General features: G+C 39.4%; 1 protein-coding gene across 3 annotated transcripts; it reads left to right on the plus strand.

The window, feature by feature from the left end:
* The first annotated feature begins 1651 nt into the window (after positions 1-1651).
* Positions 1652-39705, plus strand: lrrc24 (leucine rich repeat containing 24). 3 transcript variants are annotated; one of them, XM_088643255.1, is made up of 6 exons: positions 1652-2260; positions 28771-28855; positions 35250-35454; positions 36076-36354; positions 37045-37213; positions 38150-39705. In XM_088643255.1, the coding sequence occupies exons 3-6, from the start codon at positions 35302-35304 to the stop codon at positions 39163-39165; spliced, it is 1617 nt and encodes a 538-aa protein (XP_088499381.1). In that variant the 5' UTR covers positions 1652-2260; positions 28771-28855; positions 35250-35301; the 3' UTR covers positions 39166-39705. The 3 variants fall into 3 exon arrangements, with proteins under 3 accessions (XP_088499381.1, XP_088499382.1, XP_088499380.1); XM_088643256.1 differs by lacking the exon at positions 28771-28855 and having other exon boundaries at positions 1652-2047; XM_088643254.1 differs by lacking the exon at positions 28771-28855 and having other exon boundaries at positions 1653-2260.
* The last annotated feature ends 32384 nt before the right edge of the window (positions 39706-72089 follow it).

Consider the following 72089-nt stretch of genomic DNA (forward strand, 5'->3'; position numbering starts at 1 on the left):
GAGGAGTCTCAGGTCTTTCAATGTATGTAGTTAGATGCTACATATGTTCTATCAGTCCGTGGTGACGAGCGCCATTTTCTACACGGTGGTATGCTGGGGCTCTGGGATTAGAGCAGTGGATTCTAACAGGCTGAACAAGCTCATCAGAAGAGCAAGCTCTGTCATTGGGTCTGGCCTGGACCCCCTGGATGTAGTGGCTAAGAGGAGAATGGTATCCAAACTAGAAGCCATCATGGACAACTTCTCCCATCCCCTCTATGACATGCTTGTAGAAATGAAGAGCACGTTCAGCAATAGACTGATCCATCCACGTGCGACAGGGAGCGCTACAGGAGGTCATTCTTCTGCCATAAGACTGCACAACGCATCCACCTTGCGTCTGGGCAGAGGCAACATTGACAGTGACCTGTTTCTGGACTGAACAGTAAATTGATACATCTGTTCTTTTTCTTTTTTCCATTTACAACCGTTTTTGCTCAATATATGCCAGGGACCTGTGCAATACATTTATATTTATATTTATATTGTGCAATACGACTCTGTGTGTTTGTATTGTATGTATTGTATTATTATTATTGTATCATTTGTTACACTGTTTCTGTGTTGTCTGTGTTAAGCTGCTGTTGCACTGCAATCTCCCTCACGGCATCAATAAAGTATCTATCTATTCCACGGGTATATTTGCATTTGGATATTATACATAGATATTAAAGATGTGTATAAATCAGTGATTATATTAAGTGTACCCCCCTCCTTTCTATTTCAAGAATGTTGGTAATATTTCCAGGTAAAACTATATTTCTGAACAGCAATACATGCTGACCTGTACATTGTATTACTTTATTACATAATGCAGTGCATAAAGAAGCATACTGTAATATTGCAGTATTTACATAATGTTGTATTTTTAATGTTAATGTTTCAAGCCCACAGTGACATGCAATGTTATTTAAATTTGTTTCAACAAATTTATTACAATTTACGTTGTAGTACATCCTATGGTTCACAGGGAAATCTTTCTATTTTTCTTTTGTCTGAGTGTGCTTTCCTGTATTATTATTGCATATTTTTTTTCTTAAAACTGTCTACAGATCTGTTGGAAGACTGTAGACTTTTGCAATTAGGCTAGGAAAGTCCATCTTCAGTAATTGTTATATCTAAGCTCACTTATTTTTGGATTCCGTGTGACTGAAAAACACCTGGAAGCATTTTATTTCAACATTAATTTTACTAGTGCCACCTCTTTCATTGATTTTCATAAAAATATGTTGGAATAATAATGCTCCGTCGATACGGTACGATAACCCTAAACACTAAAATAACTCATTTGACAAGATATGCATTACATTACCTTCATTATCTATACAATCCTTCCGTTTTCCAAATGGATGATTACTTTTCACGCTTGGCCTCTATAATGATGTATGCTGCACGGGGCTTGAATAAGTATTGAATAAGTATCGTTTTAAATATGAGCTTCCTATATTTAGTATATTGTAATGTTGGATAAAGAACATATTAAGTTAAAGACCTTAGACAGCCAGAGAGAATTGTAGACAGTGGGGCACGTGTTGCATTGGAGAGCAAGTTCTTAAAAGAAAAGTCGTTAATGAAAGGCTCCTCTTTATTACGCGGAAATAATACAATCCAAAAATCCAGAAGCGTGTTTGAGGCTTTAGTGATTGGATCGGACATGTGCTGATGCAATACTCGTTACCAATCACAAAATAGAATGGTCAAAATACAAGGTAAACTGGCAGCGTAGTCCAAAGGCGAAGAACAATACAGGCGGGGGAGCGACACAAGAGGCGGGGGGGTTAAATGATGCGCTAAAGGCTAGATGAGTCTGAGCGGAGTGGGGGAAAGGAAAGGGATTTGCGGTCTGAAGCGACTGGATCACTAACACAAATACGCACTTTTATTACTGCAGCAACAGGGGCCAAATTAGATTAAGCGCAGCCTTTATGAAGCGGCTGCGGCGGCTCATAGCTGTTCGGATTGGCTGAAAACCACGGAACAGTGGAGCAGCGAGGCTACACTGGGACAGGTGCAGTGAACGGTGATTTTTGTTCTCGGTTTTAATTGAGACGGATTTTTTTTGCGTTTTAAAGAAGTCGTAATTCCTTTCGTGGTTTGGACTGGTACGATACATCCATTTCCAGGTTTCTAAATGAACTGAGCCCACGCACAGATTACTGACTTCCACGGGAATCCTGTTCCAAGGGAAGCGTCAGGAACTCAGTTCTCCTGGGTTTGTCTGGTAAGATAGCCAGCTGTAAACTGATTTCTGCAGCTACAATTCGTCTTTCTAATTTAAGGTCATGCACAATGGATAGACCAAAACGAGCTCTATGTATTTGACACATTAGATCACTCAATTCTACATGGAAGTCAGAAGTGTCATAGGATGTCACCCCCTCAGATGTCTTGGTGTTGTACAAGATGTAATGTTATATACTTTATTTCGTATTGAACAGATTGCTTGGAATTTAGAGCTCCCTCTTGGTTTAAGATTTTATGATCAGTCACAGTACCATGTGTTTTGTACTTTGTACCGTGTGCCGTGTTTTTACAGCCTGTGCTTGTAAGACATACTGTGAAAACGGAAGGTGATATTTGTGGATAACATCGTGTAAAAGAGCTCTTAACTGTCAATGCAAATTGTCCTTAGGGTAAGAACGTGCTACATCATCATTTGAAGGAGAATGTCATGAACAGCTGTACTTTTACGGACACTGATTAAAAGCAAAGTTAAGGAATGTGAGTTTCAATCCCACCAGCCAGTGTTTCGTTTTAAATGCACTATGAAGTCTATTTACATGCAGGTGAGCAAGGCAAATCAGACAGGGTAGAATACTGGAGATGTATTTACTGTTGCAATTCAAAGGGAATAAGAAGTGTATGTTTTATTCTCTTTTATATTTTTATATTTCCCTTTATTGATTTTTGTTCCAATCCCTTTTTTCGTCTTTACCTTTTCTTTATTGTCGTTCAGTCTGTTTCCACAATACCGAGTTAGAAAGTACAAATTGATATTTCAAAATTTGTAACCTGTATACATCAAATATATCAGTTAGAGATTTTGTCTGGGTCTTGTAATGATATTCGCTGTTCTAAACATCTCTAAAAATAATGAACACGAGTTCAGCTTTTTATGTGCTTTGCAAGTGGATTTAATATTTTACTTAAATGATGGAGATATGGTGATAAATAATGTAGAATGAGAAGATTTAAGGGATACAGAAAAAGATGCTCATCTACTGTACATACTGCACAACAGAAATATTGTACTGTATTGCATACATACATACTGTATACTTGCGTAGGCTGCAAAGGAACAAGTAATAGGTTTATTCCATGCTGAAAAGAGAAGAAAGAAAACACAATGTGCTCCACGGCCGAAACGTTGGGTTTTCTTTCTTCTCTTTTCAGCATGGAATAAACCTATTACTTGTTCCTTTGCAGCCTACGCATGCAGACGCAGCTACCCACCTGACATACTGTATTATGTTGTGACACAATATTTAAATGTAAATTACGCTCCTGATTATGAATGAATCGTCCCAGTCTTCAGTTTTGACTATTCGGCAGATGCGTTGCACTGTCAAAATGAATTACAACTTCATACAATGATAGACTGTGCGCAGAATCCATGATTAAAAAGAAGTTTGAAAGATCTTATAGCAGACATTTCTGTCTGCTATAGTAGAAAGGTGTGATTTATTAAACACCTCCAGACAGCTGCGAAGCACAGCCTGATATGGCAGTGTCTGCTGGAGATCTTAAACGGTCTCTACACAGGCGCTTAATCGCTGAAACCTTTTCATTTAGTTTAATCAGTCAGGGAATGTGATTGCTGGGAGATGAAAACTTCTCTTTACACTTCATAGGGCCTTGTTGTAAAGCTCTTATGTGGACGACCACATAAGACCCTCATTGTTTCCTTTTTTAAAATTATATAATGTTAGCATGCCCAAAGGGGTTGGGCAACCAGTTAACCCCTAGAGGTTTTTTCTCTCCTTACTAAGGAGTTTTTGGTTCCTCTCCTCCGTTGTCTTCTGGTCTTCTGTTCTGTATTGACAAAATGTATCGTCAATTGTATTGTTAAGCACCCTGGGGCAACCTCGTTGTGAAAGGCGCTATATACAAATAAATTGAATTGAATTGACAAATGTCAAAGTTTTACTGTTCTGGGAGGAACACTAACAGAGCTGAAATGTTCTTTAAAAGACTGAATTAAATGACTTACTGTACATCATTGATGCAAATAAATGTGCAGTTCTAAGAGAGTGAGTTTGCATCAGAATCAGTAATGCTGTTCATGGAGCTCAGACACCATCCTTTTTATTGGTTATTGATGACTGTTTAGTTCAGGTTGTGATGAAATACTGCTGCTGTTCAATACAAGTAACTAATTAGCTCTGAAAAAAGAATATAATGTCTTGATAGAACTGTATTTCAGTTCATCAGTAGTGATTTCATAGAAAGGCTTCTCTTGGTGGGGAATGAATTTTTATAGCAAGCCTGGCGATGACAGAGGAGATCAAAAACTCAGTAGTTCAGTTTTATTAGGAATAACAACACCCAAGAATTAATTGTTCTGAAAGGATTATGGAGTGTTTTAGTAAACATTTGTCTTAACCCGCTTGGCAGAGCGCTAACCTCCTGGTTAGGAGGCCGGGACAAGGAGGCTAGAATTCCCATGCAGAGTGAGGAGTGACCAAGAGGCAGCTGCAGAGGTGGAGATGGTGTGGAGGTGGGGTGCAAAAAGACGTACTGTATGCGAGAGAGAGAAGGGGATCATGTGTTTCTAATGTTTTAGGTGACGGAATTATGTCAAGAGCTATTGCGAATAACTGACAGCTGAATCTGATTACATTTGGCTGTTTTCATCCCTCCCGAATGTCTTCCCTCCTTCCCTTTCGATTGAAAGCCCCCACAATCCTACTGCTGTCATACTACTGTATGACATTTGGTAAAGTAAAAAAGTTGTACAACAAATTGGCATCAGGGTTAAAATATGAAGAACACAAAGCAGAAGAAGCAGGTTGGTTCAGACAGAGGTAGGTAAACCTCACAGTGCAAGAAAGGCCAGATGCAGTTTTAGGCACATCTGGGCACGATCATTTCCTTCTAGATTGAATAAGGGAAATGCTAACGTTTGTGGAAATTGTTTTGTTTGAACAGAGGGAAAAGTGTAATTTTTTAAAAAATTGGACTTTAATGTTTTAAATGAATGTTGTGTTAAAGATATGGCTTTCTTGCACTTTAACAGGATAAAAGTGGAAACTATGTTTAACGGTATACTGTATATACGGGCTAGTTTGCAACTTCCACCATGTTTGGCGTCCTCAGAGTGTGTGTCTGAATGGACAGAAGTCTGGTTACCTTATCTGTGTTGCTGCTTGCTCAACTTTCATCATTAATCCTTTACAGCTGCTTTGCAGAAAACATAAAGTGAACTTTGTTCTGGGGAAAATGCTTCTTTGTTTGAAAACCAACTTTGTTTCAGATTTAAAAAATTGAAATACTTTCTAACACAATGTCTATCATGACTCAACCTACGACTGGTCACTGCAGAAAACTATTTTGTCCAGCAGCCACACTAGTGAGGTACTGTGTGTTGTTGATGTGCTTCATCTCAGCACTGAGACAAAGATGGGCAAGATGGGCTGTGAGGCCTTCTCTCTTTTGTAACCTTTCTTATGAGTTCTTATTAATCTCTTAGAATATGCGTTCTTCAGTATTTTCTGTCAGTTTAGTCTTCGAAATGTTATCATTGTGTTTGTGAGTTGCAGTGGCATTTTAAAGTGCATGGGCATGAGAATGCTTTCCTGTTGATCCCATTTCAAAACGAGTTCTGTACCGGTTTTACTCTGTAAATTTTACTCTGAGTTACTCTTATGTTTTAGTCATCATAGCATTTATAAATCTAAAGCTGATGCAAGAGATAATGACAGAGCATTTAACAGTTTTTCCATTATAAAATAAGGGCTGTCTCTAAAAATAAGGGCTTTTGACAACCTTGTGACAAGGTCTTGTACACAGTCTACAGTATATAAAGCCACTTCTCTTCACAGGCTTCCCAGAAAGAAGCTTTTATTATGCAAGCCATTACTTCAGTTTCTGTAGACAGACTAATGGCATTGAAATCTGTCAGTGGATAAGAGGAGTGCGCCCATGAGTATGAATAATGTCTATTGTTGCAACAACTGATCCGCTTCCTAGGGATTTCAGTACCGAGCTGCCAGTTTTTTGCCAGAGAAATGTAGTGGCATGTGGAGGCTTCCCTGTGACATGGTGTGTCCACTCACAATTCTGTTTCCTCCTGGAGGTGGGATCTAGATAAAGGCAAAAAAAAACCATTCATTTCAATGAATTAAAAAGCAACATGGAGTTAAAAAGAGTTAAACTATAAATCCGTAATTTGAAGGTACTGTATGTGTTGGAAAGGGCTTTTCCATAGTCAGAATGATAGAAGTACTGTCATCAAAGAACTGTGAAGTGTGAGATGATTAAAGAGGTATCTGTTGTATTATTGCAGTTCTGTATAGGGTGGTACACAAGTATGAAGTGGGCATCACACCTCTTGGGTCCTAGGTTCAATTCTGGGCTGAAGCACCTTCTGTGTGGAGTTTCCCTGGTCTCCCATTTGGGTTGTTCAGTTTCTTCTCTATCTTTCAAAGCCAAGTTGTCTAGGTTAATAGGTGTCCCTTTGTGCTTGAGTGTGTGTAGTTTGGATTTGACTGGCATCCTGTCTATACGGTATAATCCTCCCTTCTGCCTTGTGTTTTGGGGATTGGCTCCAGGTTGCCCCATCCTTTATTAGAAATAAACAGGTTTCTGATAGAGGATGGATAGTGCTGTACAGGATTTGTAACTTACATGAAGGGGTCAGTATTTTTTGTATTTGTTTCCGCTGTCAGGAAACTTGGAATGGGCTGGATTATTTAAAATGCAATACATTATTTTAAAATTTGGGTGAGGTTTTTATTATTTAAGTCTGCTGTCATATTCTAAAACAATATAGATATATATTCCTTATTTCTAACTGAAAGCACATAGCCTGAAAGCCACGACTGAGATGAAGTGAAAGAGATAACCTGTGACACACACTCGTTAAGAAGATGACATAACTTTATTCTAGAGATAACATATTTTGAATAAACCAGGTAGGAAATTACTTATCACTTCATAAATGTTTAAGAGAAGAAGAAGGGATATTATTTGGAGCTTAAGCTACCTGGAAAAAAGTTATTTTCTTTGCACATGAAAAGGAGTCAGAGCAGTAATGTGAATCATATCTGTGAATAAAGTGTAATTCCTATAAAGTTTTGTAAGCATTCAGCCTTCGGTTTTCACAAAGTATTTTTATCAGGCACAGGGTATAAGGCAGAACTACAGTCTCGATGGGACACACCACACACACAGGGATAAACTGGAGACACCTACCCAACACATCTTTGTAACCTACATAAAAATATGAAGAACATGCAAACTCCACTTAGAAGTGCCTTCATCAAGAATAAGTCGTAGGACCCAAGAGCTTTGGAGGTGCTAACTCTTGTGCTAACTGCCAAACATGCTTCTCTACTGGGATTTACATGCATTTAAAAATTTCCACCATAGTAAAGCCTATTTTTTTCTGTTCCGGGAATCGTAAAGAATGCTAGCAAACAGTCTGTGAACTGTGAGGGGAGAGAGAGGTGATGAGCATAGTTGGTTGGCTTCCATGTCTACATATAAAACAGAAATAGTATGCTTCTCTTAAAATGTAAATGTAAAGTATTGAAGTAAGACCTAAAATTCAACACATAAATCTGGCTGAACATCATCTTTCGAAACTGTAAGAAAAAAAGCATTCCATAGAAAATATTTAAGACCTAGCCAGTCCAGATGTGAGCTATATGTTCTGGCCTTTTGGATCTACAGTATAATGTGCACTGTAAACATGCAAACTAATTCTACAGGTCTGACGGTATCAGTCTTTAAGCCTTTGTTTATGGTTTGGAATGGCTGTGAAATGTTTTACACCCTAGTTCCTCATTTTTGTTTTTCAAACAGTGGCTGCAGATTTATTGAGAGAGAAATGAATGAGAAACCAGTGTCTTCAAGGTTCTGTCTAGACAGTGCAGTGAGAGGTGGCAAGAGATAAAAAATAAGTACTTAACATTTTTTCCAGACAAGAGAGGGACAAAAGATTTATGACTTTTGGGGTTTCCTCTGCGTCATGACTCCAGTTTGCATTTCTCATATTTGAAGTCTTGAATAATTTTATCTTTTATTGTCATTAAGGAAAATCAAGGTAATCCCTAAGTTATTATACTAATCATGTAGACAAAAAATAACTGAAGAATATGGCAGCATTGATCATGTTTTTTTTTATTGCTCAGGAACCAAACTAAATGCCACTCAAAATGCAAGTATTTTTAACTACAGCTAGTCTACCAGTCTGCACTACCTAGACTAAACAATAGCAAGGGGTTGAAGTGTTTTAATAATATATGCCATTTGGGAAGCTGCGCGTGTACTATATGTCTGTTCCTGTGCTTACAATGGCTCATATCTGAAGCCATAAAATGTCTTTGACAATTATGGTTGTTGGGAATTATTCTGGAACAAGGTACCCAGCCATGTTATTGATGCTGATATTTTAACTTCTTTCAATAAACAGAAGGATAAGATCTTTGGATCAATTAGCTGCTAACTATCAAAAGGCTAAATGTGGTCTCCTTTAATTTGTTACCTTTCTTATGTTCTTGCCTTAATTAAGATCTGTCTGTTTATCCAATCCATTCAATTACTGTTTCATTTCCTGAAGCATGAATTTCCCAGTATCTATGAGAGTCTGGTTTATAATAAAACACAAATCCAAACAAATGAATTGACTGTTGCTTTCCTGGCCCAGGAGTAAATATAACTGTAAATATGCATGTCTTACAATATGCAAAAACGTTTTGCATATATCTTTGTTTTTTAAAGTGTTATTGGTCTTTGATGTTCATACAAGACAAAAAAATTGCAAATTAAGATTTAAATTAAATTAATTTACTATTTCCATTGAAGAAACTGTATTTTTCTGGCCTTGTGTGTTAGCTTGACTCAACACCTTAAATCTTGTGCTGAAAGTAAAACTGTATTGTGATATCAACATTACTTAAGAATGACCTACTGTAACTCTAAAAAAAACAAACACATTATCTCAAACCTGGTTTAACAAGGCACAAAAGACAATGCTATAGTAAATGCAAGTGAAGATGCACACAATGCCCCAGTAAAATGTGTATTGGATACTTTCATAATTTAGACCACATCCTCCAACATATAAGCAGCAAACAATTTGCACAGTAAGGCAACACCACCAGCCTTGTAAACCTTGTACAGATTCCTAGAAAGAATCACTGATAAAAAGAAAACTACTTTAAACGTATTCTCCCGGAATATTGTCCCTCTTTTGGTTCATCAAGTGTAAAAGTCATTTTGCATTGCCTAAATAATTGTGTTTTTCATTCTCAGATATTCACTTCGGCATGCTGTCAATGGAAAATTTTATGCTGTCTCTTGTATTGTCAGTCTCTCTACTCCTCTTGCTTTCCCTTTTCTCATTTGTTTTGAACCACTGTAGTCATCTGTACTGTTTTCAAGCACCTAAGGTAATGTTCTTGTCTCTTGGTTGTCAATCAGACACAACACTTTCTCCATAATTATTAAGGCACTGGGTCATGTTAAATTCATGACAATTAAATTGAATCATGTTATTTTATCTTTTAATAATTAATCTATTACCACGGTGCAGTCAAAACTATTTTGAAGATAATGTCTCCATTATTTCTTTTTATACACTTCACATGAAAAAAACACCTAGGGTAACTGCTTTATAGAATGAGGCAAAATGTTGCATTGTTAATGTCAATAAATTGATGTTGCATGCTAAAATTACCCTAGAAACTTTTTATATTTACAAAAGGACAGAAGATAAAACAATAACCCCAAACTAGACGAAAGACGTACAATATGTAATGCTGTGCTGAACTGTTTTCACTTGGGCAGAGATCTTCAACCCTTGTCCTTAAGAGACCCAATCCAGGTATTACAGATCACCTTTAATTCACCAATTTCACTTGGAATGACAACGCCCAAGATCAAAGCGTAATGAACTGTAGTGGAGCGGATATTTGGCTTAACCCGCTTGGCTGAGGGCCAACCTCCTGGCCATAGGACGAGGAGGCCAGGACCCCCCCTGCGAGGTAACCAAGGGACAGCTGCAGAGGTGGAGTTGGGATGCAAAAGTCGCACGTGAGGAAGAGAGATATCACTTTGGTAGCAACAGGGGATGGAAGGGATGAGACTGAGGCTGAATAGGGGAAGTGGGATAAAGAGGCGACGAGACGCGAAACGTAGGGCGATTGGCAAGAGAAATGAACTTTGAGCCCGAACTGGATACCAGGGGATGGGGAAGCAAACAAAGGAGGAGCAGATTGGACATGTGGGGGGGTGGGGGTAAAGGACAGGGATGAAATGGGAACATGGGACGAAGGACTTACCTGTTGATGAGGTGGTACCGGTGGCGGAAAGGGTGAGAGAAAAAACGCGAAGTCAAGACTGAGACGCGAGACGTGGGACTTACCTGTATGGAAATTAAAGAGGTGGTGCCGGTAGTGGCGGTGCTGGACAATAGCTCACAAGTGTTGCCTTTAAAAACAGGTGACCTTTAAGACTAATTGGAATTGGATTGGGGCTCTCCAGGACCAGGGTTGGAGATCTCGACACTAGGGTCATAAATATATGACCTTTTCACCTTCATATTTTTGTAATATCAACTACATTTACAACTCCAGCTCACATGTCAGAAACATCTACAGATTGGTGTATATTCACTTCCACCTTACGATCTGCAACACAGATTTTAATGTAAGATAAGGAGATAGGAACGTTTTTGAAAATTGCTGTCATTATACACTGGTATTATAGCTTGTTAATTCCTTGTCAAGTTAATTTTCAAAAGATCCCAGGGAATCAACAATCATAAAATGACCTTGTCACACTATTAACCAACCACTTGCCAATTCTTAGTTTCAGATATTAGGCTTATTAACATTCAATGCCTTAAATACCCTTTAGGTTTAGCACTGTTTTAACAATTACCAGACTGTCAGATCAAAACTATATATATATTATATATAATGTATATGTCACCAGGCTGTACTGTTTTCAAACAACATGTCAAAGTAGAAGTTGTATATTTTTTTCAGAATCATTTCTGGTTTTCATATACTTTAAAGATCCTAATTTCATTTTCTTTTATTTTTTTATAGCACTAAAATATAAAACTGGCCATAGTAACCTTCTACCCAGCAGGGTTTTGTGAAACTGCCCCCGGTACAGTAGGTACTGCATGATACTGTACGTCTGTGCAGCAGTCCGGGATTTGTTTCTATCAGTTCCTCCAGTTCTAGTGAATTATGTCCAATGCTTTTAGCCTGTGTGTACAATGCCATAATTTACTTTCCAGTCATTAATTAACTCTGGTTGCTCTTTGGTGTAATATTCCTAGTGGACAGATGTTGAATTTTTGAAATTATGGATGAGTGAGGAGATGATTTATAACTGAAAAAAGCATATGTAGCCCAAGTGGGAAGCTTCAAAAGAGAAAACCTCTAGCTCGGAAGCTCTGGGAAGAGTACACTAAGGGAGCAGTTTCTTAATGAGGAGTGTGATCCCGCTGCCAGCATTATCATTAGAAAGAGATGGCTGACTGACAAATATTTTATTCATTATTCTTTTCTCATTTGTTAATGTGGTAATCAGGAGCCCTTGCCACACCCTGTTGTGCTTTACTTTATGAAGCAAAAATGAGTTTTGGGGAAACGCAAGACAGAGGCTATGCTTCATTCCTTATAATTTGTGTATTTCTTGTGTTTTTTTTTTCTTGTTCTTCTTTTGATTTGTGTTGCTGCATGCCTAGAAATGAAATTGACTGCAGGCCTCTCTGGAAGCCAAACTGCTTTTTTAAGGGTTTCCATGGTGACATGTGAGGCTGCAGGAGAGAAGAGAATGGAGAGGGATTTGTGCACAAACTGCATCTGTCTAAAAGCTTGGATTTACTGTACAGTATATGCAGTAACAACATGTGATGCTAGGAGTGTAACAGCCATTGGACTCACTATGTATTATGTTATTTGTTTGTTTAGTGACTAATGTTATCAGGTTTTTCCCAATTTTTAAATTCCCCAGTATGGTGGAAACTAAATTTAAGAGGTTACAGATATATTTATGCTAGGTATTTTGTGTGTATTATAAATGTAGATTATTGAATAAAGAAACTTATGTGAGGATATGTATTCATTTTTATAATGGAGATCCTACCATGTAGCATAAACTGTAAGGAATGCCAACTAGTGTAATATCCATCTATGAGCATACTGTGACTAAGGATTGCATCTGAATACCAAATATTGTACTGTACATTTAAAATTTGAGAAACTGCAATAGAAATACCAGATAGGTGAATGTATTTGGCATATTATATGACATGTTTTGACAACTGGGTTTTGCCACCTCTCTCTTAGTAGTGGATATACCATAATGGACATATGGGTTATTTGAAATTTTTTAAAGTATTTTGATAATCAGTCAACTGTAGCAGAAAGCCTCACTTAATGGATTGTAACCCATCTATCTGGATTTGAATCATTTCTGACTTAGTGATATTGCTGATGTTGCTGGGTTACAACTGGCCCAACATTGTACATCAGCTATGCAGCAATACACAGCTGCTATGAGTTCAGAAGACTGAGCATTGAGAGCAGATCAGAGCTGGAGGCTGACTGATTACAGAGTAGGAGCTTGACCTCTTTCTCCAAGCCTGAAATGTGCTGTGCATGCACCCAGCCTTTCACAAACAACAATCTACAAATCCACGACTTTCCACTTCAGTCACTGAAATAAAAACACACTTTTGCTTCTCTTAACTTGGATGTGTTATTCTCCCACATATCTGGCACAAGAACACCCAGTCACATTTAGAGGCAAATTGTATACATCCATTCCCAAGTCACATTAAAGATGCTAGAATGAAGCAGTGATAAATTCCCTGGGCAACACTCTATGCTGAAGCAGACTGACAAATAATGACCTTGTTTTCTGTATCAGAAAAACCCTGCAAAAGCACTCATTCTCTGGTTTAAAGACATCTCTAAAGGACTTCTTATAGATATCTTTAAATGTTTTTGGTGGTATCTCTAAATAATAAATTGGCTTGCCATAATTTGGCTGTGGTTAACAATGTTGTATCTTAAGCACCATTTGGAAAAGGCTGGTTAACAGATTGATAGGACCTTATTTAGAAATCATTCATTATCCAGTGAAACTGGCGACTTTAATTTAAAATCTGATTATTGTTGAATTTGAAATCCTTTTCCAGTCAAATCATCTTCAGAATTTTAAATGCATTTACAGATCTTTTCCTTTGCATTTCAGTGTTTTTTTATAGCTGCAGGTTTTATCACTGCATTACTAATATAATGGGATGTTTCACTTTGCAAGAAATGCCCATATGTAAGGCAGTGTTTCAGTCGTGGTTCAGAAATGGCAAGTCTTACTCAGACTGAAAAACATCATTCATTGAATCCTTCATTAAGCACAACAGTATGAAATAGAACCATGCTTTAGCAATAGGTACCACCACGTTAACTTCAATTTTTGTATATTTTTTATAAATTTAGAATCTATAGTTTTGTTTTTTTCCCAGATAGCCATCTGATATGTGTTTCTGATGACTGTATTTCTGATATGGAGGACTTAGAGAATAACACATGGCCATCTCTGAGACATAATATGCTTATTTCACACTGCAACTGGAGCAGAAACGGCTGGTCTTAACAGGCTTTTGAATACTCTTAATCCATGAAAATTATAGTCAGATTTTGCTTGTGTTTGTATTGTTTTCTGGACTACAGTTCTGAATGATTTCTAAATAGACACGTATTTCTGTCTGGAGAGCTACAGCCTTAAGATTTTCTAGGCATGAAGAGTAGAATAAATATTGTTGATTGCCTATTCTGGGGTCCCAATGAACCCAGCACAACCATAGTAAAGGCTGCTGAAAATCGCTGTCATTTCCCAACCCTTTATTGGAAAAACTCACACAATTAAGATTCTTAACTTGTGTGCTCTATGCAGGACGGCACAGCCTGGACGTACTGTATCCTGTGCTGTGGGCCTCTCTGGATGAAGTCTATACTGCTCCATTCTGAGCAGTACGTGGTACATGATTGGATTGTAAAGAATTGCCATTTTATTCACCATTGAGATTAACTGCAAGATTATTTTTCAGTTTCATTGGTTGTATAATTATTTCAGTATATTTCAATCCAGAATAAAATCTGTGTAGTTTGTCATGGAGAAAAGGGTACATCTAAATAAGTAGAAGTCCATAAAGGGTTATGAGTGAAAATTCAGGTACATCTTCAACTCACTCGAATACAAACTTTCTCATAAATTCAGCAAATTTCTTTTCTCAGATGTTTAGTTTTTGTTGCCAATTTAATGTGCCATTTAAATGGATAGAACAGTCTCTCATCTGTCATTTTGGTGACAGATGTGTGAGCATCTGCTGGTGTCTGTGACACTCTCTTTGTCTTTCAGTTACCCATAAAATGGTACATTGTTTCCTTTTAGCAACCTGACAGAAATCTTTAACAGTAGTCTTTTAAACAGATCTTTAATCACATTTTAGTAAATACCATACCATCTGGCTCACCTTGCTTTAAAAGCCCTCACTCTACTCATTAATTGCTGTTCTCTGAAGCACAATTTCCTTTTAGTTATTTTGGGAGTTCTTATAGCCCAGGGCATGTTATTAATGCCACTTGTAGAGCCTTTGTTATTTCTTATGTAATGTGCTGTTAATAGCTTTGCTCATTCACAGAAATAATTAATTTCACAGTCTCTCTGTTTGCTGATGTGAGTTGCTGTTTGCTCACATGTAAGCATTGTGAAAATCTCAACCTTCTAATTTGTAAAAATAAAAGCAGCCATTTGTGTGGTTTTAGGAAGAAAGTCCAGATTCATTCATGATCAGTTGTCTTTCAGAGGTCATTTACCAGCGGCAGAAATATTATGGAATCCCTGCTGTGTCATAAACTGTCACATGCTACAGAGATTAAAATCTAAGAGACAACAATCTGTAGAGTCATTCTTCAAAGAATATAAAGTGTTTTTTCTGGTGCCTTTTTCCTCATTACAGATGTTGTTTTAGCTGTTAAAAAAGGAAAATCTAGACTCCACTAAATGTAGTGCTTTATATCTTTTGCATTTTTTTTGCTTTTATATTGAGATAGCTTCTTGTAATACAATTTATTTTCTTTACTATTGACTACACAATGCTTGGTATTACTTTGATAGGAAGAGTTAATGTACATGTAATGAATTGTTGATATTTTTATGTGGAAAGGCCTGGAGTAAGGAAATGGATACAGAGTGGACCTGCCCCAAAACACTACTGTATACTGTATGTTGTTTCTCACTTATGCCATTGATGAATTGAGGAATGTTACATATGAACTGTATGTTGGGAACATATTTCAATTATTCCTTATGGATAGTTATTCCCCTAAGCCATTTAGCTATACTGTAAGTTACATTATTTAGGAACATATCCTGGACTTACTGTACAACAGGACCCTCTGTGCTGAAAATGGTTGGTGACACACACATTCAGTCTAACTAACAATCTCTAACCTGGTTCTATTCCACCACTTTTTATGGAAAAAGCCTCCCTTTGGCAAACTTTTGCATGGTCAAAGCTTACACTCTTACAGTCCCAGACCCTCCAAATTTACATTATTCTTATAGGGAAACATTCACCTTTATACAGTATGTTGCTTCACCACACATCATAAGTTTCTTTTCCCTAACCTTAACGTACTGTATATCAGAATGCATATCAGAATGCAGCAGGTAGAATTGTTACTAGGAGCAGAACATACAACCATATGACCCCCATACTAAGCTCTCTTCATTGGCTTTCTTTCAAGTACAGGGCAGACTTCAAAATCCTTCTACTCACTTACAAGGCTCTCAGAGGTCAGGCACCTGTCTATCTAATGGAACTTATTAATGTTTACCATCCAAGTTGCCTGCTTAGATCACAGAATGCAGGTCTTCTTCATATTCCACACATTAATAAAAAAACAGTTGGTGGTAAAGCCTTTAGTTACAGGGCCCCTAGCTTATGAAACAGTCTCCCACCCCATATTCGGGATGCTGAGTCAATCTCAGTATTCAAATCCAGACAGAAGACCTATTACTTCACCCTAGCCTACTCACGCCTTACATTATAGCCTGCTGCAACCATGGCTGCTGGTGCTGCTGTACATGTCATTTTGTGTGTATGTTGGCCTACCAGGTAGATACATCTGTTCTGACCAAACTATCCTATTCGCCTCCCCACATGTCCGGATGGTGCCTGAGATGGGCACCATCAGAGTTGAATGCTGCATCACTGCCATGGATCCAAGAGGGACATTGTGGATATACAGATGCAGCCATTCAAAGTGCGCGGTACAGACATGTACCGGAGGTAATTGGCTACGGCGTCGCGCATTGTGACGCACGATGACGCGTGGTACCGCGGTACGTGATTGGTTGACCGACAGGGGCACTCGTGGTCTGTTGGTCTGTTGTAGAAAGATTTACAGTAAACGTCTTTACTGTGCCCGTTTAAGTATTGAATATTTATATGGAATTTTACCACTGAAGGGAAATCTTAGTGCCTGATCATAAAAAGAATAGGAGCATACTGCAACGCGTGTGAAGGCCATAAACGATATTAATTTTGGAACTTGAAACATACAGTATACAGTATGGCTGGTCTCGGTACTTTAAAGAAAACATGCACACCAGTATTCCATTTCTCCCTAAACATTTTAAGCAAAGTTACAAAATAAACATTTATATTGATTTAAATCGCGTTTTGATTTAAATAATAAATGCGTGTTTAAATATATGTGTTTTTTGATTCACAATCAGACAAATGCAACATAAATTGATATCTTTGTCTTCTAAGTATCTTAATAAACTTTCAGCATAGCTTTCTCCCCGTTTAGATTTATTTTTCTTGGGATCTTGGGATCAAACGTGGAAAGATTAGATTGTAATCTTTTTTATTTTTTAAATACATTTTAGAAAAGTGTAATCTATGCTAAAAAGTTGTACACCACCTGCTATAAAGATACATATTGTAATACGTTCGGGTTCGGATAGGACAGACACGAGAACTCAGACTTGTGGAGTTAAAGCAAGTTAAAGCCTTGATTTTATATATCACCTTTAAAAGTGGAATCTCAAAGCAAAGTAAATACCCAACACTGATTGTACCCATCTGTCATGCTAATAAAGCACCTTGAATTGAATTGAATTGAGGGAGAGAGGGGGGGAGGGCGAGCAAGAGAGCCAGGACAGACAGGCAAATAAGATACACTCCACAGACATTCACAACAGCGACATATCATAAAACGTTTGCACATAAAGTTAAGTTATTACTTGGTTTTCAAAGTGCAATGAAATACAATATTGTTGTTGTTGCTGTTATTGTTGTTTTTATCCTGTAAAGCGTTTTGAGAACCCACCTTTAAAGGCGATATATAAAAGCACTTATGGAATGTGTTCCGCTGGGGATTCAAAAAAAATATTTTTTTTAATCGCGTATCTAAGGAAAATAGCAGTATAACTTTGTTCATGCACAAACAGTGGCATGTTACATTATTAATTTGGGTGTCTCCTCTTGCCAGAAAGCTCTAAATTGCATTTTGAGTGAGGTTTTTGACTTTTTCTAAATTGCAACACATAAATAAAGCTGATACAGTTTTGACTTATTTTAAACTGTATTACAGCATCACAATGGACAATGCAACATAAGTTGCAAAAATGCACTTGGAATCTGTCCAAGTCCTACTTTGTCAGGCATTTTTTTTTACTGCAACAGACATTAAAACTCCCTTGCTTTTAACAGAGCGTTTCATAATTTCTAACTACAAAAATTATTTAAACTGCGACACTTATCATTCATTCCATTCCATTATCAGTCTTCCATTTCTCCCTAAACATTTTAAGCATGAAAGTTTTATGTAACGGTACCCAAATATGCGATTGCTGTATAGAATGAATTTTTATTTAAAAAAATTATTTAACACGAAACTTAAGATGGAAATCTCGCCCCCTTCTACTTTGAAAATACCTGTGAAACCGGTTTAATTCGTCACAGCCAGCACTCCCGCAGAGAGCGGGGTTGTACTCGTTAATGTCTTAGCCGGAACACATCATTATATCTCATTTTGTATTTCTATAAAAAAATCGTTTGCCCAGCCACTATTGTTGTTATTGTTTTTATCCTGTAAAGCGCTTTGAGGAGCACAGCTTTCTCACCACTTAGATTACTTTTTGATACCATCCTTACACAAAGCAGAAACTTCTTGTATTTTCCGATGACATACAAGTGGAAAGATTACAGATTTTAATAGTCTTTTTTCTGAACCAGGGAAAATCTGATCATGTTTCTCTATAACAATAATAAAAAACTTTATTTTACATATCACCTTTAAAAGGGGCATCTCAAAGCAATACAGTAGATTTAAACCACAGATTACAAAGTAAATACCCAGACAAACGCAAACACGTTTTTAATAAAATGCTTTTATTCATTCAGCAGAGAGAGAGCGTAAAACCTGGGCGTAACAGCTGTCCCTTTTTCTGATCACTCACTCTCTGGATAAACGTCTCACCTGTCCTGTTCTTTGTTTTCCTAATTTGCCGATTATGCCTTCTGCGATCCACTCCTGCCCTCACACCTAAAGAAGACTATTTTAAATTTCTTTGCACGGTCCATTGTGCAATTAACCCTTGTATGTGCTGTCCTTAAGGTGATATCACATAAAGGTGATATGTAAAATAATGTTTTTTTATTATTGTTATAGAGAAACATGATCAGATTTTCCCCGGTTCAGAAAAAAAGATCTAAAGTATACTAGTTAAGAAAAATAAATCTAAACGGGGAGAAAGCTATGCTGAAAGTTTATTAAGATACTTAGAAGACAAAGATATTAATTTATGTTGCATTTGTCTGATTGTGAATAAAAAAACAAATTTTTTTATTCACAAACAGAACAAAAAACACTGGGTATTTACTTTGTAATCTGTGGTTTACATCTACTGTATTGCTTTGAGATGCCACAGGTGATATGTAAAATAAAGTTTTTTATTATTGTTATAGAGAAACATGATCAGATTTTCCCTGGTTCAGAAAAAAAGATCTAAAGTATACTAGTTTGCCACTCTTCTCATCCCCTCTTTGCTAAATGGCTTTTGAATAGAGTCACATGAAGAGAGAGGTGAAAAAGCCCTACACAGCCCTGTCGCAGTACACAAATATAATTATATCTTATTAATTTCTTTAATAATTAATAATTTCGCGATTCTTTTAATACAGTCTTTGCTGTGCTCTAGAGGATCCTTGTGACATTTTGAGCTCTGGTTGAATGATAAGTGTCGCAGTTTAAATCATTTTCGTAGTTAGAAATTATGAAACGCTCTGTTAAAAGCAAGGGAGTTTTTATGTCCGTTGCAGTAAAAGAAAATGCCTGACAAAGTAGGGCTTGGACAGATTCAAAGTGCATTTTTGCAATTTACGTTGCAACAGACAATGTACAGCGTGTACTATTCTTGTGTTGCGGTACATGGATATAATTATATCGTTATTAATTTCTTTAGATACGCGATTCCATATTATTCCCTTTTAATCAAATTCTAAAAAGTATGCTTGTTGACTCCTGTATCACGTTAGTTAAAGACTTCGATGCTTAAAATGTTTAGGGAGAAATGGAATACCGGTGTGTATGTTTTCTTTAAAGTACCGAGACCAGCCATATACTGGTCTAATATACTGTATGTTTAAGTTCCAAAATTAATATTGTTTATGGCCTTCACACAGTATGCTCCTATTCTTTTTATGCTCAGGTACTAAGATTTCCTTTCAGTGGTAAAATTCCATATAAATATTCAATACTTAAACGGGCACAGTTAAGACATTAAATATACATATACATACTGTATACAGTACAGTTTGCATATGGTAATATGTTTATGTTCCTAAATCAATCTCTTTTATGAGCATGTGAAAGGCATGGTGAATCGATTCTCAAAAATTACTGTACTTTGCATGATTGGAAACAAATGCGTGATTGCGAAATGCTGTGGTGTTACTTTTACAAAGACGGTCAATGAAAAAAAGAATGTGGACCAGGGCAATACTTTGAGTTTACAGCTTGTCCAAGGTCATTCATTATTAATACTATTAGTAATATCTTCGTTAAAGACTTTGATGGCGACAGCTCAAACATGAGAGGTTGAGCTTTATTAGCTCCACCTTGCGGAAATTCCAGATACTATTATTTTACTTGCAGTATTATAGGAGAATTTACGGTAACTTGCGGTAGACTGCGTAAAGCGCACCGCAAAATAATGCGGTATCACCCGCTCGTTTTGAATGGCTGCATCTGTAAGTGAAAGAAATGGGTTGTGAGCTGCTGTGCTGGTGCAGGAGCATGGAGGTAGGCATCGTCTGGTGGGTTATTATTCAGGACCCCTCGATGCGTTGGCCACAGGGCCGTGTTTATGTGTTGTGCAGGCTACCTGCCTGGCTGTATAAACTGTGAATAATCTGGAGTAGAACCAGCAGACCGAATGAAAAGATTTAATTGAAACTTGTAAATATGCTAAATGGAAAATTGTATCGATCTTTATAGACTGTATATATACATTTGGTGTATTCCACAATTTTGGATGGTGGTAGAGGAATAGGGACTTCCTCAACATGGCAGGGACTCCAGTTAAGAATGCTGGGTTTGTCTCTGAACTGTTAGAAGCTTTGCAGCTACTGACAAAAGTAGCTGTGGTAAAATATCAATCACATAATAAAGAAATGTTTCCAGTAACTCGAGGGAACAACTTTGCAGATGCAGCTGTCAGGTGAGCAGTCCTGGTAGACCTGGAGTCAGAGACCCCTGTGAAACCTTTGTTGGTGAAAAGGGGACAGCTACAGGACATTCAGGCTTCTAAAGCAGAAAAAAGGACATGGTTAGAAAAGATTGTGGGGCTGCATGATGATTGGGTGTGGTGCTGCCAGCACACTGGACGCCCTGCATGCCCTCACAGCCTAATGCCCTTTGTAGCCTGACAAAGGCACTCTGTCGGACACCCAGGTGTGAGTCAAATGGTGTGCCGGTTACCCAAAACTGGGTGGGGACCTGGTTTGAAGCAGTAGCCACTTATGTGGTATCTCGATGTGATGCTTATCAAAGGAACCCAACTACAGTTCAGGTGCGGGTGCAACAGCTCAAAAGGCCTGCTCCTGAGGAACCTTTCATGCAGTGGCAAATTGACAATTGTAAAGGGAAACCTTGGCTCTTATAATCTGTTTTCCCAGTGTGTTGCTGCCACTGCCTCTGTGTCTACCAAACACTTGATGATGGAGATAAGCCTTCGGTGGGCACTGCCCTTCCGCTTTTATTATGATGAAGGGACGCACTTCACAGGGAAAGTGTGTCAGGCTGTGGCTGCATTGTTCGGGGTGAGATGGACTGAGATCACCCTCAGTCTGCTGTAACAGTGGAACAAAGGAACAGAACTCTGAAAGATCGACGAAACATCAGACTGAAGGAACACCATGGGTAGATGCTCTGCCTGTGTAGCCTGCGGGCTGGATCAAACAGAACTATGTAAGAGAGCCTGTTTGATATCATCACGGACCAACCAACAAAACTTCCTGGAGGGCCAAATCTGGCTAATGGATCATTGAATTTGCTAATTCTCTATTGTAGTATTGTAGATTGTTAATTGAAGCAGTGCATGGGGCTGGTGAACAGGTGCTGGACGTTTGGGGACCTCCAGTAGGGGGAAGACACGACCTGATACCTGGTGAGTGGGTGTGGGTGAGGAAGATATACCCTGCTAGATGTTGCAACCCCGCTGGGGAAGGACCATATCAAGTGCAACTGACTACCTACTCTGCCATCTGAGTGACAGGATGAGATCTCTGGATCTACGCGTTGCTCTTCCACCAAGCCACTGCACCAGAGACTGAGTGAACATTCATTATTATGTTGTAACTTTTTCTGTGTTTGTTGAGCTTCCTGATGGAGGCCGACAGTGTGCCTGTTAAGTGTAAGGAGTTTTACTTTGATAAATGGGGATATGGAATCAATACTTTATCAATCAGCCATAAATAATAATCAGAGCTCATGTTGGGTTTGCATTGCTATAAAAGATGCTCATGGGAGTAATCCCCTTTGATAGAGGTGATTATTTAGGTTTATTGGCATGGGTAAATAGTTCTGCTTTTAGTCTGAGTGTAGCTTAAATGTATTAGAATGGAACAAACCAGGAGGGTCTCTGGTTCAATACATATTTGTGGGTCTGGTATTATTCATAATGATCATATTGTTAATATCCTGCTTGAAAAACATGTGGACTAAAGCTGCTGCTTCTGTGCTAATTGTACGCCATGAAGGGAACACAGAGGTCAAGAATGACTCCCTGGGAAAGGTTTCTACATCTCTTATCTAGAAGTAGAACATAATTGGTAGAACAATAATGTTCTAAGGGAGGACTGAAGAATGAAAAGATAAGAGAGATGCCCAGGAAGTGGGATAATAATATCATTTTCATGTTTTTGTATGTTTTTTGCAAACTATGCAGTTTAGTGGCTTGAAGTAGGCTTTGTACTCAAATATATATAAAGATGCTGCCTGTCCTTGGTCAGTAAGATAAGGGGCATGTATTTGGTAAGCTGGCTAGACGCCCAGAACATGAAAAGAACTAACTGCTAACTAGTCTGCAACTTAGATATAATTAATTGGCAGGTGTTGCTGTTTTGTCATTTGTTTAGAATATGTCATAGTAACTCTTTGTGTTTTAAAGTATAAAGGACCATCTTCAGCTACTTATTTTTTAAGTCTGGTGGTCGCAAGCCAGACTTCCATATGCATATGAATAAAGGGACTTCTGCTTCACAGACACCTGAACTTTGTCATTTGTTTGACACTACAATACTAATTAAAAAATGTCTAATTTGCCCCATACTCTGGACTGGGTATTATAAATTCCTAACAATACAGTGTAGCGGCGAGGCTTATTAATAAGGCAGAATTAAGTGTTTCTGAGCTTTCCCAAATTAGGCCTCATATCTCTGTTCATCTCTGTGGTGCAGCCACAGAGAAACTATTCATGCAAGCTGATTTAAGGTTCCTTTGATAAGGTTTCCTTGGACAGCTCCCAAAGGGGGATGCACTTAGCTAAGCCTGGCTATCATGATCAATGGTCATCCATTGGCGCCTATCTGTCTAGGGAGTGCCAGATGGACATCTGGACTGCATTCCTAAGTGTCAGGAGTAAGTGACTCATATCTCACCTTGATCAACCAATCAGGGACTGGTAGGGCCGAGTAACCCACGTGGGACTCTGATGCCCATGGAACTTTCAGCCAATCAACGAGCTGAAGTTCCTCCAGGTAAAAACAGGCAACACAGAGAGCCTGAGAGATTCAGTAAGATTCAGAAGGGAGATTCAGAGAGATTCGGAGAATTCTGTGGACTTTTCTAAAGGGAATTCAAAGGAGAATTCCAGGGCAGGACGGCCCAGGAGCAGAAGGCTCCCAAGGGCAGGACATTCTCACAGCGCGCCTCCTGACCATCCTGAGACTCAGCCCGAACAACCACGGAACGGCCAGTGTGTCCGAGTGCCAGAACTTTCCTTTGTTCTAAGAGTCTAGAGCGGAGGTTGCCAGAGAGCAACCAGAGGATCCACCCGAGGTTGGCACCAGCAGCAGGCCTCGTGAACAGGTCAGAACTGTGGACAGCTGAATCACTATTCAGAACTAGCTCTTCATCAGGAACGAACCGGTCCTCTTCCTGACCTGCTGGGACCCACAGTCATCTTTTCTCCTGTGCACAAACTTTGCTAGTTAAAGCCAACACTAACTAGCCAGTCAGTGAGCATCAGCAGCGCACCGTCGCAAGCCGCACAGCACAGCCTGGCACGGAGCCAGAGAGCGTGGATTGGACAGCAACAGCCTGCAACTGTTTCTTTGTGCCCGCAGGAGATCTGAATCCCCAGAGATTGGATGAGTATTCAACTTCACTGCATTACTGCTCGAGAATTCAATTGTTATCCCAACCAGTTGATATCAATTTAATTCCTAAGAGTTATGTACTTGTTTTGAGTATCTAATGTAGAAGTTGTAACCAAGTTCAATTACGAAACGGTCTAAATGAATGATATACTGAACGTATGTCCTCTTGATATATGTAACTCTTTGTAACTGACTGAATATATACCTTTTGTATTCTGATAACCCTCTCGATAAGATCTGTTAGGTTTATATGCATATTCTATGTATTAATAAATGTATCCTCGTGTATTAGTACCTGTGTGTACGTTGTTTGAGTTATTTCGCATGGTTGGATTCTAAAGCCATCAAAAGAATCAATTTTGTGATTTACTGCTACAATTAATAATTGTCCCAGTAAATGCCCAAACCCTACAGAACTGGTGCCTTCAGAGAGCACACTACATTACATTTTGGCATCCCTGAACGGCTATGGCAACGTTACAACAGCATGTATCTGTGATTATTTGTTTATTTAAAATGAATTAGAAAATGGTATATCGTCTTTGGCCATCGATTAAATGAGCATCATGTGAACATCACATACTGATGGAGTCAAGAGATGCATATGTTGTGGGATTTCTTTCTCTGTAATTGAGACTAGAGGTTTTAAAAAAGTTTACATTTACACAGTTGCATAATTTGCTAATTACAGATGCAGCCATTCAAAACAAGCGGGCGATACCGCATTATTTTGCGGTGCGCTTTACGCAGTCTACCACGAGTTACCGTAAATTCACCTATAGTACCACAAGTAAAATAATAGTATCCGGAATTTCCGCAAGGTGGAGCTAATAAAGCTCAACCTCTTATGTTTGAGCTGTCGCCATCAAAGTCTTTAACGAAGATATTACTAATAGTATTAATAATGAATGACCTTGGACAAGCTGTAAACTCAAAGTATTGCCCTGGTCCACATTCTTTTTTTCATTGACCGTCTTTGTAAAAGTAACACCACAGCATTTCGCAATCACGCATTTGTTTCCAATCATGCAAAGTACAGTTATTTTTGAGAATCTCCGTTTCACCGTGCCTTTCACATGCTCATAAAAAAGATTGATTTAGGAACATAAACATATTACTGTATGCAAACTGTACTGTATACAGTATGTATATGTATATTTAATGTCTTTACTGTGCCTGTTTAAGTATTGAATATTTATATGGAATTTTACCACTGAAGGGAAATCTTAGTTGCTGAGCATAAAAAGAATAGGAGCATACTATAACGCGTGTGAAGGCCATAAACAATATTAATTTTGGAACATAAACATACAGTATATGGCTGGTCTCGGTACTTTAAAGAAAACATACACCAGTATTCCATTTCTCCCTAAACATTTTAAGCATCTTTAGCATTTTAAGTCTTTAACTAACGTGATACCAGAGTCAACAAGCATACTTTTAGAATTTGATTAAAAGGGAATATAATATGGAATCGTGTATCTAAAGAAATTAATAATGATATAATTATATTCATGTACCGCAACACAAGAGTTGTACATGCTGTACGATGTCTGTTGATAATGTTTTGTAGGGCTTTTTCAACACTCTGCATGTGACCGGTGGCGCTGTGGGTTAGCTTCCTGACTCCCATGTCACATGCTGTGTGTTCAAATCCCGCTGGAGCCATGACTTTTTTAACAAACATTTCTTTGAAAAAATAAAACATTTCCCTGGCTCAGAGATTAAATAAAACTTCACTCGCACCAGACAAATTTATATTTCTAAATATCATAACATGATCGAATTTAAGTCATTTTAATAACAATGAATAGTCACCTGTGCGTTACAATATAAACATTTATATTGATTTAAATCGCGTTTAAATCGCCTTTATTTCAAACCCATAAATAAAGCTGATACTGCTTAGACTTTTAATTATTTAATACTGTATTACAGCAGCACAATGCACAATGCAACGCAAATCACTATCTTTGTCTTCTGCGTAATAATGTTCACCTCTCTGTCCAGCAAATTAACAATAGTAATAATAATGAACTTTATTGTATATGGCGCCTTTAAAGGTGGCTCCTCAATGCGCTTTACAGGATAAAAACAATAACAACAATACTGTTAGGCTGGGCAAACGATTATTTTTTTTTTAAGAAATACAAAATGAGATATAATGATGTGTTCTGGCTTAGACATTAACGAAGAGCATAACACGTGGGCGGCGTAGCGGTCAGCTCTGGCTTTCCCATCTATACTGATGCACTGCAAGTACGACCCCCCTCTCTGCGGGAGTGCTGGCTGTGACGAATTAAACCGGTTTCACAGGTATTTTCAAAGTAGAAGGGGGCGAGATTTCCAGCGAAAGACACCTCCCCCCCTCCAAAACCCAGTAAGAACAGTACTTACTAGTTAAGAAAGCTAGGCTCCTCAATTAAATTGCTTTAACATGCTAATGCGTTGGTGTAACAGTCCGGGCGTGGCAAGTTTCTAATGTCAACCCGACTACAGCGAAAGGAACCCTTCTTTCATTGGAAGACAATGAACATATTCTAGCCCTAAATGAATTAATAACAAACATGGTTTACATAAAAGACATTTTTCCAAGAAAGTTGAGCCTTTGTCACTAATGAAACCACTAAATAAAGACAAAAATATAGAAATCTTAAGATTTTTAAAATACATGACTTTGCTAAAATTTATTTTAAAATAAAAACGATTACAAACGCCAGTGGAGAGAGAGAACAGGGGAGGGATGTTGGTTTTGCATAAGGGGCGGGGTTATGGAAATTAGGTATATTTGGGAATGTGTAGTTACATGTTCTGGCTGTTTGTGAATTATCGTTGTTGAGTATGGAGTGTTGAGGTATTGATTTTGTGTAATGCTTTATGTTGAAAACTGAGGTGGATTTTGTTTATGATAAAGAGGATAAACTGGGATGGGAGGAGGGTTTAGTTTTGCATAAGGGGCGGGATTATGATAATTGGAGGAATTTGAGAGAGTTTGCAGGCTATTTTTGGTTTGTATTACGAATAATTCGTACAAGATATTGAGATTTTTTGATAATTGGAGGACGGTTTTGCTTTAATGGTTTGATATATTTGATTTTGTATTGTGGTTGTTATCTATGTTTTTGGTTGGTATTATGTTTATATGGTTGTTTTTGTTGGTTGGTCGTTATAATGGTTATTATTTTTATTGTGTCATTTTTGATTATTGGATGTAATAATCAAAAGAGAGAGAGAGAGCGAGCGCCTTCTTTTTACTTTTGTAGCCAAAGGGCCTTGCAGATCAGATTCCCTTCCCCCTACGGAAAGACAGACACATGTTTTCACAGTTTAGTAGCCACTCTTCACACGCAGGTGAGCGAGCAGCCCCTAGATAAAACATCAACTTTATTTAAACTCCAACAAAAGTATTAATGGTTTTTAATTACCGTACTCTTATGGAACATGCCACCAGCCATCTGCATTGAACGATTAAAAATAAAAACGATTACGATTGGCACTCCTGTAACTTCTTCACGAAACCTCCTTTTTCACGAAACTTCCAACAGAGCTGTTCAACCGGTTTTTATCGGGCACCTCTTATGTCAGGCGTAAGCAATAAATATACAGTATTTAGCTGAAAAGCTGTACAACGCAAGACATTTCGTTACTCTAGGACATTTCGTGAAAAAGCACATTGTGCTGCTGTAATAGTTTTAAAAAAAGTCTAAACTTTTAGACCCCCAAGAGGAGACCCCCAAATTAATAATGTAACATGCTACTGTTTGTGCATGAACATAGTTACTTCTCTATAATTATTTCTTTAGATACGCGATTCCATGTTTTTCTTTAATCCCTGGCGGGACCGGGCGTCCATAAGAATCAAGTTATAGGTTTCATTGCGCTTTGACAGAATTCAAATTATATCGTTATTAATTTCTTTAGATACGCAATTCCACATTATATTCCCTATTAATCAAATTCTAAAAGTATGCTTGTTGACTCCGGTATCACGTTAGTTAAAGACTTCGATGCTTAAAATGTTTAGGGAGAAATGGAATACTGGTGTGTATGTTTTCTTTAAAGTAACGAGACCAGCCATATACTGTATGTTTATGTTCCAAAATTAATATAGTTTATGGCCTTCACATGCGTTACAGTATGCTCCTATTCTTTTTATGCTCAGCTACTAAGATTTCCCTTCAGACATTTAAATCTTTCTATGGCCGACCAACACACCACGAGTGCCCCTGTCGGTCAACCAATCACGTACCGCGGTATTTTGCGTCACGATGCGCGAGGCCGTAGCCAATTACCTCCGGTACGTGTCTGTGTCGCGCAGTTTGAATGGCTGCATCTGTATAATGTCCAGATAAGTTAAAAATAATTTTCCAAGTGGCTGTTAAGTGATTTAAACAATACTGCCAGTGTAAATATTCTAAGACTGAGGAGACAGGAAAGTGATCAACTGCATGCTTGTTCAAAGCTGCAGAGCTGCTGATCTGCTCTGTGCTAGACAGAATGTTGCTAGGGTTAAAATAAGAGCGCTTCTTTTGTTTCAGCAAGACGGGCAGATGCAGTCAACATGTTTAAAAATGTATGTCTTCCAGACTAAAACCATGACGGAGCCAGACGCGGCAGGATCCCGGGATTCAATGAGAAGCCTCGGACAAATGCCTGCGTCTGGCTTTAAAGGTGGAACTAAAGAGGGGCTGGGCAAAGGAACAGGTGTAAACAATGGGGGAAAACGAAAAAGGGCTGGAGCTCCCTTAAGAGGGAGAGTAGCGATCGTGACACACACCCTTCTTCAAGAAATGAGAACAGAGGAGTGAGATATACTTATGGGAGATCGGAACAGGCCAGCCAACTGTGTTGATGAAGCTGGTACCCTGGCTTGCTTCAAACATAGGACTGTATGAGATCATTGGGTCACTTATCTATTAAGTAATTATTCTCAAACAGAAAAAAAAACATCCATGCATTTTCTAACCACTTTTTCCAATTCAGCATTGTGAGAGAGACACACACACACACCAGATCCAGTTTTCCCATAAGCTGCACCACTGCACCAAGCTAATGATCAAATTGTAACTATATGGCTCAACTTTGTTTTTGGAATCTGTCGTGACTTTTGGAAATTATGGAAAACAGGGACTTCCCGGGACTCCATTCAAAAACACTAAGCTAGTGTCAGAGTTATTGGAAACACTGTCTCTTCCAAAACAAGTAGCTGTAGTAAAATGTAAAGGTCATAACAAGGAAGACTCCTTGGTGGCCAAGGGAAATGCTTTAGCAGACATGGCAGCCAGGCAAGCTTCCATGAAACACGAGTGGCCAGATCAGGAACCAGAGCTATATTTGAGATCATTGGCCTTTCAGCAGAGTGAAATTAAGGAGCTTCAGAAAGAAGAGACAAGTTTGGGTGAAAATGGTGTGGGGCAGTGCCAAAAAAAAAGACTGGTCATTTGAGGTGATCACTGGACATCCCGTGAGGCTACCAGACACACCAGACTAATCCAAAGGGACTTTGAGTCTATTAACCGATTGTATGTTGTAGTATTGACAGAAGTAGTACAAGGTGCCAGGAAGCAGGTATCGGGATCCTGGGGACTGCCCGCTGAAAGAGTAGAGTGGGTTTGGATAAAAAGGACTTTAACAAGAGTTCATGATGGGTGTGTTTAGTCCCAAGTTTGAGAGGGGGTTTCCTCTCATGCCCATGCCTTACAATTTATTGGACTATTTGGGGGCTTTGTTGAAACTGTAATATAAGTAATATAAGATGGTAAGGTTGTAATAATACTTCAGAATGTAATTGCCGTAAATGATTAAGGGACTATGATGTTACACATACCAGCTTCTCCAGCTTTTATTTGCCTGCTGTTAAACAGAATGATAACTGGTGGAATCGAAAGAATAATGCATACCCTTGGCTACCTACTAAATGGGAGGGGAGTTGTTATTTAAGCTTGAGAGTACCACATTATTACCTGTATTCGGGTCATGGGGGGCCATGCTGATGCAATACATACTAGTAGGATTAGTACTGTTGTTAATAACTATTGTCATTCGAACTTGTATTAAATCCCTCTGCATTAAAGCTACTACTTCAGTCCTGACCACACATTTAGGACAGCAGAAAGAATCATGAAATTCACTCATAAAGAATTCATCAGTAATCACAGGATACATTTAGAAAACAATTGGCTAATTGCAATATTTTCTAAAGGGGGGACTGAGCGAATTAACTAAAAGTTTTTACTAAAAGTTTGTATTATATATTGTTAACTATGTATCTTTATACTTATATTTTACTAAATCCGTCTCAGGAAACCTGGTCTCAAAAGATAACATAGCCACATGATGTCTTCACACACAGCTGACATACGTAGTTCGCAGGGAAATGACCGAAGTAACAGCAAAAGGGGCGGTGATTTTTCTTCCTCGTGATCAGATTAGAATCTTTGTGTATGCTGTAAGGTTTTTACTTCTTAAACGTTTAAAATACACAAATTTCATAAAGACAATACAGGTTTCGAATAGAAAAAATCCCATTCTTTTCTCTTCCTGTTGAGTGAAATTGATCAGCAGGTCTTTTTTTCCCAATCAGAGGCTCTGAAAATAGTGTACCGCCCACTGCGCTCCGTCAGAGAGGGGCGCGGCACCGAGAGAGGGAGGAGGTGCGGAGCTCAGTCTTACACAATGGCCGCTCTATAGCGTGGAGTGCGAGTGGTACCATTTGCGTCTGCATTCATAACTTAGTGTTACAAATTAAACAACGTAAACGTAAATCATTTTCTTTGACTTATGAGTCCCTTAATTATCATTAAGCACAGCATTCTCACCACTTAGACTAATTTTTGATACCATCCTTAGACAAAGCAGGAGCTGTTTGTACTTTCTAATGACATTACAAGTGGAAAGATTACAGATATTAATCGTCTTTAATTTTGTTATACATTTTAGAAACGTTTCATCTATACAAACACCACAAAACTATTCTCGATTGTATGACTGAATGTTATGTTACACTAAGTTCATTGTTTTAAATACATCTAATTAAGAAAGTTAGGTGTTAGCATAAATTATTAGTAATCAATAATATTAAATTTAGCACTGTAATAAATTGTTGAACTTTTCCCTGCATCTTGTAAAAATATATTTTTATTTTTCAAACATACATTAAATCTGATATCATAAAATAAGTTAAATACAAAATTAAAGAAAAAATGGGGTAAAATATAATTCAAAATATTCTGCTAACAATGTTAACTGTTTATAAAAATAAAATGTATTAACTAAGGAATAGGATGGCACAGTTGTTAGTATGTTTTTTATTTTATTTCTTTTTTATAAATACAGCAGTAGTACCAGATGTCTCAGTGGCTTTCAAAATAAAATTATGAATGCAAACCTCTGAACTAGAAAGATAACCATCAATTTCTAATGGTGGCGAATTGGTTAGCATTGCTTTCTTGCAGCACTGGGCCCTAGGTTCAATTCCTGACGCCCTGTGTGTGTGGGGTTTGCATGTTCTCTCTGGCTTCCATGGTTTTTCTCCATATGTGTGATAGGATTTCCCCTCGCACTCCAAAACATACGGATAGGTTAATTGGCTTATGGGAAAACTGGCCCTGGTGTGTGTGTGTTTGTGTCGTCTGTCCTGTGATGGACTGGCACTATGTCCAGGGTGTATTCTGCCTTGCGTTCATTGCTTACTGGGATAGGCTCCAAATCCTCTGTACTGGATAAAGAGATTAGAAAATGGATGGAAGTAAAGGCACTGTGTGGATGGAACTATACACAGTGTTAGAAACCCACTATGAGATGGCAGAATCTCACTGAGGATAAATTATTTTATAGTTCTGGCTTAAGGAAACAGCCTTTCCACCTCTCTTGCACATCACTATCCATACCTAGTTAGTTATTTAAACAAATTGCTTCTAAATACAAACATCTTAAGATGCTGGCTCTGTGGATCAGCATAAGCGATGTTTGCCCATTCCTTCAATTCATGTGCTAGCAACTACACAAAGTCTAAAATACAATCCTTATTTCAGTATCTACAGTATGTAAACATACAGTCTGTTAACTTTATAATCTTCGTCAAAAGTACGCCTAACCTCATTAGGAAGTGTTCTTGTTATCACTGTATTCTTAAACTTTCCCCAAATTATCTTTTTCTTACCAACATCTCTAGTCTTATATCCTGCAATAACTCAGCCAACACTTAAATCCCCAAAAGCTGCTTGCGTTAATTTCTTTAAATCACAAATATCATATGTAAATGCTGGCCATGTAATACTCAGCATTGTGGAATAATAGTTTACTTTAAAGGGAACTAGAGAAACTAGGAACTAAAGAAATCAAGAAAGGCTTTTTTTCCTAGAATTAATAAATGCACATCCTGTTCACTGCGGAAATTAAATTCACACTGAGCAATCTCCAATATGTTCAGAATTTGACAGCCAGCATCCTGATCGGGATGCATTACACCCGTCTTCAAGTCCTTGCACTGGCTTCCTATCAGGTTTCGAGTCAACTTCAAAATCCTCATCCTCATTCAGTACCTATCTGGCTTATTATCTGTCTACTCCCCACCTTTGTCCGTCTGACTCTGGTCTTCTAGCTGTCCTCAAGAACATCTACATTCACATGGGTGACAGGACCTTCTCTAGCTGCACCCCAGAGCTCTGGATTTGTATCCCCAGTGATATCAGTCACCTACCCTGAGTGCATTTAAATCTAACCTCAAAACCTTTCTTTTCAGAAGACTTAGTGTCTGTATCTGCTTGATTTTTTAATTTTGGTAGCACTTCTAACTGCTTGTCTTTCTTATATGTATTTACTTTGTACTCTGTGGTCCTTATAATTGTTTTTATATCTACTGTTTTGCTTTGAGATGCCACTTTTAAAGGTGATATATAAAATAAAGTTTTTTATTATTGTTATAGAGAAACATGATCGGATTTTCTGTGGTTCAGAAAAAAATATCTAAAGTATACTAGTTTGTCACTCTTCTCACACCCTCTTTGCTAAATGGCTTTTCATACTAATCTGATAAATCTAACTGCCTATTTTCTATCCTGCTAGATTTATAATTATTCTGAAAATTGTCTTCTTGAAATGACTCATTTCTAAATACCTGTTTTCACTGTTAACATCTTGCAGCAACTCTGCGACAAAATATACACTTAGCTCAACCTGACAGTTCATTCTGCTACCAACATTGAATAAAAAAATCCTTATATTTCTACATTTATGTCTTTATTTAGTGGTTTCATTAGTGACAGAGGTTAAACTTTCTTGGAAAAATGTTTTTTTTTTTTATGTGTTGCGAAAAACTGACTTGCTTTAACAAAATATATTTACAAATGCTTTCGTCTGGCAATCTACCTGAATGCCCAACTATCTGAGAAGCCCTCCATGAAACCATGTTTTCTATTTATTTATTTAAGGCTCTCTGACAGATTTGCTGTTTTTCATGCATGCTAATTTTCTGATTCCTCATTCTATTTCATGTTTGCATGTTCTTTTGTAACATACACCTTTCTGTGATATTTTTGTATATCTAAGCAAGTGTTCCTGCATCCCTCTTCTGCACGTATAGTCATGGGTTTTTTCTGTTTGCTTATTTCAATGTACAGTAACACCTGCTCCATTTCTAAAACTTTTTGCTCATGTGCATTTTTGTATTTTTTACACCTCTAGCACCTTTAGCGTCCTAAATTTTCATTTGCCTTAATTTGTAGACAGAATTTTAGTTTTAGCCGTAAAAAGCTTAAGTTTTCACTTTCTTTTGTGTCTTGTCCTACAACAGTTATTATTGATCACCAAATTATTGTACTTGACATGACTTCATTCACCCTTTCCTGAACGTCTATGACAGACAGAGATAGTGCTGTCTCTAGTGCGATTTTTGCAGCTGACATTTCACTGTTTTAAACGACTAAGAAATTAGATTAAATCATACATCTAATCACTTATTCTACATAAACACAGCTTAATTGCTCTCTGAAAATGCTCTTTTTCTTGTTCATTTTGGAGACCTTGATCGAAACTGATTTGAGATGTCAGAAAGGATTTATTTTCTCTGTGTATTTCTGAGTGCGCATTTCCTACATTGCTTTGTCGAGATTTTAACTTTATATTTAGGCTTAGATTTCAACTATAAATCGTACACTTATTACTAACAGTAAATACTGATGTTTTGCTCCCTCTTACCAAAAAAATATATATGTATTGTAGCTCGGATGAACGTTTTTTTGTACGTGTCTCTACCTACTGCGATTCGGACATGGAATGGTTAAAGATCCACAAGTCAGGCACACTCCGCTTCCATAACTAAAGTGCCAAATAGGAGTGGCTTAAGCGACATACACAGTTGTGTAACTGACAGTTTGAGGTAGTCTATCGTGTAGATTTTGCTTTGTTGCTGATAGGTTAAGCTTTCAAAACTCAGCCCCAAAGTCATGTGACTGATTTTTCGCCCTGTTTCATTGGTTAAACGCAAGGATCACAAGCACCATGGTAACTGGGATGTGTAGTTTTTAATTCAGTTTGAATTATAACTGTACATACTGTCTTTGTATTTGGCCAGGGCTTTAAAGAGAGGGCGCACCAAAAATTTTTGGTGCCATCGTCTGCGCTTTAAAGGTACCCCCATCGTCGAAGAATTTGACCTTGGAACGTTTGCCCAGCGTACACTTGTCATGCAAGCCGGCAGTAAAGAATATATACTGTATGTAATGGTCAGCTTTTTAGAATGACCATATATATATGGCAAACAGAGAGTCAAACAGAGAGTCATGTGGGAGAGTATCTTGTATTGTTAGTTCACTATATAAAAGAGCACTGTAAACGTTGGTTTTTAAGTCTTGTGCCACACAACACAAGACTTCCATATGCATATGAAATGAAGACGGCTTTCAACACACAAACTCAGCTGAAGGCCTTTTTTCTGGCACGACAGTAATAATAATAATTGCTTACAATTATATAGCGCTTTTCTGGACACTCCACTCAAGTGTTCCATTCTTTTTTGTGTTCAAATTAAAACAGAAGATAGAAAATGCCTCTTCCTGTGTTTCAGTCTGACCTGCCTGTTCAACTTTGGCACTCCTCAACATAACACTCTGTCCACGATGGACATCCTGCTGCCGAACCTTATTGTTCTGGTTATGCACGTTGTCAGGACGCTGGGGTGCCCAGCAGGGTGTCGGTGTTACAGTCTGACCGTCGAGTGTGGCTCTATTGGCCTGCGAGAGATTCCCTCAGATGTCCCTCCTACCACACAGGTAAGTTTGATGTCAGGCCTCTTGGGTTTATTTCACAGTAATTTCTGGTTATTATGAACGTGTTGTGAGTGGATGGATAATTATTGTTGCGTGAGGTTACCAAAAACCTCAGGGACACTGGTGAAAAGAACCTGACTTTAATGCTCTCAACTATTTACACTCTAGGCTATGCCCAAACAGGATAGAGTACTTAACCTGCGGGTCTGCGCTGCTCCATGTCCTCAATATTTTCCCACATGAACACTCATTCCTGCTCCCAGCTCCCTGCTCCCTCCACTCTGGCTGGGCAGCACACCGGGACTACAAAGGACACATCCATTACCTACACCAGTTGATCTCCCGCATTCGATCGCAATGCACGATTCCAGAGAATCAGCCTAGACCAAGGGTATCTCCTTGCCCAATGCCCAATGGGAAAAACCCGGAATGCTGCAATAATTCTCAATTGTTTTCCGGGAACGGTATTCCTGTTCAAACTATGTTTCTGAACAAGAAACCTACAGTATTCTCGACTAAATTGCATAGCGTTTGCCTGCTGCAGTAATTATCTCAGTTCATCAGTTACCTGTGTATTTTCTCCTTCGTGTGTTGAATTAAATTGCGTCCATATTGTCCGTGCAGACCATTTTCCTCCAAGACAACGCCATCGGCCAGATTCGGCAGCAGGATCTGTTTTGGCTGGGGGAGCTGCACTACCTCTACCTGCAGAACAACAGCATCTCGGCCCTTGAGCCTGGTGCCTTCCACAGTCAGGGCCAGCTGGTGGAGCTGGCCCTCAATGGCAATCGCATTCACCTGATCACTGCCGACGTATTCCAGGGCCTGGAACATTTGCGTATCCTCTACCTGGCTGGCAACCAGATCACACGGCTACAGGACTTCACTTTCCGAGGCCTGCAGGTCAGCAGGCTGCAGCCCTTCCCCCTCTACATGATGACGCATCCTGCCCTTCCAGCTGCACAATACTTAGGGACATCACATGCACATCTTTTTCTGCAACGCTATTTTCATATTTTGGGGTAGAAAAAATTAGCATTGATGAGTGCATTTCAAACCACAATAATGTAAAATGTGCACAGTAACTTGTAAAACCTCCAATTTACATCACAAAATAGACGAGATTTCCAGGTATGCACAGCGCCATGTTCTGCCATTCAGAATGAGGCAACAATACATCTGGTGACTTGTGAGGCCCTATGGCATTGTTAGCAAGCAGGCCTGTGAATCCATCTTTTTTAATCCAATAGAAATATTACTTTCAATTTTGCGACTTTTTTTCCAAAAAAGACTACTTGTTAACTCTGTATGCAGATCACATGGGAACATTTCTGCGGTGAAATGTGTGCTGCACAACCTGTATTTATACACTTGTATTCATCACACTACATGAGTCATTATGGAAACTAGTGAGCAGGAAGGGCCGCATCACATGGCTATTCGAGGGAACTCAAATGTGAGTTGCGTCAACATGGTGATTTACAGTACTCTCACAATGTTCACAATTTTGTGCTCAATTTGAAATTTGTAATTTTTTCTATAATTATTAATAATAAATTTTTTTATAATTCCTCCTCTTTCTCTCTTGAGCAGAGATTACAGGAGCTGCACCTGCAGGAGAACAGCGTAGAGCTGCTGGGGGAACAAGCACTGGTGGGGCTGTCCTCACTGGCCCTGCTGGACCTCAGCCGGAACAACCTGCGCACCATGAGCCAGGGCTCCTTGGGGGCTCTGGTCAGTCTGCAGGTGCTGCGTGTCACAGGTGGGGTAAATGCCAGAATTTCACAGGTTTTCTCTGTTTCTTTGGGAGACAACATAAAATTGTATGAAAAGGACTGTTCTGATTAAGATATTAATCAAGCTGATTAATCAAGTAAGGAACTGACTGGAATTTAATTTTTTTCAAAATATGGTCAGGCATTTTTTTAACCATCTCTGGATATGCCAAAGTTCAAAAGTGAGAGAAATCATATCACAGTTTCCCAATGCAGCAGTGTGGAGCAGTGGTTAGGGTTCTGTGCTTTAACTGGATGGTTGTGAGCTCAAATCCTGGGTAAGACACAGTTGTTGTACACGCCAGCAAGGTACACTCAAAACTACTCCAGTTAAAATACATACAGTATGTATGTTGCTTTGGACAAAAGCCACTTCTAAATAAATGAGGAATTACAAAGCAAATATGAGGACAAAATGGAGGGTTGAAAACTATTGAATGAAAATAGCAGTAGGTTTGGGTCTAAATTAGAACCCATCCAAATTTTTAGAGAGCCATTTAAAAAATAAAATATTTCAATAGTGTTAGAATTTCCAAGTCCTGTTTAATACTTATCATCTATTCCCCATTTGTATCCATCTCTGCATGATGCATACTCAACTACATAATAGTACAGAATTCTCTATAATATTTTTAATTGATGCTGGATTTCTGTTTGAAGTTCCAGAAAATAAATGGTATACCTCATTGTATTAGTGATATTCTCATTTTTTGTGCTCATGCTTGTCTCCTTAGATTCCATTGTCCTTGAATGTGCACATGTTGATTTAATGCAAAGCAGCTGACAGCTTTCTCTTCCATTTTGTCTTTGTTCTGCTTCCTATTTCTTTGTCCCTCTCCCTGATCTACCTTCTGTGTCCTTTTCCCTCCCTTCCCTTGCTTCCCTGCCTCTGGCTCTTTCCTTCTCTGTGTTTCTGTGTTCAGAAAACCCCTGGCGCTGTGACTGCGCCCTGCACTGGCTGCGCAGCTGGATCAATGAAGAGGGCCAGAGGCTGCTGAGCTCATCAGAGCGTCGGCTTGTCTGCGCAGAGCCCCCCCGCCTGTCCCACCTGAGCCTGGTAGAGGTGCCCGGCAACAGCCTGGTGTGCATACCGCCCGTGGTGCAACTGGAGCCCAGCCACCTCACCGTGCGGCTGGGGGAGAACCTGCGCGTGTCCTGCCAGGCCTCGGGCTACCCTCAGCCACAGGTAACTTGGCGGAAAGTGTCCCAGGCCAAGTCAGAGTCCTCGCATAAAGGAATGGTGGAAAAGGATGCTGAGGGGGTAACAGCAAGGCCTTGGAAAAGTGTCCGTGGGGAACATTTTGATCCAGACACGGGCAGCGGGATGCTGTTCCTCAGCAACGTCACAGTGGCGCACACCGGCCGCTACGAGTGCGAGGCTTGGAATCCGGGTGGCGTGGCCCGAGTCACATTTTACCTCTCGGTCAACCTATCGTCCACCTCGCAGCGCTCGCATGCCTTCCCAGCCGTGGACATCAGCCAGGAGCCCCTCTACGAGTTAGAGAGCATGGACTTCAATGCGCTCAGCATGGCCACCCAAACCACAATCGCTGTCGGCATCTCGCTGCTGGCCCTCACTGCCCTGCTGCTCATCGCCATGATCTACAGCCGCCACCAGCAGCGCAAGAAGGGTCACAAGGAGGAGAGCATCCTCTACGTCAACGACTACTCCGATGGGCCCACCACTTTCGCCCAGCTGGAGGAGTACCGAGATGAGCGCGGGCACGAGATGTATGTTCTCAACCGCAGCAAGCCCGTTTTCCCGGCCAGCTACCCGCAGCAGGGGGCGCTGTCCCCCTCTGAGCCCCTGCAGGACCAAGCCACTCAGACTGTGGAGGCTGGGGCTGGGGATGGGAGGGAGGGGCTGGACGGAGAGGGCCTGTTCCTCAACCAGAGCCTTCTGTTTGACACGCAGATCGCTTACGAGATACACTGCTGAGGAATGCAGGGGGCCAAACTCAGACTCTCTCGTGTGACGTAAAAACAAGAGGGAATGATGGGGGTGGCTTCGCTTTATTTCAGGGAAAAAGGGATTTGTTTTTCAATACAACAAGAACTATCCCTTGAGGGAAAAAACAGGAAGAATTTGTACACTAACAAAAATTGTGTTAAGCTCTTTAAAAGCAATGAATTGTTCTGGCTTTTTTCAAACCCACCAGTTTGGAGACATTGTGGTGCTGGTAAAACAAAATAATGCCAGGAGAAACAGAATGATGTGCAGTTTGAGTTTTTAAAAAAGTTGTGCTGCTCTTTGGCAACCCTGACCCTGCTTGGGGTAAGGAACTTTTTTGAAGTAGTAAAGCGACTTTTTTATGTGTAACTTAAGGCTTTGCGGTCATGCCAGTGTCTCTTGCTGCGTGATCTTGGAAGTTTCCTTTCCTTAAGTATTTTTGAAAATGTCACCGGAGTCAAGGAGGTATTTAGAATACCAAAGGAGGGATGTGGAGTTATTTTTAATAAATACAAAATACACCTTGAATTGTCTTTGTTTAAACAAGTTTTGATATTTCAAATAGCAGTGGTTGGTGTTATTTTGTTTCTGCATCTGTGCATCATCATTATTATTATTATTATTATTTTATTATTATTATTTCATCCTATCAAAGGCAGTTTGTCAAATGTGGAGTGTTTGGAATGCATTCACATTGCATTCTTACAAGTCTGTATCAACCATATCTGCCTAATGAGACCAATTCACTCCCAATTATACCATACTTGAGAAACAATAAAAAAGTAATATTAGAGGTTTACTGCTTGCATATGGTAAATCACCCTTTTCAAATGGAATAGTTCTGCTAAAGCTGGGTCAGTTTGGTTGTCTTTTCTCTGTCATAGATGGTCCTATGAAAACAATAGTGCTTACCATCACAGTCCAAGTCAGGTTTTTTTTTTTTAATGTTGCTTTAAGACCTGTATCTTTCCTTTCAGTATGTGCAAATGCCCAGTGCTTAATCTGTAAACCATGAGGTTCCAGAGTCTAGTGTGAATGGGAGAGAGTAAATTATAAGGGGCAGCAGAGGTCCAGGAGTCCATAACAGTGACAAGCATAACTCCAAACATCAGTGTAACAAAAAGCATAATTACTGTCACTAGACAATCGACAATCACTGTCGATAGACAAGCTTACAGGGTTTACTTAAAACAATTTTTAGTTAGTAATTTCACAAACCATAATCATGTTCTATCAGGTCTACTCTATTTTTTTAAAAAGATTTTGACTCTTGATTTTTCTGTAGGGTTTCAAAATCTGACTGTATTATCTCCACTGGGCTATATTGTAAGTAGCCCATGCGTAAACATATAATTTTATTTTAAAGGTAAAATTCTTGTCTCTTTTTCAGTATTTTCATTAAAAACACCATTTAATCAGATTCCTTCTGAAGAACGTGTATAAGACAATTCAGACTCTTTTCTTTGAACTTATAGACTCATCTAACATTAGCCAGGTTTTATGAGAGCTCAATCAATTTTCTCTTCATTTTGAGGAAATGTTAAAATATTTGAGCATACAATATTGGACATGCAATATCCATGCCCTGTCAATCACATTCAATTCCTGACAGTTTGACCTGGCGGTATGTCAGCAGCTCAGCAAAGTACGAAGCTCCATGTCCTGCTCTGTTCTCACTATGCTTACTTCCTTTTTAAGGTGTTCACACGTAGCAAGCAACCAATAATTTTTTACCCATGCTTCTTTAAAATTATTTTAAATTTGAAGAGGAGCATGTTAAATATGTAATGTCATGCTGAACTGAACTGCGGCACTAATCAAACACACTTAGTGTGGCAAGGAGGTGATATGAGTCCATCATTCTCAGCAGATGAGCCCTACAGGAATCTGTAGTGCAATCTGTTTGTATTGCCCAAATGACAAATGAATCTACCTTTTGTCTTCAAATGTATGAATAGTCATGTACAGACTGCAGGCTATAGTTTCCCCAGTTTCTGCCTTCAGCTAGTGAAAGAGAAGCATTTCAATTACTCTGAGTGGGAAGTGGATCAGCCTTCCATCTAACGCTCAGTCTGCTGTAGGTGCTGTGCAGCTCACAGTGAGAAAAAAAGGGCACTCCACATGGAAATTGATTTCCATCTCTTCTGTGCTCGTATGAAGGTCACTCACAGAAGATAGCTGAGTTGATTGATAATTAATTGATTGAATAACTCTGAATTACCTAATTTATTTTTTAAAAAGAAAAGAGCCTTGCAAAACATTGAATCAGTCCAAAACTTATATTCAATATGGGTCTTGCAGGTGGACAAGCCGTTGTTACAGCAGCATGGACAGTCGAAAGGACAAACCATTCCTAGGTTTCAGTGCAACAACAGAGGTAGAATTCTCATTAAGCACCTCACCAAATTACCTCCATGGCTTATTTTTTGTGTGTCTTTTCTTCCACATCACTTCAAATTACAAGAGTTCTGCCATTTTAGAAACAAACTCTCCATTTTCTCCAGAGTTAGACTGCACTTGTGCTATAACTGTCAGCCCTCTTACACTCCGTATTAACAAATTTACAACTTGCCAGACAAAACTGTGTTTCATTTCTTGCTCAGTGCTTTACTTGGCAAACATATAATTTTGTTGTGACAGAGCTCCAGATTATTAGCTTAATGAATGAACAGTGCTTTATATCAGATATACTGTAGACTCCCTTAGGATTAAAGACTAATAACATCTTCTGGGTTCATTTTGATTTGATGGCTATCTTAGAGATATTTATCATTTATTTGAATATTTGGTCTAAATATAAGGAGTTGTTTCACTTATGAAAAAACAATGCAAATAAAACCTACATGTGTGTCTCTCCAAGTCTATGATAGGTCATCACTGCTCTGTACATTGTGTAGCACCTTATTTAGAACCCAGTTATTGGTATACACTGATGGGTGTATGTCAGCCAAGCTCTTGATTAGTCACAAATCTGGATTAATTAAACAAATTTAATATTGTTCTCAGAATCTCACATTGTTTAACAAGTTAATCATTTTTTTAAAATCATGGGTTGTGAGAGACCTTCGATAAGAAGTTTAATATGCCAAGCTAATAAAAGTGAACTGTTAAGTTCAGGTCTAGATTTTCCTGTTCTCTCTAGAGCTGCAGTGTATCTTTAATGTGTTTAGAGACTACTGTGAAGGACACTTATCAAGTTTCTTTTGTTGTATTACTTATGTTTACATGATGACACTTTTGCTATTATAATTAGTAACTCTTGGGCAGAATGATTAAGGGTTTCCACAGCCGATGAAGCAGAGGAAACATCTTACTAACAAACAGAATAATGAGAAATTTATTCAATGAGAATCATTATTTACATCTTGATAAGTAGACCTAGATGATTAAAAAAGGCAGTTTCCAATGAGATGCAGTGAACTAGAGAAGTCATTTGTTCAAGATGAGCAAGGCATCTTAACATACACAAAAAACATCCTTGTGTAGCTTATCCTGTTTTACTCCTAATAAAAGGTGGCTTTCATTTTGTTATTTTCGTCCCCAGAGCTCAGCTCTAATTTTACCATGGTCAAGTTCAAGTGTATTGTCATTACACTCATATACATGGTATATGGTATAACGAAATGCTATTTAGCTAGCTCTCGGACATAAGTAGTACAAAGAGAAAAAAACAACAACAACTACAACAATACAATTGTGTAGCAAAAGAAAGACAGAGACAACAGGCAGTGTGCAAAAAACAACAACAGACGATGTGCAAAAAAACAACAACAGGCAATGTGCAAAACAACAACAGGCAATGTGCAAAAAACAACAACAGGCAATGTGCAAAACAACAAAAAGATAACAGGTTATGTGCAAAAATATGCATCAACAGAATAAAATAAAGGGATAGAAATTATGGGGAGTGAGCTTTTCACATGTATGGTAGAGGTAGATTATCAATGTGTGTTTGGGTTTTTGGTAAGAAAGGAAGAAGGCACTGTGAGGTTCAGATCATAGGTGAGAGGTGAGGTGAGAGTGAGAGTGAGAGAGGCTGGGAATTTAACAGTTTGATAGTGGAGGGGTAAAAACTGTCTGGTAGTCCGGGCCCGAATGCTCTGGTACCATTTTCCAGATGGTAGCAGATCATAAAGTCTGTAGCTGGGGTGTGTGGGGTCTTTGATTATGCTTAGAGCTTTCCTCAAGCACCGTCTGTCATAAATGTCCTGGATAGATGGGAGGGTAACCCCAGTGATGGACTGGGCAGTTTTCACCACCCGCTGTAGGGCTTTGTGGTCAGCAGCACTGCAGTTGCCATACCACACTGTGATGCAGCCTGTCAGTGTGCTTTCTGTAGTGCATCTGTAAAAGTTAGTGAGGATCTGGGGACATATCTTAGCCTTCTTCAACTGTCTTAGGAAGTACAGGCGCTGTTGCGCTTTCTTGATCAGACAGGTGGTATTGAGAGACCATGTGAGGTCCTCTGTGATATGGATTCCAAGGAATTTAAAGTTACTGACCCTTTCCACTTCAGTCCCGTTGAAGTGGATAGGGGCATGTCCGGTTTGCAGTTTTCTGAAATCAACAATCAGCTCCTTGGTTTTGCTGACGTTGAGGGTGAGGTTGTTGTCATCACACCATGTTGTAAGGAGATTGACCTCCTCCCTGTAGGCCCTCTCATCATTGTCTGTGATCAGACCTACAACTGTGGTGTCATCTGCAAACTTGATAATGGGGTTGGTGTTGTGTTTGGCCTTACAGTCGTGGTTATAGAGGGAGTAGAGCAATGGACTAAGCACACACCCCTGGGGGACCCCAGTATTCAGAGTTAGTGTGCCGGAGGTGTGATTTCCAAGCCTGACAGCCTGAGGTCTGCCTGTCAGAAAATCCCAAATCCAGTTGCAGAGGGTGGTGTTGAGACCCAGTGCACTGAGTTTCTTGACTAGTTTCTCTGGGATGATAGTGTTAAAAGCTGAGCTGAAGTCGATGAATAGTAGTCTTGTTTATGTGTTCTTTTTGTCCAGATGGGATAGGGCCGTGTGTGTGGCAATGGAGATTGCGTCATCTGTGATCTGTTGGACCGATAGGCAAAGTGGTACGGGTCCACTGTGTTTGGGATGGTGTCCTTAATGTGCTTCATGACCAGCCTCTCGAAGCACTTCATGATGACAGGTGTTAGTGCCACTGGTCGGTAGTCATTAAGACATGTCACTGTGGTTTTCTTTGGTATTGGGATGATGGTGGTTGTCTTGAAGCAGGTGGGGACTACGGCTTGGGCCAGAGACATGTTGAAAATGTCTGTGAATACACCCGCCAGTTGATTGGCTCAGGTTCTGAGGACACGGCTGGGTATGCTGTCGGGTCCTGCAGCCTTGCGTGTGTTCACTTTTAGCAGAGATCTCCTCACCTCATCTGCAGACAGTGAGAGCAGCTGGTCAGCTGCAGAGGGTGCAGTTCTGATGACTGGTTCTGTGTTGTTGGCTTCAAACCGAGCATAGAAGGTGTTGAGCTCGTTAGGCAGGGAGGCATCATGGGCAGGTGCACAGATGTTCTTCCTCTTGTAGTCTGTGAGGGCCTGTATACCTTGCCACATGCGCCTTGGGTCATTAGTGGTGAAGTGTTCCTCTAATTCCTGTTTGAGCGTGTTTTTTGCATGTTTAATACCATTGTTAAGATTGGTCCTTGTTACTGTTGATTTTATGTTATTTAGGTATGGATATCTTATTTCCTCTCCATCTTTCTGTCCAGAATGGCTACTAGTTGTAACCAATTTCAATTAAAGAAACTAGATCTGAATTAGATTAGCTGTGTAAGTGCAAAGCAATGTCTCCTGCACTCAGTTCTGAGGATCAATTCTGAAGGTTGTATTCTTTGACAGAATGGTTTTTAAAGATTTCTGATAAAGTGAAGGGGTGTATACCTGCTGGTGTATCATTCCTACTAAATTCTTTACTTACTTGATTCCTTGACTGATCTAACAAGTTGCATGTATGAGAAATGGCTGAACTATACTTGGCTCTCCCTACATCTAAGTATGGTCCTACTTTAAATTTAAACTGTCAGGATGGCTTACTGCTCATTGGAAGAACCAGTTGAATGAGACACAGCTGGGCTGCATGTTCAGTTAGCTTCAGATTGAGTGAAATGCCACATGAGAAAAAAGAGCTGGTGGAATAGGCTTTGTGTCTTTGGTCACACCTCTGCTCTAATCTTGAAACCCAAGAAGAAATGGGTTTCAGTCTATGTCTAGACTCCGGCCTTAATGGACAGGGTGAATGAAAACTGTACTGCAGGAACTCTCATAATAATGGATTGAGCTGGCTTACAGACCTGTGAAACTTGGCAAGTGATGGATATTCAAGAAAATATTCCTCAGTACAGACCTAAGCTGTGACACAGGTCCTGGACAGGTGTTCATTGGGTAGAACATTTGCAAGGCTCAACAGGGTAGAATTATGTTGCAAGGGATCAGGTTGGGCCAGCAGAACTCGGACTAGTTAGTGATGGGGGTTGGAAAAGTGGTTGCTAAATGAGATCTGGTGCTTTGTGAAGAGTTGTTATAGTGCTTATAAAGGTGAAGATGGAGAGTTGGGTAAACCAATTGGTGTCTCTTTAAGTGAAAGTGACAATTTTAGTAAATATCACAAATGGGTGACATGGAGTAATCGAGTCTAATTTCCTGTTCTGGTGTTGTCACACATGGTATTGCAAATACAGTAAGCCCTTGAATCCACATTAGAGGGACGTAAGAGCTCATGGGAAAATTAGAGATTTCTGTGGAGCACAGGAGAAACAAGAGCATGGGCTGGGAAGCTACATGCTGGTAACATCACAAAACAGCCCTGGAATGCCATTGGAGAGCACAAGAGAATATAAAAAATGCTAAATCTTGACAGCGGACATGCATCCAGGTGAAGGCAAATGTTTGTGACATAGAGAAATTACGTGTTACTAGTTTCACTCGTTATGTTGAAACCTATGGAGACAGAGGACCAGAATTGGGATGGGGGTGCTTAATGTAGTGAATTAAACATTGTACAGTATGTCTTTGGAAAAGTACTTGTTAGTCCTGTCTTTCCTGATATAACTTCACTTGTATTTATACTCTACTGCTGATTGGGGCATTATAGAATAAAGTTATTTGTTTAAAAGATCTTCCTGAGCTAGAACCTGGCTAAGGCCAACCTGAGGTTGGGTGATGGAATCAAATATTTATTCAAAACTTCTAAGGTTTTGTGGATTGATGTAATTGATGTGATTGACCATACAAATGTCCATGGGGAATTAACCTACCAGTGCGCTTTGGACTGTGAGGAAACCAGATAACCCAGTGAAAACCCACTAGAACAGAGATAAGTTATTTTATAATTTCCATATTTAAGTAGCACAACTGGGGTGGCATAGTGATAGAGTGGTTAGCATTGCCATCTCACAGTACTGGGGTAATTTGCTCAATTCTTGGGGTGCATTATAAAGTGTTTTATGCCAATCAATGGCAAAAATTCCATAATGTTATTAAATACATTATGATTGTGAAACAGGCAGGCGTTCTGGTAAGATTGAGGCAGCGCAGCAATCGTGCCCCTCTCCCGAGTATACTTATTGCTAATGTTCAGTTACTGGATAACAAACTGGATGAACTGAGAGCAAGGCTTGCTTTCCAACAGGACATCAAGAACTGCAACGTGCTGGTGTTTACTGAAACCTGGCTTGACCCACCTGTTCCAGACTCTGCTATCCTCCCGAGGGGATTTTCTATTCACCGTCAGGATAGAACAATGGATTCGGGTAAGAGCAAAGATGGCGGGGTATGCTTCATGGTAAACAGTTCCTGGTGGACAGACATGGAGATTATTTCAACATCATGCTCTACACATCTTGAACATTTGACAATAAAATGTCACCCTTTCTATCTACCGAGGGAGTTCACATCGGTAGTTTTCACAGTGGTGTACTGTATATTCCACCGCAGGCAAATTTCACAAAGGCACTGGATGAACTACACTGTCACCTTAACAGACATGACAATTCACATCTTGAGGGGGCATTCATCATAGCAGGTGATTTCCACAGTCCGAACTGTCCCAAACAATGCCTAATCTACATCAACACATTGACTGCCGACGCATGGAACAAACACATTGGACAATGTTTACACTCCCTTCCGGGATGGTTACAAAGCCCTCCCCGACCTCTTTTCGGCAAATACGATCACGCCTCCATTCTGCCACTTCTGTTTACAAGCAGAAGCTTATACAGGAGAGGCCAGCGTTAAGAACCATTCAACGTTGGTCAGATGAATCGGATTTTATATTAAATCACTGTTTTGCTACCACTGACTGGCATTCCGCAAAGCTGCCGGAAATAATATCAATCTGTACACGGACTATGTTACTGGCTACATCAGTAAATGCATTGAAGACGTGGTTCCCAGGATTAGTGTTCGCACATATCCAAATCAGAAACCGTGGGTAAATGGCGAGATACGTGCCAAACTTAAAGCTAGGACAGCTACAGTACTTTCAATTCTGGCGATAGGGATGAATACAAAAAATCCAGTTACGATCTCAGGAAAGCTATCAAAATAGCTACTGTAAATACAACTACAGAGTAAAATTGGAGTCATATTATCACGGCTGCAACACACGGAACATGTGGAGTGGTATACGCACCATTACAGACTACAAAACGCAACCCAGCAATATCGCACAACAGTCTACCTCTCTTCCTGATGAGCTAAATTCATTCTATGCTTGGTTTGAGGTCAGTAACGCAGATCCAGTCAGGAAGATTCCAGAAATCCAAGACAGAAACCCACTGATCATATCCAGAGTGGATGTGTGTAAAGTTTTTAAAAAGACCAATCCTCGAAAGGCTCCTGGCCCTGATGCTATCCCTGGCTGTGTTCTGAAGGCATGCGCAGACCTGCTGGCAGATGTCTTCTCGGACATATTCAGTCTCTCTCTAGCTCAGTCTATAGTTCCTTCCTGCTTTAAGAAAACAACCATTGTCGATTGTTTGTTGATTAGAGCTGAGCATTCAATACCATAGTGCCCTCAAAGCTTGTCATCAAGCTCCAGGACCTGGGACTGAACACTTCCCTCTGTAGTTGGATCCTGGACTTCTTGACGGAATGTCTGCAGGTGGTGAGGGTGGGCACCAACATATCCTCTACCCTGACTCTAAACACTGGAGCCCCCCAAGGCTGTGTGCTTAGCCCTGTCCTCTACTCCTTATTTACCCATGATTGTATCGCCAGGCATAACTCAAACTCTATCATTAAGTTTGCAGATGATACAACAGTCATCGGCCTGATCACAGATGGTGAGGAGTCTGCGTACAGGAAGGAGGTTGAAACCCTGGCAGCATGGTGCCAGGAGAACAACCTCTCTCTGAACATCAGTAAGACTAAGGAGATGAATGTGGACTATAGGAAACACCAGGGAGGAGATCACACACCTATCTATATCAATGGGACTGCAGTGGAGAGGGTCAGCAGTTTTATGTTCCTGGAAGATAGCATCTCAGAGGACTTAACCTGGACCTACCACACCAACACCGTGGTCAAAACAGCATGGCAGCACCTATTCTTTCTCTGTAGGCTAAAGACGTTTGGCATGCCGTCACATATCCAGGCCAGCTTCTACATGTGCACTATTGAGAACATCCTGACTGGTTGCATCACTGCCTGGTATGGGAGCTGCTCTGCCCGGGATCGCAAATTACTGCAGAGGGTGGTGAAGTCAGCGCAGCTCATTACCGGCTTCCAGGATACCAAACATCCAAGGATATCTACTCAGCTAGCTGTCTTAAGAAGGCCAGCTCCATTATCAAGGACCCCAATCATCCCAGTCACAAACTGTTTTCTCTCCTACCGTCTGGTAAACAGTACCGAAGCATTCTGTCAAAGTCCAACAGATTACGGAAAAGCTTCTACCTAACCTGCAGCTCCTTTTAGCAAATCACCTGTAATGGTTACATGGACATACAGTTTTCATTGTATTCAGCATACTGTACTACTTGGACATAATATATTCCATACACCATGGACACATAGCAGCTCTATTCATCTTGAGTTTTATTCAATTTCTATTACATTAATATCTATTATCATGTAACTTTATTTTCGTAACCTTAATTTGGTGATTTTTGTTACTTTTGTGAGCTCGCAGAAAAGACATTTCATTGCCAGCAACTACTGCTGCACGCTGTATTGTTGTGCATTTGATAAATAAACTTTGATTTGATTATATACTGATGGAAAAAAGAAAGCAACATTTCCTGGAATGAGGATACTATAGTTATAGCTTATGTACTTTCACAAAAAGTAGTCAATTTGTTTTAAGCCCTCTGACCAGCAATACAGCTTGTGCAGTGAGGCATTGCTACTTGCCAATCACACATAAGCTTGTTAGGTGCACTTTTACCCAACAAGGTCAAGGTGGAACAATGCCTGATCAGGTCACCGTTATAAAAGCTCTAAATTTAATTCTAAATCACTGCAAGAGAAAGGCCACGCTTAGTCAGTTTTCTATACATTCCATAATGCCTTGAATGTCACCAGAAGCAAGGGAGAGGGTCATTGGCATGCTGCATGCTGCAGGCAGGCATTTCATGTCCCAGCATTTCCAGACACTCTAGAGTAAGCCGCTCCACTGTGTCCCAATTTCAAAGAAGGTTTCAGCAGACCGGCAGGATGGATGACCATCCAAGATCTGGTCCCCCTCAAGTGACCGCACCAGAGCAGGACTGACACATCAGACTGGTCCGTCTGAGAGGTTGTTTCAGATCTGCCACCTGTACTACTGCTGAAAATGGCAGACACAATGCCCCCATCAGTCACAGGAGTATGTGAAAAAGTCCAAGATGGTACATACTTTTAATAGCCTTTTGTATATGAATTTATTAAAGTGATCCAACAGTAAATACTCTTGTATGAATAAGAACATGAACCCTCACATTAATTCTTCACAGGGCCAAGGAGAAGTCTCAAGTTCACCAAAGAGCACCTGGATGATTCACAAGACTACTGGAATAATTTTCTATGAATAAATAAGTTAAAAGTTGAACTTTCTGGCCACAGAGAAACACTTTGTGTGGTAAATCCAAAGACTCCAACAAAAGAAGCTTGATGGTGGGTGTATCATGTATTTTTACTACCTGCTTTACTACCTCAAGATCTGAATGGCTCACCAATTCTGGAGAAGAATCTCAGGACATCGTTCATCATCTGAAGCTGAGCCAAAAGTAGGTCATGCTAAAACGCAATAATCCTAGACATATCTACAAGAGAATGAAGAATGCAAATGCAGGACCTGAAGAGAGCTGTTCATGCAAGGAATCCCTCAAAAGTCACAGATTTCAAATATTTCTGTAAGAAAGAACATTTTTGGGGTCAAAATGTATAATAACCGATAAAAGTGACAGGTTATCTCTAGATGAAATAATTCTTGCAGAAGTCAGTGCCACCAATTACAGAACCTAAGGGCTCACATACAGTACTTATTCAAGTTTTATCTACAGTATATGAGAATATTTACCTTTGGATCATTTTTTTAATTAAATTAATTTTTTATTGATTGTTAATTAAATGATCTTTTATTAAAATTTTTAAGAATAGCTAATTAGAGATAAGATAAGATCACTTTATTAGCCCTATACATTTTCTTGCATTAGGAATTAGTCTTTTCACATACCCCAGCTTGCTCTCCATGAGACACACAGACAGGGAGAGAAGCTCAGGGTCAGCCATTATATAGCACCCCTGGAGCAGCTGGGGTTAAGGGCCTTGCTCAGGAACTTAACAGAGTAGGATTTCTCTGCTGGCCATGGGATTTGAACTGGTAACCTTCTACCCACAGGTGCAGATCCTTAGCCACAGAGCCACTGCTCTGCCCACTTAAGCTTTTGTTCTAAAATGTAAAGCAATTACTGTATATCGCCATTATATACTGTTGGTGCCCTAGTTATCTTCCATAGATAGTTATTTAAATCATCTCACTAACATTATCACTAAGATATGTGTATTTTAAACAGCAATAACATTTCACATAGAACATACAACACATTTAAATTATTCATTAGTTAAGGGGATATGCAAACATTGCATGATGTAAAAAAATCCACTTGCACTTTAGTATGGTCTAAAACTAAATATAATGCAAATGGCTGCTTTTGGAAAAATGAATGCTTTCTTAGTATAAAGAAATCAGTTTTACATAAACAGACGTTTTTTTGTGGATGTGTTAATTTTAAACACTGAACATTTTTATGAGAAATAATAGTCACTTCACAAGTAAAATACAGTACAATCAGTTCTGTGTTGTTATTGCAGAAAATTTTGTTTTTAGTACAAGTTTTTACAGTAGGTTCAGACTCAAAGGAATCGTTTCTATGATTGGTGTTGCTGTAACATGATGTAGTTTAACTGTAAACCAGGGATTTAACAAATATATCCATCCATTTTCTAACCCCTTCTTCTAATTCAGGGTTGGTGTGGAGCTGAAGCCTATCTGGGCAAGTAACTCGTGAAAGTCGGGGTATACCTTGGGACGCCAGTGGATCCAGGGCACACACAGAGACAAACAAAGCATGTACTCACACCAGGGCCAATTTTCCCAGAAGTCAACTAACCTACTAGTAGTATATGTTTGGAGTGTGTGAGGAAACCAGAGCACCCTGAGGAAACCCATATAAACATGAGAAAAACACAGATAGCACCCCAGGAACTGAATCCAGGACCACAGTGATGCTAACCACTGTGCCACCATGCCACCCTATTATATTTTTATTTTCTAATAAAATATATTTTTAATTCAACTAAGATTCAGTTTAGGCACAAGTCCATGATTTCACTAGGAATGACAATGCCCAAGATCAAAGCATGATGAACTATTATGGAGCGGATATTTGGCTTAACCCGCTTGGCTGAGGGCCAACCTCCTGGCCCTAGGACAAGGAGGCCAGGACCTCCAAAAAGAACAAAGCGGGACCCCAAACCACCAATGCAGAATTTGGATGAGGCTGAAGAAGGTGAGATGGTGTTATCTGTGACGCATGGATTGTTGCAGCAGTAGGGCAGTCAGAGTGCTTGTCCGCATACTATATAGGTTTACTCTAGGGAAGTTGGCTTCCGTTGGTCTAGGTGAGTTGCTTATTAGAAGTATGTGTTGAGGTGTTGATGGAAGGGAATTAAAACAAACACAGGGTCTCAATTATGAGAAACCAGATAAGGATGTAGGCTCTGTAGATGGGAAAGAAAATCGCTGCCATTATTGGATTGGGTTAGTGGTGGTGATGTTATTTGAGTGGATACGGGCCCTTGTTTGCGATTGTGTCCCCCAGAAGTAGCAATGGAAATTGGAGACTCCTGCACTTGATTCGTATGGTGATCAGGAGGAGAGATGGAGGTAAACAGTAGCGACTTGGCCTTTTGTAGCCGTTCACTTTGATGAGGGTTTCCTGGACAGACGGAGCGGCAGGCTCAAAGGAAATGTGGAGGCGTGTAAACCTTTTGGCAAGTAACCCCTTTGCGGTCTGATGATAAATTAAGTGTAAGGAACTAACTGCTGGGACTTATGAACTCTGGAACTGGATAGCAAGCATGATGGCCTTACAACGGATCCATTTGGGCACTGTAGAGAAGAAAAAAACTCCCGTTGGGAGAAAATAAACCTCTGGGGGTTTCGGCCCAATGGATGCCCTTCCTCCGGGCAGCTAGGCATTTTTGAATAGCTCCGGACCCAGGGCTGAGATGCGGCCGCAGCAACAGCTGCGGAGGATGAGAGGAAGAAAAATGGTCCCAGGGCCGGATTGGACGCCAGGGATAAAAACACGAATAAGACAGGGGCACGAGGCGTGGGACTTACCTGTACTGATGTTGAGGGAGTGGCTTTGGTAGCAACAGAGGACGGGATGAATGAGACTGAAGCTGAGGTAGGGAAAAGGGTTAAAGAGGCTATGAGACAGGGACGCGAGACATACTGTACTGTAGAGCGATTGCTGACAAGAGAAATGAACCTGGAGCCCAAACTGGATACCGGGGATGGGGAAAGGACACGCATGAAATAGGGACATGAGACGAAGGACTTACCTGTACAAATAAATCGGTGAGGTGGTATAGCAGAAAGGACAAGAGGAAAAAAAAAGGACAAAGTCGAGATGGAGATGCAAGACTTACCTGTATGAACATTAGAGGTGGTGCCGATAGTTGCAGAGCTGAATAGGATGGGGATAGAAACACAAACCAGATGGGAACATGAGACACATGACAGCTACTGACTGGGCCAGAGGTAGGACGCCAGACAGACCCGGTGCCGAGGAGATGGCTGCAGTAGCAACTGAGACAAGACGAATAGATCTGGGGCGAAATTGAATGCCGGGCACAGGGAAAACGAGACACAGGTTTTGAAAACGCATGCTTCCAAAATGAAAACCCAACTCCGTGAGCAGTTCTCTCTGAGCCTGGGAGAAATGCAGTCGCAAACTATGCAGTTTAGTGGCTTGACGTAGGTTTTGTACTCAAATGTATTCAAAGATGCTGCCTGTCCTTGGTCAGTAAGATAAGGGCATGCATTTGATAAGCTGGCTATACACCCAGAACATGAAAATAACTAACTGCTAACTAGTCTGTAACTTAGATTTAATTAATTGGCAGGTGTTGCTGTTTTATCATTTGTTTAGAATATGTCATAGTAACTCTTTGAGTTTTAAGGTTTAAAGGACCATCTTCAGCTACTTATTTTTTAAGTCTGAACACCAGGGGATCAAGACGAGGACACAAGACGTGAGGACTGAGTTGGACAGAAACACGAATAAGACAGGGACGCAAGACATGGGACAATTTCTGACTGGGCCAGAGGCAGGACACCGGACAGGCCCAGAGATTGAGGAGGTGGCCGCAGTAGCAACGGAGATGGGAACCCGGGGCTAAATTGAACACCGGGTACAGGGACACGAGACGGGAAAACTAATGGCTGGGCCATAGGTAGGACGCCGGACAGACCCGGGGCCAAGGAGATGGCCACAGTAGCAGCAGAGACATGAGGGATGAGCTAAGGGCTAAATTGAACGCCAGGTATTGGGACGCAAGACGATTGCTGACTGGGCCGGAGGTAGAATGCCGGACAGACCCGGGGGTGAGGAAATGGCTGCAGTAGCAGCGGAAACAGGAACCCAGGGCTGGATTGAACGCCGGGGATTTGCAAACATGGCAGCGAGTGCAAGTTTGCCAGGAGCATCCCATTTTGTTTTAACAGGAGAAATAACTGGTCAAATTCTAGGCGTTTTGAATGGACAGGTTGGGAACAGCGGGTCCTGGTCTTGGGAAAGTCCATCTATGCAGAGACTGGGGTGTGCAGGACCTGCGTGGCTGAAAGAGAAAACTGGGGCCGAAGGCACCAAGCAATTGGAACGGGCCATGTAGGATGCCAGAAGGAGACAGAGGAGAGTGCAGAAATGAAAACAGAGAGGGAGGGGGTGGCGTTGTGGGTTTTGGCCTTAGACTCAGCAGCACAGGGTTTAGAGAAGGAGGCTGGGTATAGAGCAGGGTGCAGTTACCCGGTGGAGGCAAGTTGGTTGAAGAAGAGATGCAGATGGAGATGTAGCGGGATGAGACAAAGGCACGGGCAGCCTAGCTTCTTTTTCTCTTTCTCTTCTTGTGTATTCACATTTCTTTCTTTCTTCATATTTTGATCTATTTTTCTGTATGCCCAAATGGTGCTTCTCCTTCGTTGTGCAGGCACGTGATGACGTGAGGGGGCACCGCAGTCTGCGGGATTCGGAGCTGAGTGGGGGGACCCCGAGGTCCACTACTGCAGTGTGAGTTCTAGCATAGGCTAGAGAACGCCAGCGCCGGTGATGTCAGCAGAGAGCGCCGGAAAATTTCTTTTGTAGACAGCAAGTAGATGGAGTGAAGACAAGGCTTTTTGGAAGTGTTTTTTAAACTGGACTGTCACAAGCCTTCAGATCACAGAGTCTGGTCTGTAATAATGGGAAACGATCCTGGGAAAGGAGGAGCGGATATGTGGAACTGCGGTGGGAACGTTTATGTATGAGGCAGGGAAGAAGGAGAGCTGGATTTGTGATAAGGAGGGGACGATAAAAGCAGAATGTGAACTTCAGCGTGGCGTTGAATCCTGTGAGAGCTGGCTGGAGATGACCGCTGGTGGTAGGAAGCCAGGGGATGGAGGCGACAAGACGCTGGAATGAAAAGCAGGAGGAACGGGCTGGTTGAGGAGTGTAGGGGAATCCTCTGTGCTGCCAATGGTTCTTCGTTGGAACAGGAAATTTACAGGTCTGAAGCCAATCGAAACACAAGAGTAAATAGCACAGGCTTGTGTAATGTGAAAGACGCACCCGAACATTACGCTCCCACGCAAGGGAGAGTAGGAAACCACGTTGGTATTTATAGCGCTTGGTAGAGGAAGGATGATGGGAGTGATTGCCAGTTACTGACAGCTGGATATGATTCAGCATGGTTGTTGTCATCCCTCCCGATCTTTCGTTATAAACTCCATTTAATGCAGTGTTCTACTTTTATCTTATAAACATTATTATGTTTCTTTAGATAATTTATGTATAAACTGTGATAAATTGTGGCAATGTTACTCAGAGAGAAAAGGATGTCCTCAAGCAGGTAATATCGACCCAACATGTGAGAAATGTAAATTAACCACTCTGAAACAAACACTGAAGTGTTTATTATACTTAATAAGCCAGCTCATAATGTTTCCTTCCCTGAATATAGATAGATTTGCTTTACAATGTTTAAACTCCATCATATTGTTCAACAACAGATAGTTATTTCTATTTTCAGTCTGTTTATCCTAGCTCATAGCAAATGCATAAATTATGGCACAAATAGATTAACCAACAAAACATATTGTGGCACAGTGCCTCAGGCTTTTTTGTAATTATTTTTGAGTAAAAAAATTATAATTCACACCTAGAAAAAAATATTAGTCTCAAGATTTAATTTTTTTACACTGCTCCTGTTTGTCTTGTATAAAGAGGCCAGTAAAATGGTCACACTGTTAGTCCTTTTGTTTGTGAGAAATCATTACCTAGTAAATGCCATTAAAATCCATGTTTGTTCATTGGCCTTATAGATAAGGACCCTGTATATCTAAGCACAAATAAGGTCAGGATTGATTATATCTGTACGATTTTTTGCATTGCAAACACTGAAATGCATTTACATTTAGTTTTGAAATAAAAAAGTCAGAAGGCCAAAACCTGTGGGTCCACAGGTTTTCAGTCCAGGTGAACTTGTATCAACCTAAATCAGCTCATTATTGGCTTAATGGGACCAGTTTAAGAGCTTCTCCCGACGCCCAACAAGAGAAGAAAAGTAACACAACGTTCAGCTGAAGAAGGCTCCACAGCCTAAATGGTTTTTTTTCTCTTTTCAGTTTGGAATAAACCTGGTATAATCCTCATCTTAGTAAAATATACTGTATGCATACTGTTTATAGACTGATCAATATCAATTCAAGATGTTTATTTATAATCCGAAATACATTTTCCTCCAAAGATATGTATAGTAAACGTCAGCAGCTTCATATCACTCCTCAGTGATACATATTCTTGACCAATACTGTACATAATCACAGTTCTTGACAAGAGCCAGTTTTCATCACTCTGGTCCTCTGGATAACCTGTGATTGAAAATTGAAAGTGCTGACAGCACTCTGGGATAAAAAAACAGAGAAATAAATGATCTATATTGATCTTGGTGGAAACATTTCATGTCTGTAACCTTCCAACAGCTTCAGAATAGAATGGATTAAGGGCAGATATAACGTCCTTTGAATTAATGGCCAGCCAGACTATAGAATAATCAAAGGGATATTTAACACAGATCTTCCTATATCTGAGTTTTATTCAAGACTATTTAGACTTTTCACTGCTAATCATTGACTCACAATGTTAGCAATAAGAGTGAATTGCCTTTTGTACAGTAGTTTATTAAACACAATACAAGCATACAAAGGTCAGGGAAAATCAATATTTCATGTATTTTTATTTTATTTCTAAAAAAATAGAACTCTGGCAAACATTCTACTTTGTCAATATGTGTACGGGCTTACCTATTGTAGCATTCCTCTTTCCCCCGGCAGTGGACTGGATTGTCGCCCTTTGACCCTTCCCAGCAGCAGTTTCCCTTTCCTTCCAGAAGGGCTATATAAGGAGGAACCTTCAGTCATTCTCTCTCTCTCCCCTTGTGGCATGCTAGGGGTTACCTTGCAACTGTGAGCTCTTCTTCCACCTTCCACCTGCTAGCGGCTAGCAGCTGTGTACCGAAAAGGGCAATAAATTCCTCCCCTTGCTGCTGCAACTCGCCTTCTGACTGCTCATTCTCTCCCCCTATATTCTATATTTACCAAGTGTGGAATTGCATTTGAATGCATGACGACTGGAATATGGAATAGAAACAGAACAAGAGAAGAATGGAACAGACAGGGGAGTGCACACCAAAATAGGAATCCAAACATGTATGAATATGTAGAGAATCCACTCAGTCTCTAATTTGTACCTAACTATACTGCTCTTTGTTTGTGGATGGTGGAGAAGATAGGACAAGTCTTTGAACTCCTAACTGGACTGGCTCAGGTCCCCACTGCAGAGACTACTGTTGTTCCCTTGTGTTAAGCCTTGGTCACACTACGGGACTCAATGTGACTTCTAGTCGGAGAGCATGTCAAATGTAGTGACCGCAGTTGCTAAATCTCGCTGCCTTTTCTGTCCTACAGGGTCTCAAATTATATGACTAGGAATGATAGGGGGTGGCTAATTACACAATTCGCTCACAACTTTTCATCACAGTTCCAAATCTTGTGTAGCGCCACAAAAGTACCGCAAGGTTGTCTCATTTATGCAGCCAATCAACGCAGAGCACATCAGAATTAGAGGAGGAGCACCACAGGAAAGAAAAACAAACGACAAACACGAAACATCGAACAAACATCTGTACTGGCTCCAAAAGTTCAACCTGCCTCTCCTCCATTTGCAAAGTCCAAAACATTTGCTTTTCTTCTTTCCTTGCAGCCTCATTGTATGCATTGTACTTCCGGTTGAGCGCTCATTGGCTGTAGACAGTTGCAGACACAAGAGCCCACCCCTACGACTTGTGACTCGCTACGAGAAAATCAAACAGATCTCGCAGAGAGTCGTAAGAGTACTATGAATGAGTTGCTGGGGGTGTCACACTACACATCTGACGGTAATGGGCGCATGCTGCAACTTTCCACAATTCGCTGTGATTTTCTTATGATTACGTCAATGAAGGCTACGACTGAAAATCCCAGGAAAAGTCCTGTAGTGTGATGCCAGCATTAGATACTTTACACGAGTTGCTCCAGTGTACCCAACTGTATAAATGCAAACCAGCATAATTGGGGGTAATTCAGTTATGGATCAGTGAACCACCCAGAGGAAGAGTAATTAAAAGAAGAAAGAATGAGATAACAAGATAAGGATTAGGTTAAAAGATTAGATTCTACTCTGATTAAATCTAATTTTTACTTTCTGGAGAACCCACAAACTATAAAAAAGTTTGAAGACTTGTTGCTGGCTCTTAATGTGACAATCTAATAAGTCTGTCATCCAATCAGCCTATCTCCAGTTACTGCAAATCGTTTAAACAAAAAGCATCCTCTAAAATGAAAATAAATTAAAAACCTGTACTCCAATCAAGTAGAGTTGCAGATTTTCAAAGTATAGTCATACTAAAAACAGAGATCTTCTGCAACCAGATTCCAGCAATTTAGAACATGCTTATGAGTAAAAGATCACTGTGTTTGACCTGAGGTGAAGAACAAACTCCCTATTTTTTGCTGGCCAGAAGGCACAGACAGAAGAGGCAGGAGAAATGAGTGTGATTGGCTGACATTATATTGGAAGAAGGAATTTTGACACATTAACATGCTTGGGTTGTCCATCAACCCACCACAACATGTCACAGCACCCCAAGATACTGTATACGTTTAGGTTTTTAAAGGAACACCCCGAAAAAGGCTCAACAGTCGAAATTTTGTGTTTCCTTTCTTCTCTTTTCAGCATGGAAAAACCTTTTCCTGTGCATCCTACGCATGCTGATGCAGCTACCTACTTGAACTAGTTTAGTATTTGTCATGCTCGTCGCTGCAAATGATAAGCGGGCTGAGATAGTTTCTACATGGTAGCCAGTCACACCTACCATCTCCTGTCTTTTAGCACCCCTTACCCTGGTTATTAATTTGACAGGAGTCTTGTACCAACTGGAGGCAATTATCCACCACACCCATCTCAGGTGGACCAAGACTACATGCCCTGATGCGGCAGTGCTTGGGAGCTGTGGTGTAGAGTCTGCTATTTTTCAAGCTGTTCCCTGTATTCCTGAGTTCTCATTGTGTTTGCTTTGTCCAGAGTTGTACTGTGTTTCTTGGTTTTGAACTTGATTGTCTGTTTACAACTCTCGACTGTGTTTTCCACTGTGTTTTGACAAGAACATAGAAATAAGAAACTTTTTAGGTAATGAATGCTACTGTATGCCTATTGACACATTACATTACAATTTCTTCTGGAGGAAAATGTACTCTGTAGCCTGTGACTAACCTTCAATTACTGACAATGCTCTTAATTTACTACTTCCTGTCAAGCAGAACTGTGCAAAATCCTAGCATATTATTAACACTTTGCTACTTTTTGTGGTTTTATTGTTCTTTCATGCTACTGTGATCATATCATATGTACCCTGTGCATCTCAGCCAGATGTGATTTACATTCTTTGTGATTAAAAGCATAAGGCAAATGAAAAAATGTAAATCCAAGTTTACATTTTAATCAGTGATGTAATCGAGACTTTGATGCATGATTCTAGTCCTGTTGACGAAGAACTAATACTCCATAACTGATGTCAAGTTCCTCAGTGTAATTTCTCTACGTGTTTGATGGCAATAAATAGGGATCTTTATGATAACCTTGTTGTGAGTACAACATGCTGCAAGTTGACAACAACATTAAACACTTCACAAAGGCAAAGGCGTGAATTCTGAAGATGTGAAATTTAGCTGTTCTTGGCCCTCTCGGTCCCAGGTGGAACCTAAATAGAGCAGTTGAAAAACTCTCCAGTTTGGTGGGGCTGATGTAACCATAAAAAGGCTTTAAATTCTATCCTGATGAAAACCTGTGTTCTGAGTCTCTACTGGCTGTGCCATTCAGGTTTTTTTTATTAATCATCATTAAGGGCTAAACAACTTCTCTCAGTATTTGAGTGGGTTTCTTTTATTTATTCCTCCCACTTTCCCCAGCTGGGTAGGTAACCTAGTTATTCTAAATTGATCCTGTATACTGTATGTGCCCTGTGATGGACTGACAGAATAACAGTCTAACAGTCTCCATAAAGAACTGGGGCATTCCCATATTTCTATAAGGGCTGTTAGAGCTAAACTTCATTTGTACAACAGGTATGAACTGAAAGGCATCACTTGGGTAACATAGTGTATAAAATTGCTCCCATAGTTTTTACTCTTTTTAAGGAAACCCTTGAAATCCTTTGGAAAGGCAGATGAGACTTTAAATGTTGATTGTGTGGACATCTGGAGGCAGTAGTTAGGAACTGCAGGTGAGTCACAACAAACGTAAGCAGGACATTATTATAAAGCTTTATTCGAAGACTTTATTACTGTTTTTTTTTCATTGCATGCATACCAAATGTTACATTACAGTGTAGTGATTCATAGCCGTTCAGGGACGCCAAATATGTAACGTTGCCATAGCCAAAATGTAATGTAGTGGCTCTCTGAAGGCACCAGTTCTGTAGGGTTTGGGCATTTACTGAGACAATTATTAATTGTAGCAGTAAATCACAAAGTTGATTCTTTTGATGGCTTTAGAGTCCAACCATGCGACATAACTCAAACAACGCACACACACAGGTACTAATACACGAGGATACATTTATTAATACATAGAATATGCCTTAAACTAACAGATCTTATCGAGAGGGTTATCAGAATACAAAAGATATATATTCAATCAGTTACGAAGTGTTACATATATCAAGAGGACATACGTTCAGTATATCATTCATTAAGACCGTTTCATAAATGAACTTGGTTATAACTTCTACATTAGATACTCGAAACAAGTACATAACTCTTAGGAATTAAATTGATATCAACTGGTTGGGATAACAATTGAATTCTTGAGCTGTAATGCATTGAAGTTGAATACTCATCCAATCTTTGGGGATTCAGATCTCCTGCGGGCACAAAGAAACAGTTGCAGGCTGTTGCTGTCCAATCCGCGCTCTCTGGCTCGGTGCCAGGCTGTGCTGTGCGGCTTGCGACGGTGCGCTGCTGATGCTCACTGACCGGGTAGTTAGTGTTGGCTTTAACTAGCAAAGTTTGTGCACAGGAGAAAAGATGACTGTGGGTCCCAGCAAGTCAGGAAGAGGACCGGTTCGTTCCTAATGAAGAGCTAGTTCTGAATAGTGATTCAGCTGTCCACAGTTCCGACCTGTTCACGAGGCCTGCTGCTGGTTACTCTCTGGCAACCTCCACTCTAGACTCTTAGAACAAAGGAAAGTTCTGGCACTCGGATACACTGGCCGTTCCGTGGTTGTCCGGGCTGAGTCTCAGGATGGTCAGGAGGCGCGCTGCGAGAATGTCCTGCCCTTGGGAGCCTTCTGCTCCTGGGCCGTCCTGCCCTGGAATTCTCCTTTGAATTCCCTTTAGAACAGTCCACAGAATCCTCTCCAGAATCCCTTCTGAATCTTGTTTTCTGAATCTGAATCTGAATCTGAATCTTGTTGAATCTCACCTTCTGAATCTTGTTGAATCTCTGTGCTGCCTGTTTTTACCTGGAGGAACTTCAGCTCATTGATTGGCTGAAAGTTCCATGGGCATCAGAGTCCCACGTGGGTTACTCGGCCCTACCAGTCCCTGATTGGTTGATCAAGGTGAGATATGAGTCACTTACTCCTGCCACTTAGTAATGCAGTCCAGATGTCCAACTGGCACTCCCTAGACAGATAGGCGCCAATGGATGACCATTGATCATGATAGCCAGGCTTAGCTAAGTGCATCCCCCTTTGGGAGCTGGTTTCTTATCACAAGAAAACATCTTAAATCAGCTTGCATGAATTCTTTCTCTGTGGCTGCACCACAGAGATGAACAGAGAAATAAGGCCTAATTTGGGAAAGCTCAGAAACACTTAATTCTGCCTTATTAATAAGCCTCACCGCTACAACAGCATATTTTGCAGTGTATTTTTCATTATATATATATATATTTTTACCACAATAGCACATCCAAGTATAGCCCTGTATATACACACTGTATTTTCACCTCAACTCATACCTATCATACAAAAAATAAATAAAACTTAATATACTAAAAATCTTGTTTACTTAAAACTGAAAGAAGTATGCAGTTATTCAGTCTGTATACTGAAGATGTTGGAAATAATGCACTTTAGGGTATTTTATAATACCTCTCTCATTTTGAATGGCTGGATCTGTATGTACTGTAGGTTAAACACCAAGTCTGGATCAAAATCACCTCCAAGTCTTCAGTTTAGATTGAAATTAAAGTACAGTGCCATCCACAGTCAGGGTTAATGCATTGGCTTTACAAAGTTGATGGGAGGTGGTGAGAAGCATGACTTCAGTCTTAATAATAATAATTCCTTAAACTTATATACAGATGCAGCCATTCAAAATGCGCGGGCGATACCGCATTATTTTCCGGTACGCTGTACGCAGTCTACCGCAAGCTACCGGTAAATACCGCGAGTTACCGGTAAATACCACTAGTTACCGTAAATTCTCATATAATATGACAAGCAAAATAATAGTATCCGGAATTTCCGCAAGGTGGAGCTAATAAAGCTCAACCTCTCATGTTTGAGCTGTGGCCATCAGTCTTTAACGAAGATATTACTAATAGTATTAATAATGAATGACCTTGGACAAGCTGTAAGTGTAAACTCAAAGTATTGCTCTGGTCCACATTCTTTTTTTCATTGACCGTCTTTGTAAAAGTAACACCACAGCATTTCGCAATCATGCATTTGTTTCCAATCATGCAAAGTACAGTGATTCACCATGCCTTTCATGCTCATAAAAGAAATTGATTTAGGAACATAAACATATTATCGTATGCAAACTGTACTGTATACGGTATGTATATGTATATTTAATGTCTTAACTGTGCCCGTTTAAGTATTGAATATTCATATCTAATTTTACCACTGAAGGGAAATCTTAGTAGCTGAGCATAAAAAGAATAGGAGCATACTGCAACGCGTGTGAAGGCCATAAACGGTATTAATTTTGGAACATAAACATACAGTATATGGCTGGTCTCGGTACTTTAAAGAAAACATACACGAAACATGGTTTCATTATGACCAGAATCGGTCTTGAGATATTTTTAACTTGATTTATAGTATTTGAGAGGTATGTCTTAACACCGATAATACAGTGCGTAAATACTGCTCACGTATATGTTTCTAGGATTATATTATGCATTTCATACGGTCAAATTACTTTTGAGCAACTAATAAGAAGCGCGAAACGGTATGCGTTTTAGTTTTGTTTTGTGCTGGGACTCTGCTTTGTCGCCGTGGATTGATTAGAGATATCAAGTACATACAAGTCATGTAAAAATGTTACGAGTTCATCATCTATCAACAATTACACAGGTTCTGTTTCCATATTGCGGATTTTGGTTACGTAATATTATTTTCTAGATTTCACGTTGTGAATATATGATTTGGGCAAACGGAGCCGCAAAGAAGTACATTATGGGTTGTTGTTTTGTTTTTTTTGCAGTTTTATCTAGAACAAGCGATGCTTAAACCTTTGTCTGATTCTTGTGAAACTATCCACACGACAGTTACAGTACCTAGGAGTACGCTGGGCAAACGTTCCGAGGTCAAATTCTTCCAGCACGGGGGTACCTTTAAAGCGGAGACGACGGCACCGAAATTTTTTGGCGCGCCTTCTCTTTAAAGCCCTGGCCAAATATGAAGACAGTACGTACAGTTATAATTCAAATGGAATTAAAAACTACACATCCCAGTTACCATGGTGGTGCTTGTGATCATTGCGTTTAACCAACGAAACAGGGCGAAAAATCAGTCACATGACTTTGGGGCAGAGTTTCGAAAGCTTAACCTATCAGCAACAAAGCGAAATTTACACGATAGGCTACCTCAAACTGTCAGTTACACGGCTGTGTATGTCGCTTAAGCCACTCCTATTTGGCATTTTAGTTATGGAGGCGAGAAGACGCCCCCCCCCCCTCTCTGGGTGTCTGATTTGCCGCCATCTTTAACCGCTTTGTGTCGGAATGGTAGTAGCTACGCGTACAAAATAAAGTTCATCCCAGCTACAAAACATTTATATTTTTGTGGTAAGAGGGAGCAAAACATCAGTATTTACTGCTATGAATTAGTGTAAGATTTATAGTTGAAATCTGAGCCTAAATATAAAGTTAAAATCTCGACAAAGCAATGTAGGAAATACAGAGAAAAGAAATCCTTTCTGACATCTAAAATCAGTTTCGATCAAGGTCTCTAAAACGAACAAGAAAAAGAGGATTTTCGGAGGGCAATTACGCTGTATTTATATAGGATAAGTGATTTATGAGCTATCTAATTTCTTGTTCGTTTAAAACAGTGAAATGTCAGCTGCAAAAGATCGCACCAGAAACAGCACTCTCTCTGCCTGTCATAGACGTTCAGGAAAGGCTGAATGAAGTCATGTCAAGTACAATAATTCAGTGATCAATAATAACAGTTGTAGGACAAGAAACAAAAGATAGTGAAAACTTCAGATTTTTAAGGCTAAAACTCAAATTCATTCTACAAATTAAGGCAAATGAAAATTCAGGACATTAAAGTGCTAGAGGTGTAAAAAAATACAAAAATGCACATGAGCAAAAAGTTTTAGAAATGGAGCAAACAGAAAAAAGCCATGCCTATAGTGCAGAAGAGGGATGCAGGAACACTTGCTTAGATATACAAAAAAATCACAAAAAGGTGTATGTTACAAAAGAACATGCAAACATGTTCATCATGTACATGAACATGTACATCAATTTCCCTTTGCGATCAATAAAGTCTTATCTATAAACATGAAACAGAGTGAGGAATCAGAAGATTAGCATGCATTAAAAACAGCAATTCTGTCAATGAGCCCTAAATGAATTAATAGCAACCATGGTTTCATGGAGGGCTTCTCAGATAGTTGGGAATTCAGGTAGATTGCCAGGTGAAAGGATTTGTAAACATACTTTGTTAAAGCAAGTCAGTTTTTTCCGCAACACATAAAATACATTTTTCCAAGAAAGTTTAGCCTTTGTCACTAATGAAACCACTAAATAAAGACATAAATATAGAAATCATAAGATTTTTTTTATTCAATGTTGGTAGCAGGATGAACTGTGCTAAGTGTATATTTTGTAGCAGAGTTGCTGCAAGATGTTAACAGTGAAAAAAGGTATTTAGAAATTAGTTATTTCAAGAAGAAAATTTTCAGAATAATTGCAAATCTAGCAGGATAGAGAAAGCACAGAAAATAGGCAGTAAGATTGATCAGATTAGTATGAAAAGTTATTTAGCAAAGGGAATGAGAAGAGTGACAAACTAGTATGCTTTAGATCTTTTATCTGAACCAGGGAAAACTGATCATGTTTCTCTATAACAATAATAAAAAACTTTATTTTATATATCACCTTTAAAAGTGGCATCTCAAAGCAATACAGTAGATATAAAAACAGATAAAAGGACCACAGATTACAAAGTAAATACATATAAGAAAGACAAGCAGTTAGAGGTGCTACCAAAATTAGGAAATGAAGCAGATACAGACACTAAGTCTTCTGAAAAGAAAGGTTCTGAGGTTAGATTTAAATGCACTCATGGTACGTGACTGATATCACCGGGAATACAAATTGAGAGCTCTGGGGTGCAGCTAGAGAAGACCCTGTCACCCACAGAATGTAGATGTTCTTGAGGACAGCTAGAAGACCAGAGTCAGACGGACAAAGGTGGGGAGTAGACAGATAATAAGCCATATACTGTAGGTACTGAATGAGGATGAGGATTTTGAAGTTGACTCGAAACCTGATAGATAACCAATGCAAGGACTTGAAAACAGGTGTAATGCATCCCTGATAGGATTCTCGCGTTCATATTCTGAACATATTGAAGATTGCTCAGTGTGGATTTAATTTCCCCAGTGAACAGGATGTGCATTTATTAATTCTAGAAAAAAAAAGCCTTTCTTGATTTCTCTAGTTCTTAGTTTCTCTAGTTCCCTTTAAAATAAACTATTATTCCACAATGCAGAGTATTACATGGCCAGTATTTACAAATGATATTTGTGATTTCAAGAAATTAACACAAGCAGCTTTTGGAGATTTAAGTGTTGGCTCAGTTATTGCAGGATAAAAGACTAGAGATGTTGGTAAGAAGAAGATAATTTTGGGATAGCTGAGGAATACACTGATAACAAGAACACTTCCTAATGGGGTTAGGCATACTTTTGATGAAGATGATGAAGTTAACAGACTGTATGTTTACATAGATACTGAAATGAGGATTGTATTTTAGATTTTGTGTAGTTGCTAGCGTTGAACTGTGTGTTGGATGCACATGAATTGAAGGAATGGGCAAACATAGCTGATGCGGATCCACAGAGCCAGCATATTAAGATGTTTATAATTAGAGGCAATTTGTTTAAATAACTAGGTATGGATACTGATGTGCAAGAGAGGTGGAAAGGCTGTTTCCTTAAGCCAGCACTATAAAATATTTTATTCTCAGTGAGATGCTGCCATTTCATAGTGGGTCTAACACTGTGTATAGTTCCATCCACACAGTGCCTGTAATTCCATCCATTTCTAATCTCTTTATCCAGTACAGAGGATTTGGAGCCTATCCCAGTATGCAACGGACACAAGGCAGAATACACCCTGGACATAGCGCCAGTCCATCACAGGACAGACAGACACAAACACACACACACCAGGGCCAGTTTTCCCATAAACCAATTAACTTACCAGTATGTTTTGGAGTGCGAGAGGGAGTCATATAACACATATGGAGAAAAACCATGTAACCCAGAGAGAACATGCAAACCCCACACACACAGGATGGCAGGAATTGAACCTAGGACCCCAGTGCTCCAAGATAGCAATGCTAACCAATTTGCCACCATTATAAATGGATGGATATCTTAGTTATCTTTCTAGTTCACAGGTTTGCATGCATAATTTAATTTTGAAAGCCACTGAGACATCAGGTACTACTGTTGTATTTATGAAAAACAAAACAAAACAAAAAGCATACTAACAACTGTGCCACCCTACTCTTTAGTTAATACAATTTATTATTTATAAACAGTTAACATTGTTAGCAAAATATTTTGAATTATATTTAACCCTTTTTTTTCTTTAGTTTTGTATTTAACTTATTATATGATAGTCAGATTTAATGTATATTTGAACAATGAAAATATATTTTAACAAGATGCGGGGGAAAGTGCAACAACTTATTACAGTGCTAAATTTAATATTATTGCTAATAGTTTATGCTAACACCTAACTTTCTTAATTAGATGTATTTAAAACAGTGAACTAAGTGTAACATACCATTCAGAAATACAATCGAGAATAGTTTTGTGGTGTTTGTATGGATGAAACGTTTCTAAAATGTATAAATGTGATTGAATCCCATGGAACTATGACTTTATTTTTAACAAACATTTCTTTGAAAAAATGAAACGTTTCCCTTGGTCAGAGATTAAATAAAACCTCACTCGCACCAAACAAATTTATATTTCTAAATATCACAACATGATCAAATTTAAGTCATTTTAATAACAATGAATAGTCACCTATGCGTTACAAAATAAACATTTAAATTGATTTGAATCGCGTTTTGATTTAAATCGTAAACACGTGTTTAAATATATGTGTTTAAAGGTGATATATAAAAGCGCTGATTCTTATGGAATGTGTTCTGCCGGGGATTAAAAAAAAAATATTTTTTAATCGCGTATCTAAGGAAAATATCAGTATAACTTTGTTCATGCACATCATTATATCTCATTTTGTATTTCTATAAAAAAAAATCGTTTGCCCAGCCACTATTGTTGTTATTGTTTTTATCCTGTAAAGCGCTTTGAGGAGCACAGCTTTCTCACCACTTAGATTACTTTTTGATACCATCCTTACACAAAGCAGAAACTTCTTGTATTTTCCAATGACATACAAGTGGAAAGATTACAGATTTTAATCGTCTTTTTTCTGAACCAGGGAAAATCTGATCATGTTTCTCTATAACAATAATAAAAAACTTTATTTTACATATCACCTTTAAAAGTGGCATCTCAAAACAATACAGTAGATGTAAACCACAGATTACAAAGTAAATACCCAGACAAACGCAAACACATTTTAATTAAAATGCTTTCATTCATTCAGCAGAGAGAGAGCGTAAAACCTGGGTGTAACAGCTGTTCCTTTTTCTGATCACTCGCTCTCTGGATAAACGTCTCGCCTGTCCTGTTCTTTGTTTTCCTAATTTGCCGATTATGCCTACTGCGATCCACTCCTACCCTCCACCTAAAGAAGACTATTTTAAATTTCTTTGCGCGGTCCATTGTGCAATTAACCCTTGTTTGTGCTGTCCTTAAGGTGATATCACATAAAGGTGATATGTAAAATAATGTTTTTTTATTATTGTTATAGAGAAACATGATCAGATTTTCCCCGGTTCAGAAAAAAAGATCTAAAGTATACTAGTTAAGAAAAATAAATCTAAATGGGGAGAAAGCTATGCTGAAAGTTTATTAAGATACTTAGAAGACAAAGATATCAATTTATTTTAGTTACAATTTTATATATCACCTTTAAAAGTGGAATCTCAAAGCAAAGTAAATACCCAACACTGATTGTACCCATCTGTCATGCTAATAAAACACCTTGAATTGAATTGAATTGAGGGAGAGAGGGGGGGAGGGCGAGCGAGATAACCAGGACGTAAGGCAAATAAGATACACTCCACAGACATTCACAACAGCGACATATCATAAAACGTTTGCACATATAGTTAAGTTATTACTTGGTTTTCAAAGTGCAATGAAATACAATATTGTTGTTGTTGCTGTTATTGTTGTTTTTATCCTGTAAAGTGTTTTGAGAAGCCACCTTTAAAGGCGATATATACTGTAAAAGCGCTGATTCTTATGGAATGTGTTCCGCAGGGGATTCAAATTTTTTTTTTTAATCGCGTATCTAAGGAAATCTCAGTATAACTTTGTTCATCCACAAACAGTGGCATGTTACATTATTAATTTGGGTGTCTCCTCTTGCCAGAAAGCTCTAAATTGCATTTTGAGTGCGTTTTTTTACTTTTTCTAAATTGCAACCCATAAATAAACTGCGACACTTTAAACTGCGACACTTATCATTCAACCAGAGCTCGAAATATCACAAGGACCCTCAAGAGCACAGCAAAGACTGTATTAAAAGAATCGCGTATCTAAAGAAATTAATAAGATATAATTATATTCGTGTACTGCGACAGGGCTGTGTAGGGCTGTTTCACCTCTCTCTTCATGTGACTCTATTCAAAAGCCATTTAGCAGAGAGGGGATGAGAAGAGTGACAAACTAGTATAGCAATATGTATAGTATAGCAGTCAAGCAATATGAAGCATCTCCTTTTACTTTAAAGTCCCTTAAATACATTGAGCACAGCTTTCTCACCACTTAGATTACTTTTTGATACCATCCTTACACAAAGCAGAAACTTCTTGTATTTTCCGATGACATACAGTACAAGTGGAAAGATTACAGATTTTAATCGTCTTTAATTTTGTTACGTTATACGTTTTAGGAACGTTTCATCTATACAAACACCACAAAACTATTCTCGATTGTATTTCTGAATGTTATGTTACACCTACAGTACACTGCTTTAAATACAGTGAATTAAGAAAGTTAGGTGTAGCACTTTAGATCTTTTTTTCTGAACCTGGGAAAATCTGATCATGTTTCTCTATAACAATAATAAAAGACATTATTTTACATATCACCTTTAAAAGTGGCATCTCAAAGCAATAAAGAAGATGGAAAAACAGTTAAAAGGGACCAAAGTAAATACCAGACAAATGCAAACGCGTTTTTAATAAAATGTTTTTATTCTTTCAGCAGAGAGTGAGAGGGACATCCAGCAGAGAGAGACACACACACCGGTTTCCATTGACAAGAGTCTGCATTTTCAGGAGTGTCTCTAGCCTCCCAATCCTCCCCAGTAATGCGTCGTACTGCTCCCACTGCTGCCGAAAAGTCTCCACACAGGTGCCTTTTGGCGAAGTCGGGAGACATTAGAGGCTTGCCACACCCGGACTGTTAAACCAACGCATTAGCACGTCAAAGCCCATTGAGGACCCGGGTGCAATAATTGTTTTGTCCCTTGATTTACTGATCTGCATTAATTATGGAAATCGAGTTCCTGCTCTTTGAAGACAACCTGGTCCTGCTGTCGCCCACAGAACAGATGCTGCGCCAGAACCTGGCACTGCTGGAGCAGCACTGTCAGACCTGGGCGCTGACAGTCAAACTGGACAAGACCAGAGTTATAGTTTTCCAGAAAAAAAGCCAGACCTCAGGGAAACAGGTACAAATTCACACTTAACAACACATTAACACCTAACAACGGGAGCAGGGACAAATTAGGCCAGTACCCACTATTGTTAAACATACAGAAAAGAATATTTAAGTATTGAAGTATTGGTTTTAGTATTAGCCATACAGAACATTAAAGTGCCTCTTTTCCATTCAGCGGGTGCCTGAGCCGATGTGTCCTATCTTCTGACAGTCGCACATATAACATATAATATATATATATAAAAACACATATAATTAAACACGCGTTTGCGATTTAAATCAAAACACGATTTAAATCAATATAGATGTTTATATTGTAACGCATACTGTCCAGCCTCCATTTCTCTATAAAAATTAAGTCTATTACAAATTTACAATTTGTTGATAATAGAAATGTTAGGTTCTCTAAAGCTTTGTGATAGTTGACCCACCCAGGCAGCAAAAGATCAGACCCCCTCCCCCGACACACACACACACACAATAGAAGCAGGAAGCAGACGCAGGGACTGTTGTCAGAAGGGAAGAAGGCGACTATTCATTGCTATCAAAAATGACTTAGAATCGATCATGTTGTGATATTTTGAAATATAAAAATCAATTGATTGTCCATAATATTGCTATTCTATTTTTTCGAAGAAATGTTTGTTAAAAGAAAAGTCACACCACCACCTGGATTTGAACACACAACCCGAGTTGGTAATCAGGCACATAGACCAGTGGGCTACAAGGGAAGTCGCATGAAGAGAGAGGCGAAACAGCCCTACACAGCCCTGTTGCAGTACACGAATATAATCATATCGTTATTAATTTCTTTAGATACGCGATTCCATATTATATTCCCTTTTACTCAAATTCTAAAAGTATGCTTGTTGACTCCGGTATCACATTAGTTAAAGACTTCGATGCTTAAAATGTTTAGGAAGAAATAGAATACTGGTGTGTATGTTTTCTTAAAAGTACTGAGACCAGCCATATACTGTATGTTTAAGTTCCAAAATTAATATCGTTTATGGCCTTCACACGCGTTGCAGTATGCTCCTATTCTTTTTATGCTCAGGCACTAAGATTTCCCTTCAGTGGTAAAATTCCATATAAATATTCAATACTTAAACGGGCACAGTTAAGACATTAAATATACATGTACATACTGTATACAGTACAGTTTGCATACGGTAATATGTTTATGTTCCTAAATCAATCTCTTTTATGAACATGTAAAAGGCATGGTGAATCGATTCTCAAAAATTACTGTACTTTGCATGA

Source organism: Lepisosteus platostomus, chromosome 8, assembly GCF_059453375.1.
Source record: "Lepisosteus platostomus isolate fLepPlt1 chromosome 8, fLepPlt1.hap1, whole genome shotgun sequence".
In the NCBI taxonomy this organism is placed as follows: Eukaryota; Metazoa; Chordata; class Actinopteri; order Semionotiformes; family Lepisosteidae; genus Lepisosteus; species Lepisosteus platostomus.

Coding starts and splice junctions, on each gene's coding strand:
- lrrc24 (XM_088643255.1), top strand. CDS start 35,302: ATGGACATCCTGCTGCCGAACCTTATTGTTCTGGTTATGCACGTTGTC. Junction 36,355..37,044: donor TCACTTTCCGAGGCCTGCAG/GTCAGCAGGCTG, acceptor TCTCTTGAGCAG/AGATTACAGGAGCTGCACCT. Junction 37,214..38,149: donor GCAGGTGCTGCGTGTCACAG/GTGGGGTAAATG, acceptor TTCTGTGTTCAG/AAAACCCCTGGCGCTGTGAC.